The sequence below is a fragment of the Chenopodium album genome, chromosome 3, assembly GCF_948465745.1.
Source record: "Chenopodium album chromosome 3, dcCheAlbu1.1, whole genome shotgun sequence".
In the NCBI taxonomy this organism is placed as follows: domain Eukaryota; kingdom Viridiplantae; phylum Streptophyta; class Magnoliopsida; order Caryophyllales; family Amaranthaceae; genus Chenopodium; species Chenopodium album.
Window position 1 is genome coordinate 32,556,364 of NC_137836.1, and position 72,089 is coordinate 32,628,452.

Consider the following 72,089-nt stretch of genomic DNA (forward strand, 5'->3'; position numbering starts at 1 on the left):
ATCTTATTGATTGCATGTTAGTCAGAAAGCGCACATGAATACGATCAGAATAAAGTAGAGGCCTATTATTAGGGCAGGTTCAATCTCTTTTAGGTTTGATTTGTACCTTCATCCCAGAAACCTATTTGGTTCAAGACCTTATGGAGTTGACGATCTCTTGGATCGTTAAGGGGTGTAACCTTCACCTCGTGAACGGTTTACAACTTCTTAAAAAACTTGTTGGCGACTCTTTTGCTCTATCTTATTTCCCTTTGGACGCCACCGTACTTTAGTGTATGATCATAGTGGGTTTCAAGCTAGGGGTTAAATCTTGAAATATTCCCTACACCTGGGATCGTTGATGTTGTTATCGAACTGTCACTTGTATGACGATTGAGATTTACTATGATTATATCCTCGTTTTTGAACCTTTTTTATTTCTTCCTCTTTCTTTTGTTTTGTTTTCCTTTTTATGTGACAAACATTTCTATTGCAAGTGAAATGAATTTGGTTTGGAATTTGCTCATGCATTTGAAATTGATTACTTTTATGATGTGCCAAAGAATGCTTTTCTTCCAAATTGATGATGGACTACACGGTTTGAGAGTGCTTGTGGTTCAGCTTGACAAATTTTAAGCTAAGGTAGCCGGTTTAAGAAATTTTGAGGACGTTTGAACCCTTAGTTCACGGGAAAGTGGTAAGATGGTGTTGCTCTCTATAGTGGATATGAACCTCTTTAGTTGGTATTTGCTTACTTCTCATCCCTTGTGAGGTTTAAATTGTTCAATTCTTAATCAATTTTGTTAAGCGGCGTTTAGGATCCTTGACTATGCATATCTTAATCCTTGTGTTGTCCTCTAACTCCCAAGATCGTGACCAAGCAACTCTAGGGGAGGAAAAGGGCACCCTTTTCTTATTTTTCTTTAATCTTCTTTTTGTTTTGTTATATATTTTTTTTGTTTTTATTTTGCATTTTCTCCTCTTGCTAACCCTTTGATCCTATTCCCTTTCTTGATTTTGAGCCACATTAAAAGCCTTATGACCTTTTGTTTCCCTAAGCCTTAGTTTTGTGAAGCATTTTGGTTAGAGAGGTTGTTTTGTGTTGTAATGAAGATGAGAAAGTATTATGCTCTTTGGACTAAGCAAGAAATTATATTGTATATATTGTGTGTAATAAAGCAATCACATTCAAGAAAAAGTCGTCCATAGTTAAAAAAAGGCAAGGACAACAAATAAGGGTTAAAACAAAAAAAAATTAAAATAAAAAAATAATAATAATAACGAAAATAGTTTGGTTTCGTTTTCTTCCCTAGTTTAAGCATTGAGGACAATGCTTCGTTCAAGCTTGGGGGAAGAGTTACTTCGTTTTTGTTTATATTGAGTGTTGGTGTTGAGTAAGCTTGGGGGAGATGGCATATTGGTATTTTTGTTTGATGCTTGGTGACTTCTTGAGTTTGTTTTTTTAGAGAGGGGCCCTCTTTTGCTTCACTTAGGAAATATAACAAAAATTTTAAAATTTATGCCCCGCCTTGACCCTTAGCCTTACGTTACAACCCGTGTAAAGACCCTTTGACTTTAGAGAGGTGAGGTCAAAGACCGGTGGAGGGAGAAAGATTTTAACCCTATGGAGAGAGTATGCATAGTTGACATGTCGGGATGACCTTATGATTCCACATAAAAATTTCTTTTTTGGTTCCCTCAAGGAATCATGACGATCTAACTAAGGGATGATATGAAGCTAGTGGAGAGAACGCGGACCGTCTTGGTTGGGGCTAGGGCGGAGAAAGAAATCATTAGATCTCTATGCTTAGCTTATTAGGTTTGTCTCTTTCAACCATGAGCATCTTAGAACGTGTTTCCCTCTTTGAATTGAGAAAGGTAAGTATTCTTTGATGCATGTCTCTACATTTGAGTCCAAATGGAGCATTTTTCGCCATAGAGCTTGATTGGTTTTCTTAAACCTTATCATGTTGTGCTGGTCGTGGTTGTGTTTGCTATTCTTTTTCTTTTTGTTTTGCCTTGGTTTTTGTCTAGAGTTGTGGGTTAAGCTCTTAGGAAACCCTCACGAGAGCACACACATCCTATAGTGCGATCTAGGGATTTAAAGGGCTCGTCTTTAGTTGCTAAAATTGACCGTGATTCCTACGAAAGTGAGTTAGTGTATATTCTTTCTACTTTTAGTTTTTTTTGCTTGAATAAATCACTCCCCTTATCCTGTGTTTCATGTTAATGTGCTCGAGGACGAGAAAAATTTTAGCTTGGGAGATTTTTATAAGTGACATTTATGTCACTTTTAGGGTATTTTTATGCTTATTTTTCGGTTTAGTTTCTAACAATTTCCCTTGTTTTACGCTTTATTTCTCTCTTTTTCTTTTTTTCCTTATATGATCTTTATTTTATATATCCCTCGTGTTGGTTTTTGGTTGTAGGTGAGTTCGGGTCGATGCTCGATTTTCATGTTCAGATGAAGTTTGAATTTCCGGGTTCGAGTCAAATGTGACAAACAACAAGCTTCCAAGCATCAAGTTGCTGCCACTCTTACCCAAAACACTTCCCCTGCTTTCCTCAACAACATCAACACCAACAGCAACAAACAAAACTCCACCATCACCCACAAGCCACGCATTCCAACATCTAAACTCCTAACCACTTGCCACCGTAACTCACAGCCACACGTCCCCAAAATCCCTAACCTCTATTTAAACACCAATCAACAACTGACCAACCAGCAACTCAGTTGCTCCCTGACAGCCGCAATTGAGCTGCCACCACAATAAACCTCTCCGCCGCAACCAATACACCACCATACAGCGCCAACAACAACAGCACCGGCAACCTCTCCAATCACCAAACGCAACAGCACCAAAGTAGCAACATCGCAGCAGTGAGGAGCAACCCAAGCCGTCGCGGGCGCGTCCTCTTCTTCCGCAGGCGCGGCCCTGCATTATTCCAATCCTTGCAAATGTCCGGTAAATGCCGGGGAGATGCCTAGCCGCGGCCGCTCCTATGGGTCATTAAAAATCACGTGATTTTCTCGTGATTCCATAAGCATTTCGAAATCTAACGGGTGTGATTGATTGCTTGTTAATGAACATGTCGGCGATGATGGTGTTTTGATTGGTGATTTGAGCCGTTGATGATGGTGACGCGGTCATGATGAAACATTGAAGCAGTCAAAGAATCGAAGAGAAGGGTAAATGAGGGGGTCTGATGTTTTGGGGATTTGGGGGGATTAGTTTTTCCTTTTATTTTTCTTTTCATATTTTGTTTATTTTTATTTTACTTTCTTATTTTCTCCTTTCACTTATTTAATTTTCTTTCATTTATTTTCTATTTTTCCTAGCTTAGTATAAATACTCATTTTTGGGTAATTAGAGGGGATCATCTGTTATTCTAATTTTTTTGATTAGTTTGAGAGAGCTTCTCTCTCTTACGGTTAGATTAGATAATTTTAGAGAGAGAAAGTAGATTATTGCTCAATTTTCCTGTATTGTATTCAACTTTGGTCAAGTTTAATCTTCAATCAAGCAACATTTTAAGTTTTCATCTTTCATTAATCCTCTCTTTTGTAATATCTAATCCTTCCTTTTAGCTTTACTTATTTGATTTATTGTTGCTTATTTTCATTAATCTTATTAGTTCATCTAGTTATTATTTGATTTCATTGTTCTTAATCATGTTTTGTTTTATGTTTCTTGAGTTTATTACTAGTTTTGATATTATGTTTAATCTCCCTTCTCTAAGCTTATTTCTTAGCTAGGGGAAGGGGTGGAAAATATGTGTTGATATTGGATGAATGATGATGCACTAGTAGAATAAATGTGATGGGAAGCCATAATAGGCAAGCGGTTTACAAAATCCGCTTCCCATTTAATTAATAAAAAAAAAGAGAGAAGTGAATTGGCAAGCGGTTTTGGCGCGAACCGCTTGCCTTTTAACTAATGGCCAGCGGTTTGGGCTTGAACCGCTTACCATTAGTTAAAATGGCAAGCGGTTCAAGCCCGAACCGCTTACTATTTTTTTTTTAAAAAAAAAGCGGGCGCTATACCCTCTCTTCTCCTCCCTGAATTTTCACCACTTCACTTCCCAAAAATTTCCCCGCCTTCACTCCTCCTCTCTGTCTCCCTCGTCCTCACCTCTCTTCTCACTTCTTCAGATTCCGGCCACCACCACCACCACTCCATTCATATACTTTTTTTATTTTTTTTTAATTTAGCTATTTAATTTCGAAGGTGCATGTAGTTAGTGGGTCGTGGGTCGAGCTGCTGGTGTTTGGTCGAGGTTGCTGGTGGTTTCTCGAGGCTGCCGGTGGTTGCTGGTGGTGTTCGTGGGTGCACTTGGTGGTGGTGTTCGTAGGTGTTGTTGAACCGAGCAGCCGCAGGACAACACACAACTCTCGAGCTGTCTCTCTCTCTCCCTCCAATTGTTATCCTCATCCCTCAATCTTCGTCTTTCTCACTCTCAAATTAGGGTGAGTTCTTGCTAAATTTTAGTTCATATGTATTAATTAGTATTAATTGTTTGTTATTCCAAAATTTCAAGTTAGGGTTTCAAGTAGTTCACGCAAGTTTCATATGTATATATATATATTGTTTGAATTTGAGTAGCTTTAAATGAAATTTATGAATAAAATATATATTAGTTAACATTTTAGTTTGTTAAATGTGGTTAGTAAATTGCAATGTATGAATATAATGGATTTCTATATATATATATATATATATATATATATATATATAAGTAAACTTAGTTTGATTGTATGTACGTTAATTTAATTATTAGCACTATTTAAATGAATGAACTTGTTTATTGTTGAATGTCAAATAAATGCAAATAATTGAATGCTTGCATCATCATTTGCCTAGATACCCGTTCGAGTCTTTCTCAATAGGAGAAAGTCTTGAATAGTCCCCAGTTGGAACTGTTCTTGGATGTTTAATCTCAATTAGGTAGCGAATGTATGTCTCTTTTTCGATTTTAAGGATATCCGGGCTTCTCATTTTCTCACCATGTTCTCTGGGTACATATGTAGGTAAGTTATTACCTACATCGTGTACTTGGAGAACTGGGGGGAAATGCTGCCGCATTTTCCTTAAAATTGAAAAGTTGACATACATTCACTAGTGAGATTAGACGTTCAAGGATGGGTTAGGTTGGAGTGATAAGGACCTTTTGGGAGCATTCATTTTTACGATATATGGATGATATATATGCTATGAACTTTGATTGACATAATATACGTTACATTAATCATTGTTTGAAATGTGTTGGTATGTTTAAAGGCAATTTAAAGCGTCAATGGATCGCCGTTAGATGTATGGTAGACGTGATACATTGGAATTTTTTAATGGGGTTCAAGATTTTTGCAAGAGTGCTTCACAATATCAGCTTAGAACGGGTGTCAATTACCTTTATTGTCCTTGTGTCAATTGTAATAATGTCATAAGGGTTGATAGTGTGGATACCATCATGGCTCATGTACAATGTCATGGGTTTAGGCCTCTATATCATGTTTGGGTTTTAAATGGTGAGAAGGGATCGTATAGGGAGAATGTTGTTGGCAATGAGACGCACGTTGAAAGTGCCGAGGTTCATGTTGAAGAAGAAAATGGGAGTGATGATGGTGGTGAAGGGGATGACACTGAGGATGGTGGTGGTGATGATCACTTGGATGAGATGATGCGTGATGTTGAAGGTGAATTTGGTGACCGACCTGATGTATTTGAGTCATTATCAGAGGCTGCCAAAAAGCCTTTGTATCCCGGGTCCAAAAAATACACAAAACTCTCAGCCGTGCTTACACTATTTAACATTAAGTCTAAGCATTACTGGAGAGACACTAGTTTCACTTCTTTGTTGACTGCGTTATGTGATATGTTGCCAGATGGGAATGAACTTCCTAATTCCTATTATTATGCAAAGAAACTAATGTTTCCATTTGGTTTGGAGTATAAGAAGATACATGCATGTCCTAATGACTGTGTTCTGTATCGAAATGAATATGAAGAGTTGGAGGAGTGTCCACGTTGCGGTAGAAATAGGGCAAAGTAGTAGTGAAATAGGCGATTCTGGGTAAAAGCCGTCCTAAAACTTAGTAGAATGCTAATTTGCTATGATTTCAAATATTAGACACCTAAGACTAGTTATAATTGACATGTTATGATAAAGAAATAGCTCATTAGATAAGAAATGTATAAATCGGGCAAAGTAATAGTGAAATAGGCGATTTTGGGTAAAAGCCGTCCTAAAACTTAGTAGAATGCTAATTTGCTATGATTTCAAACATTAGACACCTAAGACTAGTTATAATTGACATGTTATGATAAAGAAATAGCTCGTTAGATAAGAAATGTAGAAATCGGGCAAGGTAGTAGTGAAATAGGCGATTTTGGGTAAAAGTTGTCCTAAAACTTAGTAGAATGCTAATTTGCTATGATTTCAAACATTAGACACCTAAGACTAGTTATAATTGACATGTTATGATAAAGAAATAGTTCATTAGATAAGAAATGTAGAAATCGGGCAACTTAGAAGTCAAATAAGCGATTTTGGGTAAAAGCCGTCCTAAAACTTAGTAGAATGCTAAATCGGGCAAGTTAGAATGATGTTTGAAATATTTAACATATACATTATTATTTTTTAATTATTATTTTGAATTTTTTAATTATATGAATGATGATTAATGTTTGGTATTTTTTTCTTTCCAAAGGTTTGTAAGATTCAAAGGGAAGGCCCTTTGACAAGGGAAGAAGTTGATGAAATTTGCGAAATGTGGCCTTTTTTTTGTGACATTTGATGGCATCTAGGCAAAATATATTATATATATGTGTTAGCTAGATAATGAATGAGATTGAGTTTTTTTTTTATTATGAACAATTAATATTTATTTACTATCTTTTTTATTTTTTAAAAATATATATGTACATTATATTACTTATTTGTAATTAGTACTATATATTATTTATGAATTTTATATATGTTATTATTATTGTGCATTTTATTGTTATTGAATTATTATTGTTCTTAAATTTGTAATATTTTTAATTAATTATTATTAATTATTAATATTAATTAATAATAATATTAATAATAATAGCAATTTTTAAAATTACAGATGAATGAGCATATCAAAACAGGTCACTAATAATATTATTAATATTAATTAATATATATATAAAAATAAAAATAATAAAAAATAATAATTATACAAATGGCAAGCGGTTTTGGCGCCAAACCGATTGCCATTCCCCCCAAATGGCAAGCGGTTCTGAACCGCTTGCCATTTACATGGCAATTGGCAAGCCCCCTAAACCCATGCGGTTCAGAACCGCTTCCCATTAGGGGGTCTGAACCGCTTCCCATAACATTTTTTCTACTGGTGATGGTTGGATTGAAATCATGCCATAAATTGATGAAAGACATGATTTTTGATAGATTGAGATTATTGTGGCACTTTATTTGATGTTTTCTAGTTTAAATAATGCATGAAAGTGATTTGAACTATACTAAGATCATCTCTATTTTAATGATTGCATGAGAATGAGTTGTTAAAAAGGATTTTTATGGATTGTGGTTCTTTATTCTCTTGATTTAATTGTAACTAATAGGATGCATGAGAATGATCCTAAGTAGTATAGACCTTTTTCATTGATTTGCCTAGACTATTACATGAGAATGAATTGTTTAGGTAGAATCTAGTGTTCTTTAGCATGTTCATCATGATAACCATCGTTGTTCCCCTCTATTTAATCGTGTTTGAAACCCCCGTACCCCTACTGTCGTTCTCTTTTGATTTAATCATCTTTATCTTTGCTCGTTTGTAGTTTTAGTGCTTTTTATCAAAAATCCATCAAAAACATTCCCCTTTTTACTCTTGCATTAGTGAAAATTGATGTTGAATGAGTGAGCTTCCTTAGTGGTTCGACCCTTTACATGCCCCTATACTTTTATTAGGGTAGTTTAGGTATATAAATGATTAATTTGATTAGGGTAGTAGTTTAACGACCTATCTAACTCTTGATCAAAGATACAAGGGTGACAATTGTGTTGAAGATCTTCTCTATTATCAATGAGCATTTTTAACTTTATCTCACCGTATTGCTTTGTTTAATTTCATGTTTGTTTGGTTTAATTTTTATTTTTGATGCTTGATTAGTGTAATTTTCTTGATTTATTGTTGATTCTTGATTTCCATAGTTGTTAGCTGATAGATGATGACTCTTGAATAGTTGTTTGGCTAGGAATTGGGTGAAACTTGTATGATTAATTAATTGTTATTAATTTGGGAATTTTGTTGATTGATTGTTGAGATTAAAGTGATTAGTGAAGGTTTGCAGGTGTGTAATTCGATTAGTGTAGACACCCATTTGTGTCTCCCCAAAACCAAACCCAGTGATGAGTACCTTACGTGTCGAATCATAATCGAATGAAGCGAAAGTGTGGAAAGTCTAGTGTTGCGGATAGTTTTAATTTCTTTTCTCTTCTCTCTGTTTTTGAACACTTATTTTAAGAAAACAGCCAATCAAGTTTTGTTTGGTCCATGATATGGGTCCAATAGTAGTGTAGTTGGATGGGGCTTGACAAGAGCTTTCCAACGATATATTATAAGCCCAATTCCGATGAATATTGAGGAAGTTATGGCCAATTTACTAAACTGGGCCCGGTTTGAGCCTTATATGCGGCCCAATGATCTTGAGGAAGGCCTAATATGATTTATCATTCCTAATGCAATTAGGAAGGGTTTTAGTCTTCTAGATTCTTCTAGAAGGTTTTTTTCATTCCTAATTCAATCAGCATTGATAAATTGACCTTTTGTTGACTTTTCAAAGTTTTAATTAAAATAAAAAAGAATTTTCGAGGAAAAGATACGATTTTATCCTCCAGTACGGCAAACTTATCTGATTTTCAAAAACGCGTCAAAAACAGGCCTGGCGCCTGACTCCAGGCATTGGCGCCTGGAACCAGGCCTGGCGCCTGGTGCTAGCCATTGGCGCATGGCGCCAATAAGCTGGTGCTGGCGCCAGCTCTGTTTTGCGTGCGCCAAGTGCTCTGTGTTGATATTTTATCTTTTTGGCTGATTTCTCTATAAATAGCGTATTAAAAACCCCGTTTTCATTCACCAATTCTCACCGATTATCATCAACAATCAGTTTTAATTAGCATTCGTCTACAATCCGTTTTCATTCATTAATTCTTTTAATTCCCTTAATCATTCATCTTTCTTTCTTTCTTTCTCTAAACCTTATTTTCACACACAAAATTCCGCATTCACAAGATCTAGAATTACCTAGCCATCTTCGAAGTTGCCTTCGCCCTAGACGTGAAAGGTTTAATTTATGAGGGTTTGGTCCCAAATCTCTATTTCAATTATTTAATTTAATTGTTTGATTATTATTTTCCTTGAAGTTACTAACGTGTGTATTTTGTTATTAGAAAGAGGTACGAGGCATCAAAGTAAGCGCTTTAATGATTTTATTGATATTATGATGTAGAAATCATGTTTACATTGTTATTATGATATTCTTAGTATCATGTCTAGGGTAATTTTAATATGATTGTTACGATGCTTCCTATGTTCTTCCTAATATTTATGATTGTTAGTATCGTGTTAGGGTTAAAGATTTGAATTTTATTGCTTAGTTACATGCTAGGGTTTGTTATTAATCTTGTTAGTATCATGTCTAGGATCTTGCTATTATTATGCTTTAACATGATTAATATGGTTATGATTATAATTGTTATGATTTATTATAATTATTGATTATTTATTATGTTGCTTGATTATTTATTATTATTGCTTGATCACACCTTTTATGCATGTTTAAAGGGAATTTGGTGTTTGTCATCACGCTTAATAAGATAATTAATAATCTTGTTAGGGTTAATTGTGATTATAATTCAAGTGATCGCCAATAATAGATTTATTTGTGCATTAATATTCAACCAACATAGATAAAAAGGTTTAGGGTTAAACTTATTGATTGCATGTTAATTGAAAAGCGCACATGAATACGATCATAATAAAAGTAGAGGCCTATTATAAGGGCAGGTTCAATCTCTTTTAGGTTGGATTTGTACCTTCATCCCCAAACCCTTATTTGGTTTTAGACCTTATGGAGTTGACGATCTCTTGGATCGTTAAGGGGTGTAACCTTCACCCTGTGAACGGTTTACAAGTTCCTAAAACTTGTTGGCGACTCTTTTGCTCTATCTTCTTCCCTTTTGGACGCCACCGTACTTTAGTGTATGATCACAGTGGGGTTCAAGCATGGGGTTAAAGCTTGAAATTTATTCCCTACAGGTTTTGGCGACTCCACTGGGGAGGATTTCTATTTTAATTCCTGAATTTGTTTCGGCAATGATTTAGAATGAGTGGATGAGACTCGAAACGTTCTAAGTATTTCATGTGCGTAATTTTGATTAACATTATTGTCATATGCATAAAAAAGATCTCATTGGAAAGACTATCCGTAATGAGTTAAAAATATAGGATTTTACACGTAGGAAATTTGAGAAATATCTTTCGCAACTAGGACCAAAATAACACCGCGCGAAACTGGAAAATTTTATCGAGCACAGAAAGCTGCTGAGGCATGTGGGAAGTAGCGCCAGGGGTCAGAGCTTGGCGCCAGACTTTTAGCCGTAGCGCCAAACGCCAGTATTTGCGCCAGGCTCTACAGTTAAAAACTGGCGCCAGTCTCTGATTGCTGGCGCCAACTTCCCCCAATACCGAGCCAGAAATATGCGTTCTAATTTCGACCGGTTTTTCGTATTGTTTGCTCGATCCTACTTCCTGATTGAATTTTTTCTCACTTTTCTGAAACCCATATGTGTTCTACATATGGACATAATCCTCTGGGAATTCATGCTCCATCTACCTGATTGAACGCTCCGTGCAACAAAAGGTACATCCGAGAATGTTGAATTCACCAAACCATGGAAGCGAGTTTTTTTTTCTAAAACTCGTGGTGTCCCATCCACTCGCGCCAAACCTTCATGGTTAGGCTTCTGCGCGGTGCATCCGGACAATTAACCATGGACCCTTTATTGACTAAACCATATCCCGAACTTTAGAGAACTAGAGCCATGCTTAGGTTGCAGACTCATTGCATCATATTGTGCCTACTTGACTAATTGTGCATTATTTGTTGTGCATACTCTATGTGTTTTTCCTAACCGTTTGTTTGACTTGTGATTAAGCCTAAATAAACTGATTAATGACTAAAGGACTTTGTTTAATTAATTAATTAATTTGAGCTAATAAATAAACATATAATCGAGTCATAGTTCCTTTAAGTCAACCCGGATTTTTATTCCCGTATACTGCACAAGCGTCAACTTGTTTTGGTCATAGCTGGAGTTCTAGAAATAACTACGAGTCGTACAACCTATGGATCTGTAGCCCCGAGTTTTATATTTAATTTGGCGTTGGTTTCATCCAAATTAGAGTCACAGATAAAAAGGTATGACTAAAATACCACAATCTGTCAAATTTAATGTATATACGTGAAGTCTTAACTTAGTCTTTGCTTGAGTCTAGTCACATAGTCTAGCCACATGGTCATGACACGAGTCTTAACATGTCACCTACACTCACTAGTCTTAGCACACACATTGAGTACACACCACCATGACCATGTCTTAGGTTCACGTATGGGTCGGTCTTTTCCGTCATTTAAGTTGGGGGTATATTCTATTCCTAATTCTTCATATCCCTCCACCTCCATCATTCTTCTTCACATTCTATTCCATTTTTCTTCACTTCCTCTATCCATTGCTTGTCGAATAAAGCTTGAGTCAAATAATTAACAATGAATATCCCCAAATTCCTTTTCCAGAGTACTTGGTCGAGGAGAGAAGGGCGATTAAACAAGGACAACCTCTTTATTCAAGTTTCACTTTTTGATAAACCGATTTGTCAAAAGAGGAAGGCTAAGAAGATAATGGAAACTCAAGAAGAAGTTAATGAGCTTAGGAACCAATTGGTTACCGTGACTGAGACACTGAGGCTGCTCACACTCAAGATCGATGGTACTGTGAAGCAACAACAAATAAACCTCATGCAAGAAAGCTTGAGCAAGCTATCTAGTGACTATAAATTTCAGGGCATGAGTTCACAAGGTGTCTCGCTGGACAAGGAACCTCTTCCACAAAAGTTCAACGCCACTGACATCCCTAAATTCAAGGCAACAGATAACCCTTACTTCCATCTAAGAGCTTTTGAAACTATAATGAGCATTAAGAGTATCGATAAGAAGGTTTTCCCCTCTGTGTTCTCTCTATCTCTTGAAACCGTTTGCCAACAATGGTACTTCTCCCTTGACAAAGAGAAAACCTCTACCTGGGAATCGATAGTAAACGCTTTCATTGATAGGTACAAGTGCAATATTCAAGTTGAAACCGATCATAGACAACTTATAATGCTAAGACAAAAAGAGAATGAAGGCTTTACTTCTTTCTTTAATAAGTGGAGAGAAACTTCCGCTAAGATGATTGAGATCCCCACCGAAAAGGAATCTGTGAGGATGTTTATCAAGAATCTCCAAGAGAAGTATTCGAAGCATTTAAAATATCAACACAATTTGAATACTTTCAAGGCCGTTTATGACATCGGAATTGAAATCGAAGATGACCTCGCAAAGCAAAAAGCTACTAACAATAGTAACCACGGTGGCTGGAAAGGAAAGAAGAGCGACAATCCTTCTTCTTCCGAAAACGCCCACTCTAGTAACAATGTTAGTACCTTTGATCTCAGTGAAGTTTTAGCCATGGACACACAAGGATCTAAAAGGAAACCCTGGCGAGAGTTCACACCCATTGGAATGACCTACGATGCTGCTATCGATCGTCTCTATGATCGAGGATTAATCAAACCTAGTGGCCCTACCGAGGATCCAACACCAGAAAATCGATCTTCGAGATGGAATCCAAACTCCTATTGCAAGAACCATCGAGGGCGCGGTCATACTACTAATGTATGCTACAAGTTTCAAAATCTTATTCAAGATCTCATAGAAGCAAACAAGATCCCATTGCCTCTAGCTAGCGAGAAGACTGGATGATGTCGGAGCAAACAACACAAGACAGAGGTGAGCTTCAACGACAAGATTTCATGACCTCTTTTTCTATTTCTTGTTCATTTTTTCCTTTCCCTAATAAGTCTAGCATAGGCACCTTTCTTTTCCCTTAGATTAATTTTGTAGATTCTCTATTTATTTTCCTTTAATAAAATGATCATTTATTCCCTTGCATATGATCATCGCATTGCATAAAAAAAAAAAACAAAAAAAAAAACAATAATAATAAAAAAAAACCATGTCGAATTAAGCACAAGGTATACCAATGATTTAAGGTACCCCTTGTAGCCACATCATATCTCCTTTCACTTTTCTAATATGCAATACTTTCTTCATAAACCACTTTGAGCCTCGTCTAATGATAGACCTTTCTTTTTTCAACCTACATCTACCTAACCTTGGGATGGGATGGTGTGCAACTTATGCAATCTCAAAAGGCTTGAGTGAATTCAAAAAATTAAAATAGCAAAAATAAGCAAAAATAAATAAATAAAAGTGTACAAAAGGGCAAGTGTTCCAATGTCTTTGATATGAAAATATCTTCGATAAGAACACGTCTCAGATTGCGTCTCTTATCGAGTGCTCGGTACCGTGCTTGAGAAACATGAATTCCAAGTGAGTGATAAACCGCATGATCGAGATCGCCCACACTTGTTAAAATAAATGCTAAAGCAAAAAGAGCTAAAAAAGAGTAGAAACTCAAGCATAAAAATATAAAGATTCAAAAGCAAGGTTGCACACCTTGGGGGCTTATCTAGGGTCTTGAGCCTTTATCCCCTTCTTCTTCAGCCTTTAGCCTAACCACGTTACAACCCTTAAAAAGACCTTTTTGAGGTATACACACACTTGTGCGAGGTTCGGCTAGAGCTACGTTCGGCTTGATTCCTAACGGATACGTAGGCAACCTCACATCGAGGTGCAGCCGTAATAAAAATGCATTCATATTCACATTCACACACTTACACCATGATCATATCAAGAGATATCCTATGCTCATCCCTTTAGAGCTAGACTTGGGGGCTTGATCCCTATATCATTAGCTTACCTAGCCTAAGAGTCACCATTATTTAACTCTTCTAAAAATAATATCTTTCCACACACTTAGCCCTTGCGGCCTAACCTTAGTGTCACTTTCACACACTGCACAGATACATGACCAAATATACTTCCCTTAGGAACCTTGTGTCATGAAATCTTAACACAACATTGAAGCATGCCTTGTCATATCAACATCACTCATCATTGCATCACAAAGTACGAAGTGCTAAGCCTCCGTGCCTAAGTTACCCAAATACTTTCATCATGGAGTCAACAACTGAGAAAGCCTAGGATGAATTAATCCTTGCACAACATTTGACTAAGCTAATTCAACATGCATCTTCAAACTTTCGATTCTTTTTCGCGTCTTTCTTTTTCGGGAGAAAGTCGGTACCCTCCACAAAAATGACTGAAAATTTTTGCTTTTTTGCATTTTCGAGTCGCACAGTCAATACAATGCACACACGGGTCATGAGTCACACGTGTCATTTCGCTTCGAGTCGAGTCAACCTCGAGTCAGTCGATCACATCGAGTCAACTTTATGACTTGAGTCGTGTCAAGTCAATGAGTCAAGCAACATTAAACCTTAGGTCAACCCTAAGATAATTAAGCCTTAGGTAAACCCTAAGATGGTTAAAGAAATTGGTAAAGTTCTATAGTAAAAAATAAACACAGGTGCAACAGAACAGGGAAGACCCTATCACAGCATTCGACGACAGAGTCAATTCTTGGCGCCAGAAATATCTCAGCAACGACAGAGCTCGAAGCCTCTCGGAAAGGTGATTTCGACCTCATGCAGCAATTTTGGGTTCCTTGGTACGCCAGTTAGCCCCTATAAGCAATTTAACATGATTAGTAGTCGGCTCGATTACAATCGTAGTAAGCGATTGACCTGACAAAAAATCGTCTCACTTAGCTTAAGCGCCTAAAACACTGGCTTATTACAATCGGTTCAAAAGCAAGCACTTAAACGACAATATTTCCAAATATGGATTGTCGCGCATTCTTATTAAAATACAAAGTTTTCCAAAAATTGGATTGTCATCCCCAACAGACAATATTTCCAAAAATGGATTGTCGTGCATCTTCTTCAACGACAATTTTTCCAAGATTGGATTGTCATCTCTGGCAAAGTTTCCAAGCGTGGATTGTCTTGCTCCTTCATTGTTTGGCAAGTTTTTCCAAGTTCGGATTCTCATACATTCATAGGTCGGTGACAAGTTTTCCGAGATTGGATTGTCATACACCTAGTTCCCTATGGCAAAATTTCCCAAAGGATTGTCGTAGGTCTCTACTCATCATACATTTCGGCAAAAATTCCTCAACGTGGATTGTCTTCAGCAAGTGGCAAATTTTCCCGAAGTGGATTGTCGGTTGACTCTTTTTTGCAAATGTTCCAAGACGCGGATTGTCAATAGTGGCAATATTTTCCCAAAAGGATTGTCGCATAACGTTGGCAAATTTCCAAGGTGGATTGCTTTCAAGAGTTATATTCCAAGATGTGGATTGTCATACATCATACAAGAGTTGTGTTGGTAACTATTCCCAAATAAAAGAGGATTGTCGACATACTGGTTCACAAGCAGCAAAGCGCCGACGTACTAACGTAGCAGTATTAAGGATTAAAAAGCAGTGATCTTTTCGAAGACTATCACAACCGAAATTGGAGTCATATAAAGAAGAAGCTCTTTGTTCAGAGACGCGTGAACATATCAAAAGGAAGCTCTTTGTTCAGAGACGAGTGAACATCGAAACAGCAAGGTAGCGTTCCCTAGATTGTGGAGAGTTGTCACAAACAACTGAGGATTGTTTCAAGAGAAGCAATCTTCGATAGTATTCCCTTGGATGTGGAATACTATCATAGCGAAAGAAGGATAGTTTCAGGCGAAGCAATCTTCTAATTTGTAAGCAGTTACGGGCGTAGCGGTTTTCAAGCAGGATGGCATTCTCTAGCTTGCAGGAGGTCATCAAAACAATAGTAAAGCGACAGCAAATCGGTTACTTTCAGAGACGTGTGCTCGACGGTGCAAGATACGCGTTTCTTAACTCTTTTATCTGTTTAACTAACGCTAGTTTGCAGGTATCGGCGTTATAAGAGTGGTTTAGGATTGCAGAACGTTCTGAATCATTCTCCGTCCCTATCCCTACTTTGACTTTTGTTTTCGAAAACTCGCGTTTCTCCAAACTCAGTCAAAGTGGGGGCTTCTATAGACACCCATTTGTGTCTCCCCAAAACCAAACCCAGTGATGAGTACCTTTCGCGTCAAATCATAATCGAATGAAGCGATAGTGTGGAAAGTCTAGTGTTGTGGATAGTTTTAATTTCTTTTCTCTTCTCTCTGTTTTTGAAAATTTATTTTAAGAAAACAGCTAATATAGTTTGGTTGGTCCATGATATGGGTCCAATTGTAGTGTAGTTGGATGGGGCTTGACAAGAGCTTTCCAACGATATATTATAAGCCCAATTCCGATGAATATTGAGGAAGTTATGGCCAATTTACTAAACTGGGCCCGGTTTGAGTCTTATATGCGGCCCAATGATCTTGAGGAGGGCCTAATAAGATTTATCATTCCTAATGCAATTAGGAATGGTTTTAGTCTTCTTGATTCTTCTAGAAGGTTCTTTTCATTCCTAATTCAATTAGCATTGATAAATTGACTTTTTATTGACTTTTCAAAGTTTTAATTAAAATAAAAAAGCATTTTCGAGGAAAAGATACGATTTTATCCTCCAGTACGACAAAGTTATTTGATTTTCGAAAACGCGTCAAAAACAGGCCTGGCGCCTGACTCCAGGCATTGGCGCCTGGCGCCTGGCGCCAATAAGCTGGTGCTGGCGTTAGCTTTGTTTTGCGTGCGCCAAGTGCTCTGTTTAGATATTTTATCTTTTTGGCTGATTTCTCTATAAATAACGTATTAAAAACTCCGTTTTCATTCACCAATTCTCACCAATTATCATCAACAATCAGTTTTAATTAGGATTCGCCTAGAATCAGTTTTCATTCATTAATTCTCTTACTTCCCTTAATCATTCATCTTTCTTTCTTTCTTTCTCTAAACCTTGTTTTCACATACAAAATTCCGCATTCACAAGATCTAGAAACACCTAGCCATATTCGAAGTTACCTTCGCCCTAGACGTGAAAGGTTTAATTTCTGAGGGTTTGGTCCCAAATCACTATTTCAATTATTTAATTTAATTGTTTGATTATTATATTCCTTGAAGTTACTAACGTGTGTATTTTGTTATTAGAAAGAGTTACGAGGCATCAAAGTAAGCGCTTTAATGATTTTATCGATATTATGATGTAGAAATCATGTTTACATTGTTATTATAATATTCCTAGTATCATGTCTAGGGTAATTTTAATATTATTGTTACGATGCTTCCAATGTTCTTCCTAATATTTATGATTGTTAGTATCGTGTTAGGGTTAAAGATTTGATTTTTATTGCTTAGTGACATGCTAGGGTTTGTTATTAATCTTGTTAGTATTATGCCTAGGATCTTGCTATTATTATGCTTTAACATGATTAATATGATTATGATTATAATTGTTATGATTTATTATAATTATTGATTATTTATTATGTTGCTTGATTATTTATTGTTATTGCTTGATCACACCTTTTATGCATGTTTAAAGGGAATTTGGTGTTTGTAATCACGCTTAATAAGATAATTAATAATCTTGTTAGGGTTAATTGTGATTATAATTCAAGTGATCGCCAATAATAGATTTATTTGTGCATTAATATTCAACCAACATAGATAAACAGGTTTAGGGTTAAACCTATCGATTGCATGTTAATTGAAAAGCGCACATGAATACGAATAGAATAAAGTCGAGGCTTATTATTAGGGCAGGTTCAATCTCTTTTAGGTTGGATTTGTACCTTCATCCCCGATCCCTTATTTGGTTCTAGACCTTATGGAGTTGACGATCTCTTGGATCGTTAAGGGGTGTAACCTTCACCCTGTGAACGGTTTACAAGTTCCTAAAACTTGTTGGCGACTCTTTTGCTCTATCTTCTTCCCTTTTGGACGCCACCGTACTTTAGTGTATGATCCAAGTGGGGTTCAAGCATGGGGTTAAAGCTTGAAATTTATTCCCTACAATTAGGCCTGAGAATTATGCTAGATTGCATTGTAATTGCTTAACAATTAGGAGATAGCTCTTTGATTACAATTGATTGCTATTATCATTAGTCTTCACAACCTTTAATTGGCATGATCTTCCCATGTTGTTGCAATTGACATGATTACTTGTTGATCCCCGTTCCTAGTGTTATATTTCCTTGGTTACTTGTTTTGTTAGTTGTTAGTTTTCTCTCTTTATCTTTAGCTTTGACCTAGCTTAAGCACCAAATTCGAAAGCATTTGAACATTACCGTTCCTTTGGGTTCGACCCTTGAATTGCCTTTATACTCGTATTAGGGTTTATTAAGTGTTTATAAATTTAGTTTGACCGAGGGAAGATTAGATAACGACCTAGTTTTTAATTCCCTCGTCAAACCCATACTTTCTCTTTTGTGGATTCAGCTTTTCATTTCTCCTTTCCCTTAGTAGTACTTTTCTTCTTAGGAATGATAGGAGTCTTGAATTCAACTCTTACACTTAGATGATCTTTAGGAGGAATTTTCTTATCTCCTAGGCGATCTTTAACATTAGTATTGTACATGTTTAAGACTTTGTTCTTGTCCTTTTGAGATCTACCAAGTAACCACTACTTTACATCTCTAGAAAAATAAGGAGGAACCTTTTGGGTACAACATCCCACACAGGTCTAGCACACCAATAGTCATCAAATCTTTCTACATCTTGTGGAACGGAAAATTCATAAGCGCGAGGAAGATCTGCGAAAGGAATGGTTTGAGAAAGGCCATATTGTCTTTTTACTCTAGTAGGGTAGTAAAAGGTTAACTTGGACAGACTTGGAAGACGACAAAAGGGTTGATTATTGACAGCAACCATCTTCTTAATTTTCCACCACGGAACAACCCATTTAATGGCAAAGTCGAGAGTTTCAAGGTTCAACTCCACTCCCGACGACCCATCTTTATGGAAAAACGTTTCTTCCTCCGTACAAGTCAATTTGGTGTATAATTTTCAATATTGTCAAGAACGCTAATTAATTCAAGCCTTTCCATTGGCCAAATCTGCAAAAATTCAATGCCAAAAATTAGTATTAGTATACTAAATTAAATATTTGTTTACTTCTATAATTAAAAGTATTGATTTTCTACCTGTAATAAAATTAGAGAACCTTTAAGAGGTTCTTTCGGATCTCCTTTTAGTTTATCTAAACTAAGCATAGTTTCTCCAACAATTAATGGCATCGGATTTCTCCCTGATTCAATTTTCTCCATGAAAGATGATAGAATTGCTTGACCCTCATGAATGTTTCCACCAGTGAGAAGATATTGGCTAAATATAGAAAAGAGGAAAGCCCTCCTCCTATAAACATGAAAAGACTTATAGCGTGATCTATCAAAATAAAAACGTGCAAATTCTTTAAAACTTACTACATTCCCATGCACTATGTCCTTTAACTCCCTATCCCTAAGGTTAAGGAAATTCTCAAAATCTTTATAATAATATTAGCTCAGATTAGGAATTATCACAAAGTGAAAAGAGGGAAATTAAAGCAAAGAATGGCACCAAATTCTTCCGGTAAAGGGCAAATTTTATCATAACCTATCTAGTTTAAAGCAATGGGTATTTGAATCCCAATATTCTAAGGCGATATGAATAAAATATATTTACAAGATCTACCCCCTTAATACCATATAAACCCTCCAGGTGGAATAAGTCAAGCTTTTTCCTCTCTTTGGCAGTCAAAGACTGGCACCACTCATGAGTAAAATCACTAAAACTCTTAGCCATGACTACGTGATTAAAAATTACAAGTTAAGTGTTTTTAATCTGATCGAATTATGTTGTAGTTGACAGATTTTGGGCTATTTAGACGCACACCAAATCCTAAAAGAATTCGGAGAAATAAGACCATCGCGCCGCAATGGCTCAATTTTCATCGCCTCAAAATAACGCCCTAAGCTGACTTTACGGTTTTGATTCTTTTTAAATCCTTATCCAACCTTATTTTTGGCAATTATCTTACAAACTCTTATTCCCTTTTGACTATTTTAATTTAAATTAATTATAAGTTTAGTTTTAGTCAAGCACGATTTTATTTTTTATTTTTTCTTTTTGGGGGAGGAAGTCAGATACCCTCCATTTAATAATGAAAATGACTAAATTTTTTGCACAAAAATTTTTGCACACGCTTACATGCACATAAAATGAAAAAAAAACATAGTTATCATAGGATGTATATACAACATATCTGTCAAATAATATAAAGCAAAATCCTATAAAGTCAAATAAAAATGCAGGTACAACATCGGCGTCGGAGGACGTAAATGCGGAGAAACCCCAAATGTATCCAAGACCTGAACAACTCGCTAAGTCAATCCCTCACCATTCTCAAGATCACTAGTAGTCGGAAGCAAAAGAGTAGGGCCAGCCCATCCTGGCTCACCCTACTGAGGTCCCGGCTGATGCGACGACGAGCTAACCTTGTAGATCCCACCACCCCTGATAGGAGCCGATGTCATGCCTCCTTGGCCAGTCAGCCTCCTCGATACACCCTCGAAAGAAGAACCAAAACCCTCCACTACCACAGGCTGATCCGACTCCACTCTACTACCCTGGTTCCTGGTCGAAGTACGAAAACTCCTCGAGCCGGATCCGGATCACTCCCTCCTATCCTCGGGTCTTATACGAGTACGTAATGGAGGAACGGGCTGAAATAGAGAAATAAGCCAAGTCAAACACAAGGAAAATAAATGAAGCAAATACAAAGTAAAGGTCAAAGATAAATACCTTCATGCCATCACTCGCACGACGACAGGTAACTCGGTGACTCAACATCACGAGCTGATAACGAAAGGCGTCCATATCTCTCTCCATCCTCATCATCACCTCGCGAGAAAACTACCAAATAATAAACTCAGAAACAGTAAAAGAACATGCATACAAATAAAATAATGATTGAAGACTCACCCAGGTCTGGTGATGAGATATCAACCTCTCCACAAAGTGCCACTCCTCAAGGGCCAGCGGAATCATCTCCACAATCGGACCAAAAGACCCTTAGTAGGTAATGGACACCGGTGGAGGGACAAACTCCGCAATCGCCGCCGCAGCCTGCAAGAATAAAATCTAAGCGATTAGAATTCGCTGGGAGCTACCAAACGAATAAGTCAAAAGATGCAAATCATACTTCCGCCTCCTCTAAGGGCATGGTGGTGCAGCCAAACACGACAAAAGTCTCTCAACATAACTTCGGTTTAGATGGCTATGACGTAGCCAATCCTTACCAGCTGGTGACCTACCCATATAAACTCTCAGGTATGCCAGGTCCATCATATATGTCGTGGAGGGCGGGTAAAAACAACAAAAGATTCCAAAGAGTGCTGAATTGCAACTCTCTCGCCAGGTACACCATAGCGTCATACGTCCCCTAAAAGTAGCGCTGCTGAGCTGTGTACTGAACAACCCGTGTAGGAAGCGTCAAAATCAGCCCATGGACAAAAGTGGACCTTTGGTCCCTACAAAAAGAACACTCCTGAGTCAAAATCTGTACACAAAAGCGTAAACAAAAATGACGAGCAATGTATACCGAGAGAAGCAGCTCTCGAATAACGATAGTAGTAATCTGGTCAATATAACACCCTACCCAACTAGCAGCAACAGGGAGTCCTCTAGGCAAAGGCTTGGCTGGCACCGAGGGTGGCATATACTCGTAGAACCACACCTGTAACAACACGGAACCTCGGCAAAGCCAAACGTCAAAAGTTAACTTTCTGTCAAGAGGAATAAAATATATCTCTACGATGCTTTAGAAGCTAGAAATTGTGACATCCTTGTCAAAGGTGCAATGACGACATGCGAGTCTCAATCCCAGCCGAAAGGCAGCCTAGGCCAAGTGATGTGTCTATTTTATATAGTATTTTACCCCCGTCCCTTGGTCATAATTAGTAGTGTTTTTGGCTCTTTAGAGCCACTTTTATTACTAATTGGTGTTTTCTAGTGTTTTCGTAGATTTGGTTGACTTTTGCAGGAATTTACACTTTTGGAGTATTTTCCCGAGATATTTTGGAGCAATCACGAGCATTGGAGAAGCACAACCAGACTTTATAGCCCATGACCGGTTAAAGTCATCGAACCGGTGATTAAGGGCTCGGTATATGTAATACCGGGCATTTGAACCGAGTATTCAAGACCTAAAATGGAAACCCAGATTGTCCTGAAGAATTGGAGCACAATTGTAGTCCAAGTAGTGGCCCAAGAGAGCTGCCCGGCCAAAAAGGCTGGCGCCCGGTGATGCGGCCGACCGGGCGCGAGAGTTAACCTGAAGAGCAAAAAGGCGCGCCCGATCGGACGGTGCCTCGCTCGATCGGGCTCGTGTAATTGTTAGGAGACGATTAGCGTCGTTTTAGTTTGTTTTAGTTTAGGATTTGTACGGAGTATAAATACTCCTCCGTAATACGATTTTAGGATCTCTCTCTATCTCTTTTACTCTCTCTTTCACTATTTCTTTACTCTCTTAATTGTTTTTCTTAGATTCTCTTTCTCTTATACTTTTGTTTTTAATCCATTCTTAATTCCAGATTTATTTTAGTAACGATTTCTCTTCTCTTAATCTTAGTTGTTTATTTTATTTCTTTGATCATGTCTTCTTTAATTGCTTTGTTTAGTTTATATTTAATTATGTGTGAGTAGTTCTATTTCTAGGGTTTGTGGGGATCCATAAATAATATGAACGGGTAATTTATTGTTGTTGATTATTGACGAGGGGAAAACTAGGTCGTTATCTAATATTCCCTCGGTCAAACGAAATTTATAAACACTTAACAAACCTAAATACGGGTATAGAGGCAAGTCAAGGGTCGAACCCAAAGGAACGGTAATGTTCAAGCACTTTCAATTATGCGCCTAAGCTAGGTCGAAGACGAAGGTAAGAGAGAATACTAACAACTAACAAAACAAGTAACCAAGGAAATAAAACACTAGGAACGGGGATCAACAAGTAATCATGTCAATTGCAACAACTTGAGAAGAGCATGCCAATCAAAGGTTGTGAGGACTAAATGATAACAGCAATCAATAGGAATCAAAGAGCTATCTCCTAATTGTTAAGCTAGGGTTCACTATGAATAACAAACTAAGAGAATCAAAATCAAAACCAATTGATAATTGCAATTCCTAAATCAATTGTTCATGTCATTAGCAATTACAATGCAATGTAGCATAATTCTCAAGGCCAAATTGAATTACACACATGCAAACCTTCACTAATCACTTTAATCTCAACAATCAATAAACACAATTCTCAAATTAATCACAATTAATCAATCATACACGTTTCACCCAATTCCTAGCCAACAACTACTCAAACAACATCATCAAATCAACTATCAACTATAGAGAACAAGAATCAACAAAATATCAAGAACAATTACTCTAATCAATCATCAAATATCAAAATCAAACCAAACAAACATCAAATTAAACAAAGCAATTGAATGAGATAGAGTTTAGAAATGCTCATTGATAATTAAGAAGATCTGCAACACAATTGTCACACTTGCATCTTCAATCTCTCAATCACCATTGAAATTTCTCACTTTCTCTCTCTAAAACTACTCCTAATCTAGCCTAATCTAGAGAGAGAAGCTCTCAACCTAAGAGAGAGAAAACTATTCTAAAACTAAAGAATTACATGAATGAAGAATAAAGGAAACCCAAAAACTATATAAACAAAAGGAGAAAAGAAGCTTAAAATCGTAAAAGACCTAGAAACCCGGAGAAATCGACCGCGCCCGCGGAGGGGAACGGACACCCCGATAGCCACGCCTGTGGCCCAAGCCCGCGCCCGCGGGGCCAAGGCCCACGCCCTCGGGAATCCCTCGGGACAACCGCGGGTGCTTACTGCCCAAATACGGCAGTTTTGGAGCTGCAGCAACCCCGCGCCCGCGGGTGATGTAGCCCGCGCCCGCGGCAGTTTTCCAGGGCCAACTTCAGAAGGCTGTAACTTTCGATCTAAGAATCGTATGAAGGCGTGCAACCTATCATTGGAAAGCTCTTCAAGTCTAGTTTCCAATTCAACTTGAATCACCCTAATCGAATTTGTAGAACTTGAGATATGACTAAAACAATGCACAAAGGTCCTATTTGATACTTTGCAATCCTTCGTTTTCCTTTGTTTCAAACTCAAATTCAATTCCGAAAAGTGCATATTGATCTTAGTGGGTGCTATTTTCAATTCCCATGCATATAGCCCGCGACGTACCTACAAAACAAGACAAAGAAACGGAGAAGCAGGAGAAATAGCCGAGAAATGAATAAAATGATAAGAAAGCAATTAAAAGCATGCATTTCTCTAAACTAACACAAAAACACGCGAATCGAGCATTATTCTCTAAAAACACGACATAAACGACTACAAAGGAGCATAGAAATATAAAGAAAACATAGTCTAAAGGTGCCATAAATGGCACGGATCAAATTCCCCCAAGCTAAACTTTTGCTCGTCCTCAAGCAAAACAAAATCCAACCCAAGGGAAAAATGATGACATTATTCAAGCAAAGAAAGAAACGAGAAAACTAGAGAAGATGGGAATATACACTAACTCACTTTCGTAGGAATCACGGTCAATTTTAGCAACTAAAGACAAGCCATTTAAACCCCTAGATCCCCCTAGAGGACGAGTGATGCTCTCGTAAGGGTATCCTAAGAGTTTACCCATAACTCTCATAATAATACAAACAAGGCAAAACATGAAAAAGCAAACAAAATACAAGAAAAGCAAACAAATGTTCATGAAAGGACTTTTGCAAATGTACAAGCACAATGAATGCAAATCTTTCTAAACAAGTAAGGTAGTGCACGCTATAAGATACCTAAGGTTGATTGAAACATAAAAATGCTAAGCATAGGAACTAGTTATCACACTCCACTTTCATCCCAAACGATCTTACCGCGTTCCCCTTACTAATCTCATATCTCCCCATAGTGAGCTTCTCATAGATTCCGCGAAGGAACCGGAAAAAGATCAAATTTTTGGGCTACTCGACATCTTGACTTCGCATCCCCTTTCCTTAGGCAATGACCCATGATTCCCTCCCCCGAATAGTGACTCAACTTTCTAGGTCGAAAGGTCTTTCCCCAAGGTTGTAACATAAGGCATAAAGGGTGAAGGTAGGCTAAAATTTAAAATTTGGAGGTTTTCCTAAAAAGTGAAGCAAAAGGGTGATCAATCCTTAACAACACGATCAAGAATTCACCAAGCAAAAGCAACCCCCCCAAGCTTATTTGAAGCTATACTCACAAGAAATATATACAAAAAGCGTAAACGCTTCTCCCCCAAGCTTAAATGAAGCATTGTCCTCAATGCTTAGAAGGAGAAAAGAATATATCAAAATATTTTTGAATTTTACTTTTTTCAAATTTTTTTTCTTTTTTTTACTTAAACTTGCAATGTCCTCGCCTTGTGCTAAATTCGGACGGCTTTTTCTATAATGCAATTTATTAGTCCATGCCTTTTATGATTAAGGACGGCTTTTACTCAAACACTTGCCATTATTCACAAAGAAGACTTAATCACAAACTAGCACTCATAAAAACCAAATTTCCAACTTATCCACCACAAACTCCATCATACGTGATCAATTTACTTCACAAAAAAACCAAGAATAGAAAGAAAATGAAACAAAAGGCCAAAGAACTAAAGATGTGGCTTGAAAAGAAGGTATAAGGCTCAAATGGTTGCAAGAAGGCAAATGGAAACCCCAAAACAAATATGAATCAAACTAACCTAAAAATGAAAAGTACCGCCCTGAAAAAGGTGCCTTTGTCCTCCCTAGATAGCTCGGTCTCGGGTTTAAGAATCATACATCAAGCTTTATAGATTAGGCTTGCAAAGTCAAGGACCCCATGCCGCTCATGCAAGAGTATGATGGAAGCTTGAACAAATATAAATCTCACATGGTTGTAGCAAAAACTCACTAAGGTTGTCAAATCGAAGATAGGGAGCAACTACCAACATGCCACAAACAAGTAGAATCCGGTTTCATGATCCCCCTAGTTCTAGAAAACTACCTTAGCATGCTTTATCCTAGAATCAACCAAACGTATCTCAAACCGTGCACACCACTACCATTTAGGAAGAAAAGCATTCAAGTATACAAGTCCAAATGTTATTATGTCCAAAGCAATAACAAAACAAAACACAATGAAATTTTGCCTTGATAGAAACAAAAATCTTTTTGGAGTTTTTCAAAATATGAGAACATGGAAAAGCATATACAAAGGTGCATGACATATATGAATCATTATTCCACCAAACATGATAGAATACCCTCCCCCAAGCTTGAATGAGACAACATGCTCAAACATAAATCAAATATTCCACGGGAGGGGAAAAACAAGGAGATTAATCCAATCAAACCAACATATGTCCAACAAGTCATCATCCACTAGAGAAAGAGCAAGGAAGGATATTACCGGATATTCGGTGGGTGTAAATACCCGCAAATGACCCAATTTTAACCTTTGAAAGCTAACAACCTCTAATATTGAATCTTGCCATCTATATGTTAGCAAATGTTGTGCCAATCTTCCTTGATTCTTGATCCAAATATAAGCACCAAAGTATATCAAGTCATGTACCTAGCAAAAGGAACACAAACATTTCCATGAGATAAAATCTATTCTAAAAAGAAAAGAAAATGAAAGCAATAAAACACGGGTTACTTCCCGAGAAAGGCTTGCTTAAGGTCCCAGCTTGACCGCTCTAGAAAATAATAATTCAACGCGCGCAAGAGCTTGTGAAATGCACTACTACACATTTCATAGGAGAGAAGGTAGGCAAATGACGCGAAGAGTACGTGCAACAAGGATAGTGCACGCAAATGAGGAGAGAGATGCCAAGAAAAGGAAGAGGAAGAATCAAAAGAAAATTCAACAAAATATGAAGAAAAAGAAAAAGAAGAAAAAGAAGAAAAAGAAGGCAAACTCTCCTCAAAATATTTTTGGGTGGCAACATCACCCTTTTCCTCAATTTGGGACGAATGAGCTTCATACAAATCATCATAGACAAAAGGGTCCCCAATAGGCTCATTGACAAAAGAAGGGAGGGAAATAGGAGTGTAAGGGATATGGTTGAATCTTCTTGAAAAAGGTGTATGAGAAAAGAGAAAAGGGGCTATGGTCTCACAAATGAGCTTTTTCTCACCACCATGCCTCAAATCACCAATAAGAGCATGGAAATCAATCATAGATTCCTCAAAAGAAGAACACTCATGAGATCCATCTCACTCAAACATCCAACCTCCAAGAGGAACAACATAATCCCCACCATCACAACTATAAACAACAACTCCCTCAACAACTTTAAAGCCTAAGGTCTCAAAACCATGCATGAATGGATGCAAATTCATTTCAAACTCATCTCTCTCCCATGAAGCATCCTCAATGAACTCATTTAAAAGACTATGGGTTTTCTTTTGACTCTCAAAGAATGCATTGGTTATAACCTCAATCGAGTCAAAATACTCATGGATAGAAGAGTCACAAACATGCACATGAGACTCATCAAGATGGGAAAGAGGGTTAGAAATTTCAATATCAACACTCTCTTCATACTCAACTCCTTCACCATCACTCAAATGCTCACCAATGGGATCCTCACACTCTCTTGGTTGCTCAAAATCATCATCATCATCCTCAACACACACATTAAATTGGGATTTATCACAAACAAGCATCAAGGATGACAATTGTCTTTCTAACTCTTCTCCTCTTCTCTTTTCCTCCTCAATACGCTCCTCATTCTTTTTCATTATCTCTAATTGACCTCTCATAAAATTAAGAATCATCTCCTTACTAGGCCCAAACTCATTATCAAGCTCAATGCGCCTAATTTGAGACTCAAATGTATCAACAAGAGATTCAAAAGATGTAGAAGGTTGAGGCTCAACAAGAGAAGAAGAAGTACAACCAATATTGGAAGAATCAACATTAAGATCATGAGCATATACATCACATTGGGGAGTGGGGGCACAATTTATAACATGAGATTCATCGTTAAGGGAATGAAGCACATCACAAGAAGGCATGGTAAATAATGAAGAATATTGAAACACACCATTAGCATCAACTTGATCTTGCACTTCATTATCATGAACAAAAGGAGAAATAAAGTTGAAATCATGTGTTCTAGGTTCACTTAAGGGATCATGTGACAAATCATGGGAATTCATGCTAATATTAGAAGAATCAAGACATTGCATATCAATATTAGACTCATGATTACCCCTATCATAAACATCCCTAGCAAACCCAACATAAAAATCCCAAGCATCATTAATTGACAATGCTCTAAATTCACCATTATGCATACATTCAACTTCATCCCTAGTTTGCTCATTCAAACCAAAATAACAAATAATATGAAGGGGTAATTTATTGTTGTTGATCATTGACGAGGTAATAATAACTTCATTGACGAGGTAAACCAAAATAACAAATAATATGAAGGGGTAATAATAACTTCATCCATTAGCGTCGTTTTAGTTTGTTTTAGTTTAGGATTTGTACGGAGTATAAATACTCCTCCGTAATACGATTTTAGGATCTCTCTCTATCTCTTTTACTCTCTCTTTCACTATTTCTTTACTCTCTTAATTGTTTTTCTTAGATTCTCTTTCTCTTATACTTTTGTTTTTAATTCATTCTTAATTCCAGATTTATTTTAGTAACGATTTCTCTTCTCTTAATCTTAGTTGTTTATTTTATTTCTTTGATCATGTCTTCTTTAATTGCTTTGTTTAGTTTATATTTAATTATGTGTGAGTAGTTCTATTTCTAGGGTTTGTGGGGATCCATAAATAATATGAAGGGGTAATTTATTGTTGTTGATTATTGACGAGGGGAAAACTAGGTCGTTATCTAATATTCCCTCGGTCAAACTAAATTTATAAACACTTAACAAACCTAAATACGGGTATAGAGGCAAGTCAAGGGCCGAACCCAAAGGAACGGTAATGTTCAAGCACTTTCAATTATGCGCCTAAGCTAGGTCGAAGACGAAGGTAAGAGAGAATACTAACAACTAACAAAACAAGTAACCAAGGAAATAAAACACTAGGAACGGGGATCAACAAGTAATCATGTCAATTGCAACAACTTGGGAAGAGCATGCCAATCAAAGGTTGTGAGGACTAAATGATAAGAGCAATCAATAGGAATCAAAGAGCTATCTCCTAATTGTTAAGCTAGGGTTCACTATGAATAACAATTTAAGAGAATCACAATCAAAACCAATTGATAATTGCAATTCCTAAATCAATTGTTCATATCATTAGCAATTACAATGCAATCTAGCATAATTCTCAAGGCCAAATAGAATTACACACATGCAAACCTTCACTAATCACTTTAATCTCAACAATCAATCAACACAATTCTCAAATTAATCACAATTAATCAATCATAGAAGTTTCACCCAATTCCTAGCCAAAAACTACTCAAACAACATCATCAAATCAACTATCAACTATAGAGAACAAGAATCAACAAAATATCAAGAACAATTACTCTAATCAATCATCAAATATCAAAATCAAACCAAACAAACATCAAATGAAACAAAGCAATTGAATGAGATAGAGTTTAGAAATGATCATTGATAATTAAGAATATCTCCAACGCAATTGTCACACTTGCATCTTCAATCTCTCAATCACCATTGAAATTCCTCACTTTCTCTCTCTAAAACTACTCCTAATCTAGCCTAATCTAGAAAGAGAAGCTCTCAACCTAAGAGAGAGAAAACTATTCTAAAACTAAAGAATTACATGAATGAAGAATAAAGGAAACCCAACAACTATATAAACAAAAGGAGAAAAGAAGCTTAAAATCGTAAAAGACCCAGAAACCCGCGCCCGCGGAGAAATCCCCCGTGCCTGCGGGTTCTGTAGCCCGCGCCCGCGGCAGTTTTCCAGGGCCAACTTCAGAAGGCTGTAACTTTCGATCTAAGAATCGTATGTAGGCGTGCGACCTATCATTGGAAATATCTTCAAGTCTAGTTTCCAACCCAACTTGAATCACCCTAATCCGATCTGTAGAACTTGAGATATGACTAAAACAATGCACAAAGGTCCTATTTGATACTTTGCAATCCTTCGTTTTCCTTTGTTTCAAACTCAAATTCAATTCCGAAAAGTTCATATTGATCCTAGTGGGTGCTATTTTAAATTCCCACGCATATAGCCCGCGACGTACCTACAAAACAAGACAAAGAAACAGAGAAGCAAGAGAAATAGCCGAGAAATGAATAAAATGATAAGAAAGCCATTAAAAGCATGCATTTCTCTAAACTAACACAAAAACACGCGAATCGAGCATTATTCTCTAAAAACACGACATAAACGACTACAAAGGAGCATAGAAATATAAAGAAAACATAGTCTAAAGGTGCCATAAATGGCACAGATCACTTATCAATGCTAGATTAATTTCCTATTGATTGATTTAATGCTCTGTGACTAGATTAGACATGATCTTTTATGCATGAGTTTGACAATATTGATTCGAGATTCAACAGATGAGAATTGATGTTTAGGTCGAGTTTCAATAAACAGGTTAATTTATAAATGGTTAGGTCGAGATTCGAAAGATGAGATTTGATACCGGTAAATTAATTGTGTGATTATTATACGTAGCGAAAGCCCTTTATAATCTGATTAATGTATGCATTGATGAATGATTATTATATTCTACCCTGGATTATTATTTATTGGTGAACCTATGCCCTAGATCCTTTTATATATTATTTTCTCCTTATTCTTGATCTCCGTAGTTTAGTTTATTATTTAATTATAAATATTGGTTACTTAGATAATTTAGATTATAATAATTAATTAGGAGTAGAAAGGCTTGTTTCCTGTGGATTTCGACCCTACTTTCCGATCTACTTTAGTTAGAGGATTTAGGTAATTATTTTTTATTAGGAGATACGACTTTACCCTGTCAAAATTTGGCGCCGTTGCCAGGGAAACGGTTTTATTTTTATTTCTAATTATTTTTGTAGTCTAGGTTATTTTCTTTTTTGTCTCAGAGAACGTTAGTTCTTTGAGGCAAATCTCATATTTGATTTTTGTTTTTTGTTTATGCCCAGGTGTTCCAGATCAGGGTACATCCCATTCGATCCTGAGATCGAATGTTCCTTCCATAGACAGAAAAATCACCGCGATAATAATAATCACCGCGATCTTCTAACTGGTTCTAGCAATTCAGAGGTATCATCAGACGCAGAATCAGAGATGACGGATCCAAAGAAGCTTAGTGATTACTGACAACGAAAGCTCTCCGATTTTCCACATCTCACTCCTACTCCGGCTCTTGATGAGGTACAATTTTGAAATTAAACCTCAATTTATAACGATGATAGAGAGGAAGCAATTTAGTGGAGCTAAGGGTGAAGACCCAAATCTTCACATTGCCGACTATTGTCAATATTGTAATACCATCAGGCAAGCCGGGGTCACTCAAGACCAAATCAGGGAGATTCTCTTTCCCTTCTCTTTAACTGGAAAAGCTAAATGGTGTTTTTATGGCTTAAATAGAACTGCACTTGGTATAACTGACTAGGAAACTCTGGTTTTGAATTTTTATAATAAGTATTATCTTGCAGAGAGAACAACCGTACTACGGAGTGCGATTCAGAACTTTGCCCAAGAAGCCGATGCATCCTTATATGAGGCTTGGGAGAGGTTCAAGGACTTACAAAGAGAATGCCCCCACCATAATTTAGCACAATGGCAGTTAATCCAAGCCTTTTATAACGACATTGAAATTTTTCAAGAATAATTTTAGATTCTACAGCTAGTGGGAGATTTATGAATCTTAATGTTGATGATGCAGGTCAGGTTATTGAAGATATGGCGATACATAATTCCCAATATGGGAATCCTAGAGGATTTGCTAACAAGAAGAAACATAGCATCGACTCTGTATCCTTTTTGCAAGCTCAGCTGACCTCTATCTGCCAAAAATTAGATAATTTGAGCACTGCTAATGTAGCTAATGTTTCTGCAATTAATAATAATTCAAATGAGGCTTTGTTTGAAAATTGTATAATTATAGGTCATTGGGAACAAGATTGGAGGAGTTTTGTGGAGCAAGTTAATGACGTTCAAGCTTATAGGTAGAATAACCCATACTCCAACACCTACAATCCTGGGTATCGGAACCATCCGTACCTTTCCTACCGGAGTACAAATGTTCAAAATCCACCACCACAAGAACCATAGGCGCCACAACAACAGCAGCAGAAATATTACCATCCCAATGCTGGCCAGAAGAACCAACCACAACAAACCTCCTCATCTTCCGACCCTTCTTTGGTGGAAATTAAAGCAATGTTAGTTAATATGCAGAAGCCCATGGAGAGTAGAGATGCGACAACTGATTCAATCCTAGCGCACAATAAAATTGTAGATAATCAAATTGCGCAACTTTTCGCTACTCTACAAGCCCGCCAATAGGGAGCTCTACTGGCACAGCCGACCAGGCCTACAGATCAAGCATATGCAATTACTCTAAGGAGTGGTTCAAACTATGAAGGGCCCCCTATGCCCAGAGTTGATGAACCTATTTTATTAAATAATGCTAATCTTGATTCCGTTAAACCTGACAATGTAGTTAATAGCCCTGCAGGGCTAAAGCATAGTACTAATACATCTAATTCTACATTGCAGGGTACGACTCCGGAGAAGGTGGCCACTCCAGATAAGAGCAACAATGCTCCAAAGCCAATTATCAAACTTCAATTCCCCAATCGTCACATGAAGACAAACTTGGATAAGCAGTTTGGTAAGTTCCTGGAGATGGTAAAAGATTTGAAGGTAACAGTTCCCTTCACTGAATTAATCACACAAAATCCTACATGTGCAAAATTTATGAAAGAAATATTGACAAGGAAAAGGTCTATTAGTGAGGTAGAGACAATAGCTTTTACTCCAGAGTGTAGTATCGTACTTCAGAATAAATCTCCACCTAAATTAAAAGATCCGGGTAGCTTTTCTATCCCTTGTCATATAGGAAATCTAATGATTGATAATGCATTGTGTGATTTGGGTGCTAGCGTTAGTGTCATGCCATTATCTGTGTGTTCCAAGTTAAATATGGGTAAATTAAAAGCTACTAATATTACTCTACAAATGGCCGACCGTTCTTTCAAATACCCCTTAGGTGTTTTAGAGGATGTCCCCGTTAGAGTAGGTAAATTTTATATACCCGTTGATTTTGTTGTTCTTGATATGGCTGAGGACATGCAAACCCCAATTATTTTGGGTAGACCATTCCTCAACACTGCAGGAGCAATCATAGATGTGAGAAGTGGTAAATTAACACTACCAGTAGGGGATGATAAAATTGTTTTTAATCTTAATAATACCCCTAAAAGCCCCATGACAGAGGAGAAATGTTTTAGTGTTAATGTGGTTGAAAATTATTCTAACAAGCCCTAAGCTCTTTAAAAAGATCCCTTGGAGGCGGTATCTTGTTTTGCATCCCTTTCAGATGAGATAGACAAATGGCAGAAGGAAGTTGATGCAATAGAAAGAGCACTCTACACTATTGGTCTTTGTTTTGAGGACGAAAAGGTGGAATCAATCAAGCACGTTGTGCGATTTGAGCCTACGGTAAGTGTTCCGCCAGATCGAGTCGCAAGTGTTGAATGCAATAACAATTTGAAGCAACCCTCGATCAAAGGGGGATCTTTGGTGCGTAGCATTGAAGACCTCCCAGTCCAAGTCAAAGAGGATCCACCAGACAAAGTGAATTGGCGTCCCACAAGGCATGTCAGAAAGCCGCGTCGCAGCCAAAATTATGCGCCTAAGCTAGGTCGCAGTCAATCGTGAGATACCGCCCGATCAAGCGTTAGGCCAAGGTTCCTAGTTCTTATACTTGGTTAGAAGGTCATGCAGGACCTAGATAAACCAGCGCTTTGCGGGATGCAACCCGTATTTGTAATGCTTTTTAGACAAGTTTTTTTTTTTCTCTTTTTCTGATGAGAGGAGAAATGAGGGAATTTAATGAGTTTTATGAGTGTTTATACAAGTTTGAAGGAAAAGAGTTAGCCAAAATTTGAAGCAAAGAAGAAAATACGAAATTTGTCAATTAGCCTCAGGCCCGACCGAGCGCGAAACTCGTCGTATACGGACTTATTCGTTCGCCGGATCAGGCAAGCCTCGCCCGACCGGGCATGAGAAGAGCACGAAAAATATATCATCAAATCGCCCGATCGGGCGAAGGGGGCCTGACCGGGCGCGAGAGTTGATTAAAATCGAGCCATTAGATCACTCGACCCGGCGACATACCGCCCGACCGGGCGCGAGACCATGTGGATATCCCCCCTCCATTCTATACATGCTTTCTCCATATCAAAACCTTCATTCTTCCTACCTTCTTCCATCCATGCATGTTGAATCGAGTTTTAGTCATGTGATTAATAAACAAAAAAAATAAGGGTAATGATGAAACAAATGCACAAGGCAAGCTTCTCACCAAGATTTCATGCTTTCTTCTTCTTTTTTTCAAACTCTTTCCCCAATAAGTCTAACATAGGCACCCTTCATCCTCCTTGAATTTATTTCTTAAAGTTTGATTTTTACCCTTCACTTTTTAAATAAAATGAAAATTTATTTCCTTACATATGATCATTGCATTGCAAAATAAAATAAAATAAAATAAAAAATCCATGTCAAACTAAGCACAAGGTATACCAATGAAATGAGGCACCCCTTGTAGCCACATCATATCAGCTTTCACCCTTTAAATATACAATCTTTTTTGATAAACCACTTTGAGCCTCGTCTAACGATAGACCTTTTATTCTTCAAACCACATCTACCTAACCTTGGAATGGGACAGTGTGCAACTTATGCAATTTTAAAAAAGCCTGAGTGATTTCAAAAGATCAAAATAAATAAAAATGAAAAAAAAATAATAATAAATGTGTACAAAAGGGCAAGTGTTCCAATGTGTAGACATCTACTTTTAGCCGCCTGTCCCGAAAGGAAGTGCAATGACGATAAATAAAACCATCTTCGTGTTGGATCAAAGTAAAGAATGCTTATGAATAACTGGTTAAGCCACAAAACACAAAAGACTAGCCCAGATAAAAGAACAAGGCCAACACAAGGTCCAAATTAACTAAACCCGATCATAATTAGGCTTAAGCCGGTGCTTAAAACCCAATAATGACGGATTTAGGAGCGTCTATGTTAAAATAAAAGCTACCGCGGAAAATATCGCGCGCATCTCACAAAGTCGCGCTCAGCAGTCGCGCAACTTTCAGAGATGCGCTCGCGTAAGATTCAAAATATTAAAATATTGGAAAATCGAATCTTACCATAGAGCTACGCGCAAGACAATAGTTGCGCCCGTATACCGCGCGCGACCTATTCAGTTGCGCGCGACAGCCGTGCGCAACCTACTCAGTTGCGCGCGACACCTGTTGCGGCAGAATGCTCTAAACCCTAAACCTAATCATTCCCTATAAATAATACCCTAATCCAAGGCTTCAAGACACAGAAAATGAACCTAAACTCTTACAGAATACTTGTGAACTTGTGCATCCAAACCCTCTTGTCTTAAACACTCACCCTTTTTGATATTTTGTTACTACGGTGGAGGTTCCCCAACAAGAAGGAGTCCATAAGTGTTCTAAACGGAGATCTAGCAAAGAGAAGTGGTAAATTCCCGAGCACTTAGTTAAATCACCATTATTTTTATTGTTTAAAAGAACTTTAATTAATTAATTAGTGTTGTTTGATCGCCTTAAAATAATAAATTAATTGAATTCACATAGTATTCTTTCGTTAAACAAGATTAGAATTGAATAAAATAATTGTTGGTTGATCACCTAAGTTAAGGAGAATATTGTTTATTTTATTGTTCTTTTCACAAATTTGATTAAATAAGAATAACGACCTTACGATGTAATTCCTATGTGAATTAATGTGTGTAAATAAAATCAGTTAACATAGTTTTTAGGTATCACGTTGCATATATTGTTTGGCAATGAAATTGTGCAAAGGAAGAGCTAGTAGAGGCCGCACTAGGGCTAGGATCGCGATTCCCTTTTAAAGGGAACGTTATCTTAGTACCCTCGCTCCCGAACTCATTTCTTGTTTTCTAGACCAATTTGGGCATGGGTAAACTTAAGATTCATGCTAAATATCCCTTGAACTCTACTTGGGAGAAAGGCATGAACTCTACTTGGCGACTCCTACTTGTTTCTTAAAAAAAAAGCGTATATGATAGAATCATCTCTAATTCAAAGGTCTCCCAAACAGTCAGGAATTCAAATCCTAATACACCCTAACAAGTGTAAAGTCCTACTCTTTAAGGGGCCATCGGCATCTAAGGAGATGGATCCCCTACGATGGGAACACCCTCCTTACAATGGCGACTCCGCTGGGGACTTAGAGGTTACATGATTAGTTCGTAGTTATGGTCCAATGTATCCAACACCAAGTTACCTATGGGTTGTAACGAAAGCTAACTTAGATAATCTCTAGTTAGAGAGCGAGACTTTAACGCATAATATCATCCTTTTGCACAAAACTAAAAGTCAAACAAGCAACGTTGCATCATGCATAAGTATAGCACACTTAAAACTTAGGGATTGACTCATTGACTAGGGGTTGCCAACACCAGGCTTCTATCCCGAAATCAATAACAATCATCCCACCCATATCACCAGCAAAACGTTGGGAGAGCGATGTCATGAGTCAACTCGTTGAGTGATTGATTTGTGCGTCGTTTCTTAAGATATGGTACCTTGGACACCCAAGCCTTTTCGACCTTAAAATGGCAATATGTGGATTATAACTTGTGGCATGCTTATGTGATTACATGACTATATGCAACGTGTAAGGATATATTTCTTTCTTCTTTTTAGCTTGGTCTAGGTTCCCAATTACGAAGTCGTCTCTTCTTAATTTAGAGTCATATTCAACGGGTAACATAAAAAAAATAAAAACAAACAAACAAAAAAAAAAGAACGGTGTAAAAAAAAAGAGAAGGGAAAATAAAAAAAAAAGCGCTCGAACAAAAAAAAAGGTCATACGAGCAGGTGGCGCGCGCAACTCACAGAGTTGCGCGCCCATACCCAGCGCAAGAAAATTAGTTGCGCGCGACATCCGCGCACAACTCAATTACTTGCGCGCACCCACTGTACGAATCAGTTTTGATTTTGCAAAAAACAAGGTTATTCGTTAAAACGATATCTTTTTTCAAGAATTGTTGGGGGCAATGTTATCCGTTAAAATATATCTTGCGCCATTTTTTTTCCTTTTTCTTTTCCTTCTTCCCCTTCTAAGCAAGCATATTGGTTTTCTTATCCTTTCGTACTTCTTTAGGGCCAGTTTTCAATCTTGGGAAAGAAGAATTCCGGGCGCTCGCCTTCTACGTTTACCACCTAAAGATCCAACCCTTTCAAACCATTCTCCTTCGATAACTAGTCCTAGTCCAATAATGATGTCTACCATTCAAGAACTTCAAGATGAGATTCTTTGTTTGAGAGAAGAAAAGGCTTAAGAAGCCGAGGAAAAAAGAATTAAGAAAATTGAAAAGGCTAGTAAGAAAAATGCTGAAGCTTTAGCCTTACAAGAAAACATGGAACAATTATCCATCAAAGAAAAGTCGTTAGAGAAGCTAGTTCTTCGTTCTACAATGGGGAACAAGTACTTTGACGCAGAAAAGCTTGCTCCTCCCGCAGGACTTGCTTTACCGGAAAAGTTCGTAGCTACGGACTTACCAATATTCAAGGTAACCAATAATCCACAAAATCATTTAATGTGTTTTACTGGCACCATGGCACTAAAGGGGGTTGATCCTAAGCTTTACGCTTTGACTTTCCCCTTGCCTCTAGACCCAACCTCAAGAGAGTGATACTATGGGCTAGACCCAAAATTCAAAGCAACATGGGAAGATGTAGTTTCGGCTTTCATTACCCAATATGAGAGTAACGTAGAGCTCAAGTCCACTCTACGTGAACTCGAAATGATTAAGCAAGGCGACGATGAAGGTTTCCTTTCTTTCTATGGTAGATGGCGAGAAAAGGTGGCCCACCTTGCCCAAAGGCCGCCCGAACTCAAGCTAGTACAAAAGTTTATTGACAATTGTCATGAAAAGTACAACAAGCATGTACGTTACCTTGGTTTAGACACTTTCCAAAAGGTTTATTCCGTGGCTGCTAGGATTGAAGATGATCTTGCTAAAGAAAAAGCAAATAAGCCTCTTTATCATCAACCTAAAATTAACAACAAGAAGGGGAATGATGGCTCATCATCCTTTATTGATGTATTTGCGACCTCCACGCAATACCACAACACAAATCAATATAATGATCCCAGGAAAAGATGGACAAAAGAAAGAAAATTTACTCCATTTCCTGTAAGGTATAAAGAATTATTAGAAAAATTAAATGAAAAGGGCTTACTTGCACCAACAGGACCAACACCACCCACTCCACCAGAAAGAAGATTTCCTAATTGGGATGGTAATGCTTATTGTGCTTATCATAGAGGCAATGGACACGACACTGAACGTTGCTTTGTCTTAAAACATAAAATACAGGATTTGGTAGACGATGGGAGAATTCCCACGCCTAAACCAAACAATAATGCGTCCCCCTTGGGGGTGTTTCACATTGATGAGGACCATATGGGAAGCGATACGTTCAATCCATTGAACTACATCACACCTATAGGAGAACCTCTACCCACAATACTCATAGGGGAAACTAATGAAGTATGTGGGCTATGGGACGACGACTTTCAAGACTTATATATCTCTAAGTATGCCGTCGTCCCACCTCCATCTTGTTTACAAAATGAAACAAATGGAGCGCTTGATTGGGATCATTTCTTGGGGAGGTCACAAGACTTATCAAATCTCTCCTTGGATGAACAATGGCATCAAGCTCAACTCATGGAACATCTTGAAATGGAGGCACACTCAAAGCCTCTAGAAGAAAGTTGGTTCATAAGTCCTACAACTAATCCAAACGAGATAGATCATTTAACTCGTTCTGGACGAATTTACCAGGCACCACCACCAAATGGATCTTCGACCACGCAAAATCAAGGTCAAGTACAAAATACAATATCACCTCTTCTTAAGGTGGAAGATCCATCGGTCAAACAACTTCGCCTATCCAAGGCGAATGTTAGCATTTGGGAACTCATAAGTACTTCTAAATAACATAGGAATTCCCTTATGAACGCTCTAACAGCTTTGTTTGTAAGCACGGATACAATACCTCAAGTTCTCGTTAGCTTGCTTACTAGCGAGAAATCTGATAAGTCAATCATTTTCACTAATGATGATTTGCCTTCAAAAGACACTACCCACAATAATGCATTATACTTAACTGTGGGGTGCAAGGGATATAACATCCCTCTAACTTTGGTAGACAATGGGTCAGCTGTAAACGTATGCCCATTGCGAACTGCAAAATATTCAGGCCTTAATCTAGAAAAAGATTTTCAATCAACAACACAAAGCATTAGGGCCTATGACAACTCGAGAAGATCGGTTTGTGGAGCTGTTAAGCTACCAATTATCACAGGGCCAATACAAAAGATGGTTGAATTCCATGTTATGGACATAAAACCTACATTCAACCTTCTAATTGGACGTCCTTGGATACATGAGCTTGGTGCAATACCATCCTCATTTCGTCAAATGATTAGGTTGAACTATCAAGGGCTTCCTATGACTATACATGCTTCTCCACTAAAAATAGGAATAAACGATCAATCACTCCTAGAAATAAACCATGACAATGATGAAGAGGACATGTGGGGATTCGCCGCGGAGCCAATCTGCACAATAGAAATGGAAGAAGACTTAGATGAACCTTTCAAGCTTGATCCATATTCCACCCAGATAGTAAACAACATCTTATTTAAGAGTAGTTACTTTCCTGGGATGCCTTTGGGAATAGGAATGAAGAAATCTTTCTTACTTCCTCTCCCAAAGAAAAGCTTCTCCTTTGGATTGGGATACAAACCAACTAAAGAAGAATTGAAGTCTCACGATGCGAAAAGAAAGGCACGTAAAGATGACAACAACAAGGGGATAGTCAATTTACTCCCATCCTATCAACAAACCCTTAATGAAGAATTCATTAGGGAGGGAGAAGACTACCTATGCTATGACTTTCCAGAACCATTGGTTTTGGAAGGAATCAAGAAGCCTAGATTCGAAATATTTCACGATTGCTACTTCTTGGATGACTATTTTATTATCGTTAAATCAAAGTACCCAACTCTAGGGTGCTATGATAGGAAAGCATTTAACTTGCTATTTGGACTAGAGCAAAATCATGTCGCTACAATGACTAATCAAAATTCCATCCAGGATGAAGCTTTTGACCCAACTTCATTGATCACCCCTTCTAATGAAACCTTGGAGCATGGATGGAAGAAGTCTTTCAAATGGACCAATCACAAAGGCGATAAGCAGGAAATCGTCACAGGGGAAGGGAAGATGTTTGAAGAATCGGACGACGAATCTATTATAGACTTTAGGGAAGCTGAAAATTTAGGCCTTGTGGTCATTACTGAGTCTTTATTTTCTAGTTCTAAGGATGAAGATCCAAAAAAGGATTCTTCTCTTATTCTATTTTCTTTTGATTCTAATAATATGAGCTCTATTTCCGAGTATATGCCTTCTTTTGAATCTTTTGAATGCTATAATAATTAATCTAATGAAGATGATAACTTTAATAAGTTGGTTGAACTAATGAATGAACGAGAACAAAAGAACCCTATCATTGAAGAAACTGAAACAATCAATATAGGAACTAATGAAAACAAAAGAGAAGTCAATATTGGCTTAACTCTAAATCCGGAAGAGTAATTGACCCTCATATCGACGCTCAATGAATTCGAAGACGTGTTTCCTTGGTCATACAAGGACATGCCTGGAATAGATAGGGAAATTGCGGAACATACCATTCCCTTGAACCTTACCTTTAAACCAGTAAAACAAAAACTTCGACGAATGAAACTTGACGCCGCACTAAAAATAAAATAAGAAGTACAAAAACAATTGGACGCAGGTTTCATTCGCGTATGTAATTACCCAGAATGGGTAGCGAACATCGTCCCAGTCCCTAAAAAGGATGGACGAGTTCGCATGTGTGTCGACATTAGGGATCTTAATAAGGCTAGCCCTAAAGACAATTTTCCTCTACCACATATTGATATATTGGTAGATAACACGGCTGAACATGCGATGTTATCCTTTATGGATGGATACGCAGGTTACAACGAAATTTTAATGGCAAAAGAAGACGAAGAAAAGACATGCTTTATTACCCCTTGGGGGACGTATTGCTATACAGTCATGCCATTTGGTTTAAAAAATGCAGGAGCTACGTACCAAATAACGGCTACGACTCTCTTGCATGATATGATGCATAAAGAAATAGAAGTGTACGTGGATGATATGATCGTAAAGTCCAAAGATAGAATGGGACATATAAAAGCTTTACGCAAATTTTTCACTCACATAAAAGATTATAACATGCGATTAAATCCGCAAAAATGCGCCTTCGTTGTAACTTCTGTCAACTTACTCGGATACGTAGTAAGCACTCGCGGTATTGAGATTGATCCCTCTAAAATAAAGGCAAGTGTTGACATGCCTCCCCCTCAAACAGAAAAAGAAATTAGGGGGTTCCTTGGCAAATTGCAATACATTAGTCGATTTATTAACAAATTGACTATGACTTGTGAGCCAATATTCAAAAAATTGAAAAAAGAAGAAAAATATGAATAGGACGATCAATGCCAAAAGGCCTTTGAGAAAATCAAAGATTATCTCAAAAGTCCACCAATTTTAGCACCACCAGTACCCAAACTACCTCTTAGGCTATACATAACAGTTACAGACACGACCACAGGAGCCATGTTAGCACAAGAGGTAGAAAAAGTCGAGCGTGCAATATATAACATAAGTAAAAAATTCATCCAATATGAAACAAAATATAGCACTCTAGAAAAGACAAGTCTAGCATTAGTGTTAGCAACTAAAAAGTTACGACATTATATATATGCTACCACACACCACTCATGTGATTTTTCAACAAAATTCGATAAAGTATTTGTTTGAACAACAACCTATACAAGGAAGAATATCCAAATGGTTGGTGATGTTAGCCGAATTTGAGTTAAAATATATTCCAGAAAAATCAATGAAAGGAAAAGTAGTTTCCGACTTTCTGGCTCAACATCCAATTCAAACAAGTAATGCAGAAACTACTCATCTTCCGGATGAAGAGATTCTCATGACACAAGATGACAAATGGGTAATGTACTTCAACGGTGCATCTAACCAAAAAGGATGTGGTGTAGGAGTGTTACTCATAAGTCCAGAGGGAGCACATACTCCAATCTCTGTAAAATTAGACTTTTAGGTTACTAATAATGCCGCGGAATGTGAAGCGTGCATTATTGGATTAGAAGCAGCAGCTAGCATAGGTGTCCAAAAATTAGAGGTATATGGAGATCCCAGTTTGATTATAAATCACATACTGAAAAAATGGAAAATAAAGAACTCCACAATGATATTATACCAAGCACACCTAGAGCAACTCATCGAGTATTTTTGAACATATTGACTTCAAATATCTCCCTAGGGATGATAATCAATTTGCCGATGCGCTAGAAAAATTAGCCTCAATGATCAACCTTCTAGATCACTTAAATATGATGCCATTATGCGTTGATAGAAGAGAAGAACCATCATATTGCATAGCAATAGAGGAAATAAATGACATCGAAGGAAACAATCCTTGGTATGATCATATCCTCCAATATATTACTCATGGCACATATCCCGAAAATACTACATCGAAAGACCAACAAGCCTTACAAACACTTGCGGCTTAATACTGTCTATTAAATGGTCAATTATGCAAAAAAGTACCTAATGGTCAAAGTTTGTTGTGTACAGACCAACCCGAAACCACACGTCTTATGGAGAATACTCACAAAATTGTTTGTGGACCTCACATGAATGGTAAAATGCTCGTAAAAATAATTTCACGACAAGGGTATTATTGGTCAACTATGGAACATGATTGCATACAATATGTCAAGAAATGTCCAGAGTGCCAAATGTTTTCTAATTTACAACACCTTCCACCATCTGAACTATATAATCTCACTTCCCCTTGGCCCTTTCAACTTGAGGAATTGACATAATTGGAAAGGTCTCTCCAATAGGAGCAGGAGGGCACGAGTACGTATTAGTAGCCATTGACTACTTCACTAAGTGGATTGAGGCTGCTTCTTACGTTACTATCACTTCTAAACATGTCGCAAAGTTTCTCGAACGAAACATATTTTGTAGATATGGAGTTCCACACGAACTAATTAGTGATCAGGGATCACAATTCAAAGCTGAAGTTGAGACCCTCTTAACTCGTTATAAAGTAAAACATCATCACTCATCCCCATACAAACCTCAAATAAATGGAGCTGTAGAATCGACCAATAAAAATATAACAGTCATCATTAAGAAAATGGCAGAAAATTATAAAGACTGGCCGAATAAACTACACTTTGCACTATGGGGTTATAGAACGTTTATACAACATCAGTAGGGGAAACTCTATACTCCTTAGTTTTCAGAATGGACGCAGTTCAACCAGTCGAACTGGAAATACCATCCCTACGAATCGTACTCGAAAGTAAGCTACCGGAAGCTGAATGGGTAAGAGCGAGGTATGAAGAGCTCTAATTGCTCGATGAACGACGATTAAGAGCTTTGCATCATGTACAAGTCTACCAAAGGCGCATTGCGCGTCATTTTAATAAAAGGGTAAAACCTAGAAACATAAAAGAAGGTGACTTTGTAATAAAGGAGGTTAGGGGTCCACCTACTGATCTAAGAGGAAAATTTAAACCTAATTGGATCGATCCCTACCGCGTGATAGAAATCGTATCAGGAGGAGCCGTCAGATTAATGGACATTGGAGGAGATGAAATTCGCCAATTAATAAACATTGATCGACTTAAAAAATATTACATATGAAATTTGGATTACTCGTTCATTCATACAACCAACTTTAAATTAGCATTCAACTAAAAGATTCTAAGTGTTATGCATTTTATCGAACAACACGATAAAATATATAACACTTGGGGGGTAATTCAAGAATAATAAACCATTCTAAGTGTTCAGATTTTCGTCGAACTACACGAAAAAAAAAATCTTCACACTTGGGGGGGTAAATAGCACAAAAATAAAAAAAAATATTTTCGAAACACTTGTAGTACAGGTGTCGCGCACAACTGGAATAGTTGCGCAAGGATACCACGCGCAACTGATTAAGTTGCGCGCGACATGCCCGCGCAACCTCAGATGTTGCGCGCGCCACCTTATTGTCAAACTGCGAACCCAAACTTTTTTGTTTGAACGAAGTTGTAACTTCTACTTACAATGAAAGAAGGGCGTTTCATAAACATAAACATATACTCGAAAAAAAAATTAACTTTGATTTAACTCTCTATTAAACAAAGTTTGATTAATTTTTTCATTTAACTTTTACCTAAGGAGTTAAAGAAAAAAATAAAAAAATATAAATAAAGAAAAAAGAACTACGCAATGACCTGATTTCGTGATGCGAATATGTAGGCAATCTATAAGATTCGGTCATATCAAAATATCGAAATATAAAGCTCATTTTATTTCATTCAAAAAAAAAATAGAAAGGACATTGTTGAACTAAATTTTAAAGCAAAAAAAAAGAGGCATAGTAGTGATTACACTTTATTAAAAAAAAAAAAACATAAGAAAATTATGTAACATTCTAAGGCTTCACTATATCCTTGATTGTCACGGATAATGGAGGAGTAGTTTCCATTGCAGTATTTTCTGAAACCTTAGAACTCTCCCCTACATTCTTCTTCTTGACCCATACATTGTTCTTCAATTTGGGAATAGGAGCCTTTTCAACCCTTTTCCTTTTTTTGAAGCTTTTGTTACTGTCCTTTTTCGGGTTTGTTGCAAAGGTTCCTTGATTATCACGCCTTTTTGTGCGGGTTTGGAAGGAGCTTTCCTTTTGGATTCCTTCGAACGCGCCTTAGGAAATGAGAAGTCCAATTTTCTTCTCACTCCTTTGTTTTGACCACTAGGAGGTGTAGTGGTGGTTGAATGCATTAGAGGCTTAGGTGGATTGCGAGTTGTGGCAATTTGATATTGAAAACGGGCTTTATTTAACTCGCCCTTGTCCGCCGCATTCATCCAAGCCTTATAAAAGGAAGATAATACAATGCTCGCAGTAGGATTTTGTACTACCCATCTTGGAAGACTTGACCAATATTCTATCCAACGGAAAATTCGCTCGGGTCTAGAAGACACATCCTTGGGTGCGTCACAATCTTGCGGGGGTATAATCTGTTTCATCCCATATTGTCTCATTACCCTGCAAGGAAAGATGTAATTAGCGCTAGATAGGCCTAAAAGCCTAATGTAAGGGAAATTGTGACTGCTCCCACAACCATACTATTTATATTCCGCTACGTAATCACGAAGCGTATGTTAGGAACCCCGTGACAAAAGAACGAAGTCCACTCCTCTTCATTCTTATGCTTGTAAAGGATTCGACGTCCAGGGAATGTCCGCACGCCGTTGGCCTCAATGTTTTGTGGCTGGTCGACTATTCGCAAACGCTCCATGAGCCAAATATGAAAAAAGAGTAAAAAAAATAAATAAATAAAAATCAGTTTGCGTTTTTACACGAGCAGGTGGCGCGCTCATCTTGAGAAGTTGCGCCAGCCATCCGCGCGCGGCATAAGAGATTACGTTGGCAGTGCCAGTGCAACTCCTTAACATGCGCTCAAAATACGGAAAAAAATAAAATAAAAAACTTACGTGTAATAGGAGTGGACTCCCCGTGAAGCCATTTTCGTTAGGATCTCCTCTATGGCGATTCAAGCATAGAATGGTTTCCGCCAAAGCCAAAGGAGCGGGTGAATGACATCCCTCTATTTGCTCAACTACCGACACCATGGAATAGTCTCCATATTCTTTGCCTGTCCTAAGTAAACAGTTGACAACAAGACAATAACATAAAGCACGAATTTTAAAGTGTTGTTTAGTCATGTTGTCACGAGGGGCGACGAAATGTTCAATAAATTGAATTAAATTCACGCCTTCATCAGTTCCAATATTAGTCATGTCATTGTCAGACAAGCCGAAAAATCTTTGGAATACAAGTTTGGGATCTGATAATGGAGGCGAATAAGTCATGGGGAGAGTATTTGTAAGGAAGCCTAGCAAGGCCTCAAACTCACCAAGAAGGGGAATAATTTCGTCCCCTTTAAATAAGAAAAGATGGTGGTTGGAATCCCAATGGTTAACCGCGGCATGAAGGAAGTCAAAATTAATCACTAATTGCATATAGCTCAATAGAGGATCTAGGTGATAAATTATGAAAGCTAGTTTGTCCTCGTTTGAAAGGGAGGTGACCCATTGCTTCAATCGTTGTTCAAAGGTTTTTACCATTGTTCAACATTAAAAAAAAAAAGAGAGAAAAGAAGAAAATAATAATTTAGAGAGATTATTTCTTTTAGTTCTTATAAAATTACTAAGAGAATGAATGCGAGATGATCAGAAACCTATACGATGCCATGCTTAAATAGACCCAAGAGGGACAAATTTTTGGCAATTTTCGCCCAAAGGAAAGTTCATAAACAGGTGGCGCGCGCAACTCATGAAGTTACGCGTGACATCCGCGTGCAACTTCTTCAGATGTGCGCGTCTCCTCTGTCGCGACATGTGGTTTAGGATTATTTCTGTATTTTGACTTACATAATAACGGAATCTTAACGAAATCTTAAGACTATTAATATGCTTGACTTTTGCTGACTCTTGTGTTCTTTATTTCCTTTTCCTTTTTTTTTATTTTATTTTTGTTTTTTCTTTTTTTCTTTTCTTTTTTCCTTTTTCTCTCTTTCTTTCCTTTTCCTTTCTTTCTTTTGTTATTTTTTAGAGGGGGGTAAGTCGGGAACCCTTTCCCTCCCTCGGAATTTTTTTTGTTTTTTTTAAGTACACATGGAAACAAATAAATAATAATAATAATATGACATATAAAAAAAAAAAAAGAAAATGTGTGTCATATGTACAACAAAAAAAAGAAATCTATGTACAATGTTTCCTAAAAAATAATAATAATAAAATATGTACAAAAGGACTTAGGGTGCTCTACGACTGCTAGACGGCTGCTGTACATCTTGTAAAATCCCACACCAAAGATTAATACATGCAATGTAATAACTTCGTCAAAAAAATATATAAATAAAACTTACCGCAATCATCCGATGATCACGGCATGACAAAGTCACGAGGGCTCTGCGATAAGCAGCTCGAAAAGCACATAAGGTCCTCACCATGCCGTTCATGTTCTCCCGCGGAACCTGTTCCAAAAAAAAAAAAAAAAAAAAAAAAACAAGGGCAGTTAATAGATAAATGTATATGAAACAAAAATAGAAGTATTTTAAGTACATATACAAAAGGACATACCGACTCAACCGTCTCAAGAACAAATGGTATCCCCTCATCATCCTCCGCTGCTGGAAGGATCTCACGAATTACCGATCCAACGGCATCGGTATACGTGATCTCCGCTGAAGGAGGCACCCAATCACCTAGCTCGACCCGCTAAAAAACATAAAAAAAATAATAAAACGATAAAAAAAGAGGGTCGAAGTTCCGAAAAAAAAATATATAAACAAAAAAGAGAATCGAGATACTAACCGAAACAAAAGCTGGGAAAGGAGTCTGCCTGGATGCAATAAAAGCCGGATAGGAAGCATCCGGCAACATCAGCTGATCCGCTGGATAACCAAGGATCGCCTGAGCTCGATCCTCGGTCGACAGCAAATCCGAACGTAGCATCCAAACCGGAGGATCCATAGGGACCACAGGCTCCTCTGACGAATGCTGCCAGAGAACGCGCTCGCCTAAAAACCAAGCGTCCGTCCTCTGCAGCACTGGAAGTTCCGAGTAGAGAGCCCGGAACTGGCAACGAACCATGCCAGACTGGATATCCGCATGAACTCCAACAATCAAACTCCAAGGACGGAGATCGATCTAATATAATCACATGAAAATCATCAAAACAAAATAAAAAAAAAAGAAAAGAAAAGAGATATACGTGTGTTGTCAAAATACGTACCAACGCACTAGTCCCCGAAAGAATCCTTTGGCAAAAGTCGCCGGATGAAGTAGCTCGCTTCTTCTTAACCATGGCCAGTCGATGGCCGATAGGAAAGAAAGCAGACCCAAGCACCCTGGGGGCTACGAAAGGCAGGTACGAGTATCCCCAAGCCTAAACAAAAAGAAAAATGGCTTAGAAAGGAAAAAAAATGTATATATGAGTTAAAAGGAAAATTTAAAGGTACATACCTCAATGATACGACCATGCCATGTAAAGGAAATCCGAGGCACCTCAATAGCTGCCGCAGGATCCACTACCCGGGTTGCCTTGCCCATAGCTCTAAGCATGAGGGCATACGACACCTCTGCCCAGTTCAGGCTACTTACCTGCCCCAAGTCTTAGAGGCATGTAAGTAAACCGATAGGGAAACGCTCTCCCCGATCACTCAAGAGAGTGACGGAAAAAATGTGGGCAATGTATATCCGAGCGAGCTGCTCAGGTGTGCACTGCCGATCAACCTCATCAGCCGAAAACTCGTCGGCAAGAATCGAGTAAGGACAAGTCTGAGGATACACACGAAGGACCGCCGCTAGACGATCCCCCACGAGGTCCCTCAGTCTCGAGTCCGACCCTGCTACGATCTCTATAAGAATAGAGAAGTCGTATGGGGTGACCGTCATCTCTCCCAACGGAAAGTGAAAAGTGTTGGTGAAATCCCACCAAAACTCCAGCAATCCGCGAAGGAAAGCTGGCGAAGCAGACTGACTCGACAAGTCCCGAAGAGCCGCCAGCGCGTGGCCAATCTCGGAAAGCTCCACAATGTCCCTTACCACGTCGGGTAAGCTCCTAAAACGGGTCCGCAAGTCACCAGAACCGTACAGTCTCATGCTAGACTCACCCTAAAAATAATAGAAGAAGAACCAAGATAATAAAAGACGGTTTCTAAAAGAAAAGAGGGAAAGAAAAAGAGGCGTAAGAAACTCACGATGCCACGCCACCCTTGAACCGAGACGTGATGGTCTGGGTCCCACTTAAGGACCCTAGGGTCCCAGTTGGTAGGAGCCTCCCAGACCACATCCTTCTGGCGACGCCAATCAGCAGCGGCACGTCGCTCTTGAACCTCCTCACGATTCCGGGTCACCCTCTTTCGAGGGCGAACTACCTCGTCAGGACCTACTAAAATCTCCTCAGCATCGACGAATGGAGGCGTGTCCATGCTATGATAAACAAGGTTTCTCTATTAGTTTGCTTTCTAAACTAAGCTAATAAACGTGTTCTAGATCCATTACGGCAGCATAACGGCTACCGATAGGATGAAACACGAAAATCGAATGCCACCCATGCTTGGGGGCTACGATCCTGCTATTAAACTCAGTAAATGGGGGCTTTCAAACACCCACAAAAGCCATCCTATACCAGTTTCAACTAAGTATTCAAGAGATTATATTTCAAAATCTCAAGGAATCAATTTTTTTCAGGTGAATAATAGTAACAACAAAACGCAATTATCGTCTACCAAACAATCTTGAAGTTCGAATATGGCAAAAACAAACTAGGTATATACTTCGCGCCATTTTTCAATTTCAAAATTTACAAAATATGAATTATGAAAGTAATGTTAGTTCTAATACTATAATCTACTTCATAATCAACAAGTATAACCAAAATAAGCAAGAAAAAAAAAATTCGAGCAGAATTCAAGCAAAAAAAGACAAGAACGAACTTAAGCGAAGAAATGCTCATAGAAGGTTCAATACTTAACCATTTTTTCATGAAATTTGTTGCAAAAAACTCCTTAAGCATAACATGACAACATGGAACAAACAATTTCAAGACTTACATAGGATTATGGCAAAAATGAATTAAGAACGAAATTTTCTTCCTTTAGCTTCGAAAATCACGAAAATCTGAGTTCTATAGAGAGAGAAAGGGGCGAAAATGGTGGAAGGAAAGAGAGAGATAATGAAAAATCGCTTCTGCGATTTTCTTTTTGCTGAAATGAATGTCGTATGCAACTTCAGAAGTTGCACGTGACACACGAGCGCAACTCAGAAAGATGCGCGCGCCTGGCCAGCGCGACCTACTGAGTTGCGCGCGGATACTGGTCACTAAAATGACCGGTATCCGGATTTTGATTCGTTTGATCATTTTTCAACGGCATTCGCTCGTTATTAGACGTAATAGCGCACGAATTATCAAAATCCTTTTTAAATTGGTTTCCATTTATAGTTTATTTTCTCTTTAATAGATTTTTGCATCATCTTTGCATGCACATCGTGCTTTGTGCCTTCCCCAAGCATACGTTTTGAATGTTTTTCGTAAGCGTGCCTTAAGACGTTTCGTGGTGGTGCTTTACGTAAAAGCACCCATAGACAGGTTTGTCATTTTACTGTACTGACGATATAAGTGTCCGGGTTTTCTTCTTTTTCACTTACGAAGCAAAAGGAAGGCGTTTTCATGCAACGTAAAAATGAAAATGGTGTAGCGTACATCGTAAAATTGTATGGCGTAGGTGTTGCGTAAGATTTCACCACAGCTCAAGCTTTGCGAGATCTACCTCTCGGAACTAAAAGGTAGACTATTTACTATAGGCGTTAGCTCACGAGTCGACAGGCGCGCCGAACCTTCAGGAACAGGCACTTCGTGAAGGGAAGCAAATACGGTAGTTAATGATCTTACTAACTTATCGGACAGTTAGGGTGTTCATCCACCCCCTGTATAAAGAGCGACGGAACGATGTCGCACCCATGTAGTCACGTGCCCCTAGTCCTGAGACACGTGTACTCATCTTGTGGACAAAACTGCTTAGAGAGTTGCTGACTTTCTTCTCTCTCACTGGATTTGGATTTACACCTCCAGTCCTGAGACATGTATTTCTATCTTGTGGACATCTGGATCGAATACCGAACCCGGCTCGAATACCGGACCCCTTTTCGATTCGCATATCGAAAACCCCTTTTCATTCTTTTTACTTTGTTAAAGTCAGGCTAAAGTTTCAATGACATATCGAGGGACTTTAGACCAATGATGACATGATTGGGAGGAAATCATCCCCTTTTATTCTTTTAAAACCGATCTCTTCTCATGACTTGACATCACCTAGAACACCTATACTTGTAAAAGCGTTCTACAATTGCAAAGGATCAATCTATATTCTTTAGCGCATTAAGACTAGGGGAAACTTTTTCTGTCCTTAATAGCTATTTGTTTCAAACACTTAGCAAACGAAGGACTGTTTCGACATTCTTAAACCTTACTGAAAGATTCTCTAACCTTGGAGAACTTCGCAGAATGAGTCTCGGATTTTTCCTTGACTACTTTGATCATCGTCTATTCTAGAGTCGATCAAAGTGGGATTTAACTGTAGACATCTACTTTTAGCCTCCTGTCCCGACAAGAAGTGCAATGACGATAAATAAAACCATCTTCGTGTTGGATCAAAGTAAAGAATGCTTATGGATATCTGGTTAAGCCACAAAACACAAAAGACTAGCCCAGATAAATGAACAAGGCCAACACAAGGTCCAAATTAACTAAACCCGATCATAATTAGGCTTAAGCCCGTGCTTAAAACCCAATAATGACGGATTTAGGAGCGTCTAGGTTAAAATAAAAGCTGCCGCGGAAAATATCGCGCGCATCTCACAAAGTCGCGCTCAGTGACAGGGGAATAAACGCGTCGTCAATTGTCTATCCCAAGATCAAATACAATTTATATAACCTAAACAAACCTAATATGAGTATAAGGAAAGCATAGGGGTTGAACCATAGAGAACGGATAAACACCACCAAATGTTATCGACAATTAAGCTAGTCCGAAATAGGAGATAAATAAACTAAAGTCTAAAGATGCTAAAACAAGAAATAAAACATTAAGGGAAATGGTTTAGGTATAGAATTCAGTTGAACATAAACAAAGGCATAGAAATTGAATTAATTATGAACTAAACATGCTTGAATATCGATATAAGGTTCCAATCTAGCCGCCTTCCGGGGTCAATTGGCTTCTCCTAACATAGCCTCTATGTTTCCACATTAGAACCATATACTAGGAGGTACTATTAAATAACAATCGATAGTAATGAACCTTAACTAAGTCAACTTCTGTTTCTTGTTAGCAAAGATTCACCTTTAATCAACTAACAATGTGCACTTGCAATAAGACTAAAGAATATCAAGCATATAGAAAGTGATGCCAGGGAAAGATTCTTAGCTGCTCATACTGCAAAACTGAAGTTTTTGAAGAAGAAAGCCAAGTTACATTGGATGAAAGAAGGTGATGTTAACTCCTCTTACTTTCATGCTTGTATTAGGAAAAGAAGAATGCATAATAATGTGTATAACATTCAGCTTGAGAATGGTGATATCATTCAGGACCCTGATAAAATTGCAGAAGCTTTTATTAGTTTCTATAAAGAGTTATTAGGCACTGGTGGGACCCCTTCTAGACAAGTCCATCAAGCTGTTATAGATGCTGGTCCTATTGAGAATGATGAGCAACATCTGAGTATCTGCAGAATGTTTACTGAGGATGATGTGACAAATGTTGTTTGGAGTATTGAGGATGACAAGGCACCTGGCCCTGATGGTTTCTCTAGAAAATTCTTCAAGAATGCTTGGGGAGTGGTGAAGAATGAGGTATGTAAGGCAGTTTTGGGGTTCTTTGAGCATGGTCAACTGCTTAAACAGGTGAATGCAACTACTTTGACTCTGGTACCTAAATTAGACAATGTTACTAAAGTCACTCAGTTTAGACCAATTGCATGATGTAATGTGCTGTACAAGATCATTTCTAAGATGCTATGTGAAAGACTCAAAGAGGTGTTTCCTGGCTTAATTAGTGAGAATCAAAGTGCTTTTATTGCTAGGAGAACTATTCTGGACAACATTTTAGTGTGCCAGGATATGTTAAAAGAGTACAATAACAAGAGAAAGTCTCCTAGATGTACTATTAAGGTGGATTTGAGGAAAGCATATGATTTTGTGCACTGGTCCTTTATCCATGATATGTTGCAGGCTTTGAACTTCCCCAGTAAGTTCATATCTTGGGTTATGGAGTGTGTTACTTCCCCTTCTTTCTCTATTATGATTAATGGTGGTTTGAATGGTTTTAAGGGCAAGAAAGGAATTAGGCAAGGTGATCCTATGTCACCATTGGTGTTTGTCATTGTGATGGAGTACCTTTCAAGACTGCTTAAAAAAGTTGGAGCAAAGAGAGGCTTCAGATTTCACCAAAGATGCAAATCCTTAAGATTAAATCACCTAATTTTTGCTGATGATTTGATGTTATTCTCCTATGCTGATAAGAAGTCCGTCTCCCTCCTTGTAAGAGCTTTGAAACCTTTTGAGGGTTGTTCTTGTTTACAGGCTAATGCTGATAAATCTGCTATCTATTTTGGGAGTGTGCAGTCTGAAATGCAGCAGGAAATTGTGTCTGAGTCTGGGTTTGTTATAGGAGAAACTCCTTTCAGATATCTTGGCATCCCACTGAATGCTAAATACTTGAGGGTCTCTGAATTTGAAGCTATAGTTGATAAGATGCTGACTAGAATAACTTGCTGGTCTAGTAGAAATCTGTCTTATATTGCAAGAGTTGTGCTGGTGAACTCTGTTCTGATTAGTTTGCATACTTATTGGGCTCAGTGTGTGCTGTTACCTAAGTAAGTTATCTTGAGGATTACTCAGTTGTCCAGAGCTTTTCTTTGGTGTGGAGATGATGTTTTGTCTAAGGCTCCCCCAATTTCCTGGGATTAGGTCTGCAAAAGCAAAGCTGAGGGTGGCCTGGGTATTAGAGATTGTTGTATGTGGAACAGGGCGGCTTTGGGGAAGTATGTGTGGAAAATAGCTAAAAAAGAGGATTCTCTTTGGGTGAAATGGGTTCATGCTGTGTACATTAAAGACCAAGACTGGTGGAATTGTAGTCCTAAAAGATCTGCAAGATGGGCTTCGAGGAGATTATGTGCAGTTAAGGACCATCTAAATGAAGGGTTTGAGCAAAATAGCTGGATGAATGGCACTTATAGAATTTCTGAGTGCTACAAATGGCTGCAGGGAGCTGGAACAAAGGTGGATTGGTGTAAATGGGTTTGGAATAAGTTCAATATCCCCAAGCATTCTTTCATATTATGGCTTGCTATGGATGATAGACTCTGAACAAGAGAGAAACTCTTGAAATATGATGCCTGTGCTGAGGATAGTTGTTTACTGTGTGGTGCTAATATTGAGGGCAGGCAGCATCTGTTCTTTAATTGTAGATACAGTCAAGAGTGTTTGATGAGAATTGCCCATTGGCTCCATATTCCAAATCAGAATTCCTGCATTGATGAGGTTTGGAAGAATTGGCTCAGAGCAGTGAAAGATAAGGTGCAGCAGAAGGTGGTTTTGGCAGTTCTGGCTTGTGTTGTTTATCAAATCTGGTTTGCCAGGAACACTGCTTTCTGGCAGAAAGTTGTTATCCACCCTTCAAACCTGTGTAAGGGTATTGGTAGGGTGAGCATGGATAGAGTCAAACAGCTTATAAACAAGAAATGGAACATATTGCAGTGCAAGTGGATTCAGGAGCTATGTAGCAACATCCCAAACTAGTGTTGCTGTATTTGTTTTTAGTTGATTTTCTTTTGTATGCTCTAGTCCTGTTTAGTTGTTGTCAGGTTTTTGCTGTACTCTCTATTAGTTGAACCCTTCCTAGAAGGTGGCAACTAAGGAGTTTAAAGCTTGGGGAGGTTGGCCTTTGTGTTTAGGCCTTGTGTTGTTTTGATGGTGCCTTGTTTAGGCTTGTAATTGTTGTACATTTGTACAGTTTTTGTTAGAAATATACTTGCTTACTTACCAAAAAAAAATATCAAGCATATAAAGAATTTAATCACAAATAAATCAATTCAAAACCCTAGAACATGCTCAAGATCCAACTACGCCACAACCATCCCCTTAATGGGGAAATTACTCATTAATCATGCTAATAACAAGATTAATTAACAAATAATCAAGAATAAACATGATTAATAAGCAATAACAACGACTAAAACAATAATCAAAATAAAGCAAAAAAAAAAAAACAGAGGAGAGAGAGTTAGAGATTCTCATTGATTGAATGTGAAAATCTACAAGCAAGATGATCAATCTTCCTCTTCAATATCCATGCTCAACAATGGTGAAACCCTCACTTTCTCTCTCTAAAATATCCTAATCCTAACCTAAACCTAGAGAGAGAAGCTCTCTTAAAACTAATTAGAGAGTAGAAAAGATGGTTATTTGAATAATAATAATTACCCCAAAATGGATATTTATTCTAAGCTTAATAAAATAAAAGAGAAATAGAAAAATAAAGAAAATAAATAAATAAAAAAGAAAATAAAAAGAAAACAAAACCCACTAATCAAATCCCCTAAACTGACCCTTCTCTTTCATCTTTCATTTTGCTGCTTTGTGAACTTCATCACCACCGTATCACACCATCATCAACGGACATCATCATTACAAATCAAAATCAACAGTAATCACCAAGCTCCAATTGTTTTCTCTCATTAATTATCACGTGTGACGCTCGTGAAGTGGTTCGGTCGAACCACGGGTTGGTGCGGCCGAACTACGGGGTTGGTTCGGTCGAACCATGGGTGTGTTCGACCACACCTCTTCAATTTAAAGAACTTTGAAAGTCTCTGACTCGTACTTCGACCGAACCCTCAACGGTTTGCTCGAACCCGATCAATTTGTGATTTGCTCTTATTTTTAGGTGAAAATAGCGGAATCGGGGTGAGTAATTGTGGTGGACTAGTGGCTGCTCTGGTTGCTGGTGGTTTAGGTGCGTGGCTGGGTGCGTAAGGTTGCTATGGTTTGGTTTGGGTTGCAGCTGGTGGTGGCGAAGGAGCAGGGGATGTTGATTGGTTTTGGTGGGCTGATGTGTGTGCCGATTTGGGTGGCTAAAGGTGGAGATGTGCGTGTGATTGGTGGGCTGATTGTGCGTAGTTGCAGCAGGGTGTTGCGAATTGGAGCAGTTACTGCCAGGGGAGTTGGTTCAGGTGGATTGGTGCGGCTGCAATTGGTGGAGGAGAATAGGAGGTTGCGGTTGTGGTGGCTGGTGAGATGAATTGTGATCGGAGGCTGGTGGTTGTTACGGCTGCTGTGTGGTGGTGTTGGTGGCAGCAGCTGTGCGTGAAGGTGGAAGGAGGAGGTGTGAGATGGTGGCTGAAATTGAGTGGCTGATGGTGGCTGTTTTGGTTGGTGAAATGAGGCAGCAGTGGTGTTGGTTGCGGGGGGTGAAAATGGTGGTGTTTGGTGGTAGATTGGAGGTGGTGGTGGCTGAAATTAAGGGGTTGTTCTGGTGTTGTTGTGCGGTGGTGAAAGGGGAAAGGTGGCATTTGACTCATATTGAAACCTGAACTCACTTGACACGAAACCCGAACACCTACACACAAAACCGAGAAAGAATTGGGACAAAGAAAAAAGAATAAAATAAAATGAAAATAAATAAAGGACGAAATAAAACAAAACCAAGACAAATAAAATAAAATAAATAAAATAGAAATAAATAAAATGAAATAGAAAATAAGAGACATAAAACTAAACTAATAAAAATAAAACAAAAACTATAAATACAAGCAAATAAAGTAAAATAAAATACAAAAATAAACTAAAATTAATAAAATAAAGAAAATAAACTAAAATGTTCCAAAATTACCAAAATAAACTAGAAACTTTATTAAAGAGAAAACAAGAGAATAAAAGGAAAATAAGGGAAAATAAACACGGAAATAACTCTAAAACTACTCCCTAAGAGTGACATAAATGTCACTCATCAAATTCCCCCAAGATAAACCTTTGCTCGTCCTCGAGCAAAGCTAAGGCAAAAGAGAACAAGATGGAATTATTGAAGGCAAATGGAACAAAATAGAAACAAGGAGAAAGAACATACAGTAACTCACGCACTTTCGTAGGAATCACGAATGCATTTAGCGTATGCATCATGCCCTTTAAACCCCCATGTCGCCAAAGAGGACGAGTAAGCTCTCGTGAGGGTTTCCTAAGAGGTTTAACCCACAACTCTCAACAAAAACCAAGGCAAGGAAAAAAAATGGAAAAAGAGAAGAAACATGAAAAGAGAAAACAAACACAAGCTCATGTATGGACAAAAGATAGGGACAAGTACTAATGAATGCAAACCTTTCTAAACGGACAAATGTATGCACGTTCCAAGATGTCAATGGTTGATTGAAACATAACAAATGCTAAGCATAGAGAACTACTTAGGACTCAATCCACCCTAGCCCCAACCAATCGGGCCACGTTCTCTCCACTAGCTTCAAATCAACCCTTAAGCTAGCTTCTCAAGGTTCCACGAAGGAACCGGAAAAAGATAAAGAAATGAAAAACTTTGAGAAGGGTAATCCCGACGTCTCAACTATGCATACTCTTTCCATAGGTTTGAAGTCTATCTCCCTCCATCGTTCTTTTGACCTAACCCACTAGAGTCTAAGGGTCTTTTTATTGGTAGTAACGTAAGGCTAAGGGTTAAGGCGGGGTAAAAATTTGAAATTTGGTGAAATTTCCTAAGTGAAGCAAAAAGTGCGGCCGACACTCAAAAACAACTCAAGAAGTCACTAAATATCAAACAAAAATACCAAAAATGCCACTCCCCTAAGCTTATTCAACACCAACACACAATATATACAAAATCAAGGAACGATCCCCCCAAGCTTGAACAAAGCATTGTCCCCAATGCTTAAACTAAGGAAGAAAACGAAACCATCAAAAATATTTTTATTATTTTTGTTTCTTTTCCATTTTTTTTTGTTTTTTGAGATTTTATTCGTTGTCCTTGCCTTTTTATCGATGGACGACTTTTTCTTGCGACATCATTCGATTATCTTGAATTGCATCTTTATTTTGAAACTCAACTCTAACCAAATCTCAAAGTGCTTCTTGTTTATGATCAACAACTCAAAACTCAAACCTCACATACCAATGCTTCACTAACTAAAAGGATAGTAAACATAGGCCATTAGGTTTGTAATGCGGTTTAAACAAGAGCGGGAAACATAAGGCTAAAATTGGTAAGCAAGTAGGTAAATGCAAAATAGAAAATCAAATTTGTAACAAAACAAAAAGATAATAAAGAAAAATGAGAAAGGGGTTCCCTTTTCCTCCCCTAGAGTTCTTCGGTCACGATCTTGGGAGCTATAAGTCAAAACAAGGATCAAGACATGCATAGCTAAGGATCCAAATGTGCCACACAACAAAATGATGAAGGCTAGAACAATGTTACCTCGCAAGGGATTATAACTAGTCAAATACCAACCAAGGGTGTCAAATCCACTATAGAGAGCAACACCATCTTACCACATACCCGTGAACTAAGGCTTCATAGATTCCTAAAAGTTCTTAACCCGACTATCTTAGCATGTTATATCCTAGAGTCAACCAATGACACTCTCAAATCGTGCATACATTAACCACTTAGGAAGAAAGGCATTCAAGAGTAAACAAATCCAAAAGATATAATGTCCAATCCAAGTTAAAACAAAGACACAAGACCTAATTTCCTTGATCAAAACGAAAATCTTTTTGTATTTTTCAAAACATGAAAAACATGGAAATGCATATACTCAAGTGTATGGCATAAATGAATCAACATCCCACCAAACATGATAGAATACCCTCCCCCAAGCTTGAATGAGGAAACATGCTCAAACATAGACCAAATAATCCATGGGAGGGGAAAACAAGGAGAAATTAATCCAACATTACCAACACATGATCTTCAAGTCACAATGAGTAAGAGAAAGGGAAAAGAAGAAAATTACCGAATATGGGGAAAATGCAAAATCACACAAAACCCGAAATAACCTCATAGGATCCACAATCTCTACAAATAAGGCTTGAACTCCACATGGGTAAGTTGGGGCACATTTCCTTGATTCTTGATCATCACCAATGCCCAAGAGTATATCAAGTTGTGTACCTAGCAAGGAACACAAACAAGTCCATGAGAGAAAATCTAATCTAAAAAGAAAGGAAAATGAAAGCAATAAAACACGGGTTACTTCCCGCAAAGGCTTGTTTAACGTCCAAGCGAGACCGCTCTAGGAAATAAAAATTCAACGCACACAAGAGCTTGTCAAATGCACTACTACACATTTCATAGGAGTGTAAATAGGTAAATGACGGAATAAGAACGTGCAACAAAATCATTGCACGCAAGTGAAGAGGGAGATTCCAAAAGAAAGAAGAAGATGGATAAAAAGGAAACTCAAGAAAGTAAGAAGTAGAAGAAGGAAAAGAATAATGGAAAGAAAAGGAAAAAGGCAAATCCTCATCACAAAATTTTTGGTTGACAAAATTCCTCTCTTCCTCAATAATGATGGAATGAGGGACATGAAAATCATCCATAGAGGGCGGCTCCCCAATAGGGTCTTTGAGATAGGAAGGGAAAGAGTAGGGTATGGAAGGATGTGGTCGAACCTTAGAGAAAATGGGGTATGAGAAACGGGAAAAGGGGTAGCTACTCCCTCACCACAAGGTCTCACATCGCCAATGAGGGCATGAAAATCAATCATAGAATCCTCAAATGAAGGGCACTCACGATCTACACCTCCCTCAAGCTCAAAAACTCCAAGGGAGTCAACCTTATCCTCCTTTTCACCACAATAGACAACCTTTCCTTCAACTATCTCAAAACCCAAGGTCCCAAAATCGTGCATGAATGGAGGTAGATTCATCTCAAACTCATCTAAGTTCCAAGAAGCGTTCTCGATGAAATCATCCAATAATCTATAAGTCCTCATATGACTCTCGAAAAATATGTGGGACATCACCTCAAAAGAGTCTATATACTCATAGATTGAAGGGTCACAAACATACACTTGAGACTCATCAAGATGGGAAGAAGGATTAGGATTTTCAAAATCAACCACCTCTTTTCATTTTTAACTCCTTCACCATCACTTGAATGCTCTCTAATGGGATCCTTACTCATATGGGGAAGAGAAGAAGAAGGAAGGGCATTTTCTTGAGAGTTGGCTAGTTAGAGAATTTGGCTCTCAAGCATCTTCATTCTAGCTTCCGTATCCCTATTCTCAACTTCCCTCTCCCTATTCTGAACTTCCCTTATCTCGTTATACTTCTCCATCATCTCAATAACCCCTGATCAGTGATGAAGGCCGTCTTCTCTTGATCTTTCTTCCACAGGGGTATTTGATGGAAACTAGAGTATGCATCCATAAAACTCATCAAGGCATGTCCGGTTGTCGAATCGACCAGACTGTCGATCTTAGGAAGCGGATAACTGTCCTTGGGACATGCCATGTTAAGATCTGTGTAATCAACACACATACGCCAGGTACCATTCGGCTTCTTTACAAGCACAACATTCGCCACCCGGTCGGGGAAATTACATGGCCGAATGAACCCAGCGTCTAACGGCGTTTTTACCTCGACAGCTGCCGCCTGAATTCTTTCCTCGCTGTGATTTCTTTTCTTTTGCCGGATGGGCTTCTTTTTAGGATCCACGGCGAGTTTGTGGACAGCAAGATCCGGGCTGACGCCTGGCATCTCTTCCACTTCAAAGGCAAAAATGTCTTTGAATTCTTTCAGGAGAAGGTGCAAGTCTGCACCCAACTTAGCATAAGCAACCGTCCCAACCTTTACAGTACGCTCCGGACGGCTATCATCCAGAGGTATATCAACATGTTCTCCAACCAGTCAGGGACGGAGCTCATCTGACCGTTCACCGGTCAGTGATTGCTATTTTTTCTCTTTCTTCACCTCCACCAGCAGAGGTGCCTTTCTTTTCTTTCCGGCTGCTGGTGGGGCTGGGTCGGCATCCTTGACATTATTAAGGTCTATTGGTTCCTGGCCGGCTGGGGCCACAATATCTTTGACGGCTGAGAGATAGCACTCCCGGGCCGTCTTCTGATTCCCATTCAAGAAACCAACAGAGCCGGCATACCTCTCATACTTGATGAGCATGAGGGAAGGGATGATTACAGCCTTGGCTTCGTTGAGGGTTGGCCGCCCCAAAATAATGTTGTAGGCGGTCAGCTCCTCAACGACCAAGAACTTGACGACCAGGTGTCGCCCTTTTCCTTTCTCACCCAGCCGGATTGGTAAATCAACCCTTCCGACTGGGTAAACCATTCCACCCCCAAAATCAACTAAGGGGTGGGTAACCGGATGCATGCTGCTGTCATTGTATTTCAGCTTTTGCAGGCACCAGAGGCTGATGATGTCTGATGAGCTGCCAGTGTCAATTAGGATCCGTCCAACCAGCTGGTTGGCAACCTTACATTCAATGACGACTAGGGCATCATGCGGACGGCGGACGCTGCCCCTATCCTTCTCAGTGATCAGGACGTCTAGGAAGGAGGAGCTTGCATACGCCTGCTCATCATCATCTTTGTCCATCTTTCGAAGATGGCTCTTGGTGCCCCGGATGGTGGGGCCACCGCATGAGAACCCGCCTGCTATTATGTAGACCGGCTCCTTGTCAGTGTCCGAACTACTAACAGGCTGGGGTGTCTTAGACGACTGCCCCGGATTTTTCTTATTAGTCCCTTTGGACTTAGAAATGTAGGACTTTAACATCCCCTTGTCAGCCAGACGGTCCAACGCCCGTTGAAGGCTGAAGCAGTCATTGGTGTCATGGCCAACTTCCTCATGGTACTGGCATAATTTGTTTTTGTTCCTTGATTGGATGGAACTTTTCATTGGATTCGGTTTCTCTAGGGACATCCGGTCCTTAATTTCCATGAGAATGGAGTTGTAGTCCTTGTTAAACTCGTACTTAAGAACGTACGATTTAAATTCCTTCTTTTTCTTCTGGGACGGCTGGTCCGAGTCACTAACCGCCCAGATTTATTTTCTTTTCTTGCTATCTTCTTTCTTTTTGGCCGGCTGAGCAGGCTGGCTGTCTTTCTGCCTGTCAGACTTCTTAGAGTCCGACTGGTTACCAGGCAAGCAGAGGTCGGTTGCTTGAATGTAGCTTTCCGCCTCCCTCAGGGCCGCCTGTAAAGTGAAAGCCCCTTTTCTGACTAGATCGAACTTAAAAGTCGACCCGTCTTTTAGACCCTTGAAAAAGTCTGTAAAAGTTACCTCATTAAACAGTCCTTGAATCTGAATTCTGATCAGATTGAACCGCCTGACATAGGAGCGCATCCCCTCTCTCTCTCCCTGCTTAATGGTGCTCAAGTCAAGACTTGTTTTTTTAACAGTGATGTTCATTGAGAAGTTGGAAGCGAATAGGAAGGCAAGCTTCCTGAAACTATCAATGGACCCGGCTGGCAAGTTTCCAAACCACTGTTGGGCAATGCCCTTCAGTGTAGCCGGGAAGCATCGACACCAAGTGGCAACATCCAACCCTCGTAAGTACATGAGGTTGGTGTATGCCATAAGGTGGTCTTCCAGGTTGGTGGTACCATCATAGGTACCTACCAACACATTTTTAACCTTGGCCGGTTGTGCCGCCTCGGTTATCTCCCGGGTGAATGCAGAAGGTTGTTCACCCAGACGGAGCAGACGAAGCTTCAGTCCAATGGCTGGACATTGTTATATGTCGCCTGACCTCCGAAGAAGGTCGGCTGCATGAAGTGAGGGGGATACTGACCGTAGACCTGAGAAGGTACATACGGTACAATTCCAATCATCTAAGGGCCAGAATGGACGGTATTACCGCCTGTCTAGATCTCATGCAGGGAAAGTGCATTCCCTACAGAGGTGTTGTTGAAGCTGTCAGGAAAGTTCGACGTGGAAGCCGACTCAGACAACTGTTGATTTCTCTTCCGGTTGATGATTTCCCGGGCATCAAGAGTATATTTTTTACTTCCCACCGGCTATTGAGTCCAGCGGGTATTGTTTGTATTCCTCTTAGGAAGAAGAATTTTGGACCAATCAATGGTCCCTGCTGCCTTCTCCTTTGGATGAGGAGTTGGCTGCCGATCTCAGACTAACTTCCCCTTTTTCCAGAGGAGTCTTTTTGGCCGACTGACCCCTACTTGGGCCCGCCCGGCTCTGAGTGATCAGTTCTCTAATTTCACCCTTGAAACTTGTCATGAATATCATAAGTTCGTCTCGGGTGACAGGTGCTGATCTAGCTGTCGTATGGGTTTCCCCTTCTGGCTGCCCAGCGAGTCGATTTGTATCCGCCTAGGAGGCACCCCGCCCCAGAGTGTCTCTGGGCCGGATGCATTTAGTTATCAAAGAGCCATCATTGTCTGTATAGGTTTCGACCTGGGGATCCTCATCCTCCTGGTCTGTAAAAACCTCCGGGTCATCGCCCAGACGGTTAGGAGGTGGTACAGACTCTTGAACCATCTTCGAGGTACTCTCCCCACAGACGGCTCCAAATGTTTTGGGTGTTTTTGTCCCTCGGGAGAGTTACGTCACGAAGTCTGGTCCGGCTGAGTTGTACCTACAAAACAACGGAGACTCCTGGTGGTAGGAGCTCCGCCTCCGACGATCAAGTTAGTAACTTGAAAGGGAATAAAGAGTACGGAAATTTAAGTGGGGATCTTCTTGGATTCCAAGCTCAGGTGTTTCTCTGATGTGAGAGAATTTAGGTGTAATAAATGATTGAACGTGTCCCCAAAATGGGGAAATATCTCCCTATTTATAGGGACATTGGAGAATGTGCCCCCATCTAGGTCACTTGACCTAGATTTTAGTGGGATGCGCCGTTTTACGGCGCTTCTTGGGATTTGGGCCCTTGAAGGCCGCCATTTCAGAGGTTTATCTAAGGGGGGCCATGTGTCAAGAGGATATTAGGCCACGTGGGCCATCCTGAACTTGACACGTGGCCTCCTCTCATTGGTCCACGTGTCTAGGGTATTTTTGAAAGGAATAGTGTCCTTCGAACCAGTGTATTATTCTGATGGCGGGTTTAGAATTATTAGAAAGCTAATATATTCAGTAAGGTCAAGTGATCGGAATGCCTGGGTGGAGGCCGATTCCGATCAGTAATATTAATATAATTAATATTACAGCTTAATCTTGACTGAACCCTTCGGGTCACACCCAAGCAAAATATACGAACCGACTCGACGAATTAATTCGGAAGAAATCAATTCGTCGCCCGAGTGTTAAATATTTAGACATCGGAAATTCGAGGTTAGAGCGTTGAAACCGAGCGTCGGAAGTCGAGTCAAAAATAATAAAAAGACGAGACGACAAATTAGTAATAAATCAACAATGACCAAAATACCCCTAGCATCGGAATCCCGAGTGCTAGGGGATTAGCCGAGCTAGCAGCCCGCACCATGTTCGAGACATGCTAGCAAGGCGTGGCTAGCAGCCCGCACCATGTGCGAGGCATGCTAGCACAGCACGGCCAGCAGCCCGCAAGCAGTGCGTGGCGTGCTGGCGTGCGCTGCTGCTAGCAGCCCGCACATGTGCGTGGCTAGCTAGCAGCGCCCTCGGCATCAGCAGCCCGCACAGATGTGCGTGGGCGTGCTGGGCCGAGCTGGCAGCCGCTAGCAGCCCGCACGGTGCGAGGCTAGCTGGGCCGTGGGCCTAGGTCGGGTAGAAAGGGGAAGCTAGTAAGTATGCTTGCTTTTTGGTGTGGACAAGTGTCACAAAGAGAGGAAGGAGTGGGGAGCAAGTATGGTCCCCTCCTCTCCAAGTGGTCCATACTCCTCTTTACATATGACTAGGACACTTGTTGATTTATTACTTGCTTATATATTTAATTTAATTTAGCTTTAAATTAATTTGTGGAATTTCATGAATCCCACATTGATGGGATAGAAATTCCCACTCATACTTTCCTCTATAAATACCAACCTTGGCATTTGGAGTAAAGGGAGTTAGAAAGAGCATTCCATATTTTGGAAAAACTCTTAAACTCCATTAACACTTGGGTTTTGGTCGGACCTTGCTAACTCCAAGGTAACAGACCTAAAAAGTCGTGTTCGTCCTTTGTGGGTGGATACCGTTGGAGGCACGACATTTGCGGTGCTCAAGGGTTTCAAGTAAGAGCCCGTTTTGAGAGGGCGAAGCTCGCTTCAAGGGTATGATTCGTTCTTCCTTTTCTTGTGTTTACTTATTTATGCTTTATGGTTTTATTAATTACGAGTGGTTCCTTGGGTCGGGGTTGTTTCCAAGGTGAGTCGGACTCACCAAACCCCAACAGCGGTATCAGAGCCCCGCTCGTTTATTTTTATAATCATGTTTTTCAAGGTTTATTTTGGCTTATTTTTTTGGTTTAAGTTGCTAATTAGATTAGTAGCTCGGTTTTATTTATTTTAATCTCGTTTTTAATGTCGAATTTGGCCCAAAACCCAGATTTTCGCCCAAAAATAGTGAATTTTGGGTGGAAAAGGTGTTCTGGAAAGGTTTTTACTCCTTCGGGATTGTGATTTTAGCCAAATTCTGACCAGAAATGCCTTTTTCGAGGGATTTTTCGTTTTTGACGAAAATTTTTAAGTCTTTTCTAACCTTGAAATTAATGGCATAAGTTGTTGATTATGTGGTTGATTATTTGCATTATTTTCTGCATTTTTAAGTCCCCTTAAAGCACACTTACTTGGTAGTATTTGATGCTTAAAGGTTGATTTATTTTCACATAATTGCAAACTAATTGCTTTTTAGTGTGAAAATTTTTGTTTTAAGGCTTCCTAAGTGTTAAAGATTCAATCTTTATTTGTGATAAGTGATTGAAACTTTAAAAACCACTAAATTCCATGTTTTTTTGTGTTAAACTTTGTTGTTTTAATCATTTTGAGTTGATTGGAAACATAAAGTTTCAATTTTTGTGATAGAAATTTGGTTATCTTCATGTTGGAAGATATAATTTTCAAGGATTCACAAAATTTAAATGTTGGAATTTTCATTTGAACATTAAAGTTCATATTTTTCAAACTTCTGATCCCCTTACTTTGTCAAATTCTCAAGTTTAATTTAAATTGATTAAATTAAAAGTGAGAAATTGCCTCAACTTTTTTATTGCACTAAGCTAAACCAATTTAATTAAGAATGGTTCTTGGAATTATTTTGGTTATTTGCACTTTGAAAATTTATTAAGTTGGACTTGTTTAAAAAAAATTTCATTTTTGCTCATTAAGTTAGTTCTAAAATTAATTTAGAATTAATTAATTATGTCTCGCGAAATGGGATCAAATCCCGAGGCCATGGCACGTAAAACGAGGCAAAGAACCACACTTGGCTAGCCGGGCTGCATAGCAGCTCGCATGTGGCTGCCAAGGTGGTTGCCCCGCCTTGCGTGCAGCCATATGCGCGGCAGCAGCACTGCCACAGCAGCCACGCAGCAGCAGCCATGGTTGTGCATGTGCGTGCGTGCGGCAGTGGCAGCAGCTCAAGGCTGCTTGCCGCGGGCCGTGTGTGCGGAGCTTTTGTGTGTGTATGTGCTTGGTGCGGTGAGGCGAATGGCCGTAGTGTGCTTGGTTTGCACGAGCCGCAATTATTCGAGTTTCTTTGGCAAAACGTTTAAAGCGAAAGCCACTTGAAATGCGGTTGGCTTAATATTTGCTTACTTTGCCGTTTTATTTATTTTAATTAAAATTTTGAGAGGCTAGGCCTCGGTTTTGAGCGGCATTGGCAAAATTTTATTTTGACAAGTTTGGGGGCTACCGACTTAATTAATTGGATTAATTAAGGGAAATGCGGAATTTAGTGGGAGCTTCAATTATTAATGACGTCAATTACATAATCGGTTAAACAACTTTGACTAGTTTTAATTAGGCGTGTTAATCGGATTAACCACCTAGATTAGTTACTAGTTCGCGCTTTGTTTAAATGCATTTTACTTGTTTGATATTGTAAATTGCATGGGCCATTCACAAATAGTGAATGGATGAATGGAATATATATTCTCTCTCACAGGTTTTATGAAATGGCAACTAGTGGGACCCGATTAGGATTGAAAATACGGACTACGTGCCGTTATGTATTTTTGTAAATCTAAATACGGTCTACGCACCGTTAAGTATTTTTGTACCTTAATATTTAGATTATTCCTAGTCGTAGACACTAGTATTTGCATAGTTTGGTTAAGTCTTGAAGACGGCGTATCTTGGAAGACAAAGCCTTGAATTGCAAATGAAGACCTTTTGAAGATTTGAAGAATTCAAGGGGTCATGCTAGTTGCCAATATGCATCTGTAATTTCGCTTTATATTTTATGCTTATATATACATGTGAATTATTCGTTAGATGCATGTTTAGGTTTTCTTTATGTTGCGATGATTAGTTAAGTTCACTTAAATCAACCAACATAGAAATCCTAGGTCCCTAAAAATATTGAGTCAAACTTGCCTTTCCAAAACAAAACTTAACAACCGAACGAGGGTGATGGTAGGCTACGCCAAAGTGAGGTTCCATCACTTCTCCAAGGCTCATAAGGCACACTGGGTATGCACGTTGGTTTTGGTTTAACTCATCGGTATGAGTGAGGAGTCCTCACATACCGTGGCAAAAGAGATACATCGTCAAAGATGCATTAGATGCGACGATTGTCTAACCAAGAGTGGCATAGAGCCATTAGAAAGGCAATGCTTACCCTAGAAGATTGAGTGTTAAGACAAGCCAAAGCATGCTTAACCACTCTTTGTTTCTTCGGATCTTGGAATCGCCTTATTTTCGCCAAATAGGGACAATTTTTATGCGTAAATAAGACGTTTAATAAGATTGAAGTTTGCATGAATGCTATTAAATTTCAAACTTATTATGTTCTTGATAAATGGTTATACTTTGCACTTATATTTATAGTATTCTAAATCAAATAATATTGTTTCCGTGATTGGTAAAGGAAATCCTTGAGAATAGTTCTCAAAGATAGGAAAAGCATTTCTAAAATACAATTTTCATAAATGACTTTTATAACTAAGTCCGAAATGACTTTTATAACTAAAATACTAGGTAGTTTTGATAAAACATGAGGTATTGAGTTGCAAACTCAAGATTGTCAATGTTTGACAACCAATGTATCTTTTCGCATCATACATAATTGAGTAGGACTCATTGATGTAGTAATTCGAGTAAGAATTAATGGAAAATATGGAACTTTGTTTTACGGCGCACTAGGTGCTTGATTATATGTAACAAAGTATAAGAGTCAAGGTACTTAAAGAAATAATTCTTAAAGTAAGATTATGAGATATTATATGATAAGAAATATAGGAAAGAAGGAACAAAGAAAAGGAATTAGATTCCATTTCAACTCATGAGTTCATGTTATTGTAGTTAACTTAGCAATTCGTTATCTTCACAAGTATCGGATACTGCTTGAGTGTTCCACTATGATAGTGACCTCAAACTATTGAAGTTAAGCTAAGTTATCGACTTACAAGCTTAGAATAAAGCAAGAAGAGCTACATCAGTTGTAAGGTCGTATGTTTTGTTTAAAGACCTTTTAAGCCAAAGGCTGGAACAAATAATGGTTATTATGTTCCATATTCAGCAATTGATCCGTTTACACACGGAAAGACTCACATTCAAAGTAATGAGAAATAGTTGCGAGATTTATTTGAATGGCATGGTTATCCAAGCGTTGAGTCAAGAATGCTTGATTATAAACAAACATTTCCCTAACATGATTAACTCACTATGTTCAAGTCATGGGCTTGATTTGCGTTCCAAACATCTTTAGCAATGTCGTATCGACAAGAACGTACTCAAGATTCTATTATATAGGCTCTTGATAGTTGCTCAATTGGGAATCATTCTAAGACAAGCAAGTCTTAGTTGTTAAAACCGACAAAGTAGAGAGCTATTGTTCTTGGTATAGACAATTGACTCCGAAGGCTAAAGAGGAATCAATTACATCAACGTTTCACAAAGAATTTGAAAGGATATGGCTATATTCATCAAATGTGAACAAAATTGACCTGAGTAGCTCAAGAGTCCAGTGAAGTACAGAATCGACTTGGCAAGATATCAAAACTTCTAGATTAGATCGAGCAATGTTTGCTTGATCCAAGCGTGACCATCTCAAAGTTATGAATGGAAATTTTCATAAAGAACTCCACAAAGAACATAGTGTGTCCTCACGGAGACCTCGATGTCATTGGAAAATGACTCAAACGATGATGGTTCACAACCCTTCCTATAAAGTTCTTAAAGATTTGCACAAATAACTAATGTTACACTAAACAATATGTTGAAGCTAAGAAAGGACGCCATATTAAGTTATGGATAGAAATAACTTCTAAAAGTCTTTTCAAGTATATGTCTTAGGCTCTTAGTCTCAGTGGGAGTTCACTAGCTCAGTGGGAGCTAAGTGGCTCAGTGGGAGCTAGGTGGCTAAGTGGGAGCTGAATGGCTCAATAAAGACTAAAGATAGCTCAAGTGGGAGCTAACTGTTTGTTTCACAACAAACTTTTACCCAAAGACAATATACATGTCTCTTTGTAAGCATTCAAGTGAGACTACGGGCATTACCTCCACATCCTAATTGAGAACATAATGTTTGTTGCTCTAAGTGGTGTCTTTCTGGAAAGTAACACGTTTCCAAAACGACAAGCGGGAGGAAAATGAACTCAATGACCATCGAGCTTAGCAACAAACTAGAACTGAGAATCTCAGAAGACCTTAAAGGACTTCATGAGAATGCTTGATCAAGAATACTCAAAAGGACTTTACAAGTGCCTTAAAAGAGAATTCATTACTCACAAAACATTAAAAATGTTGGAGTAAGATCAACATGATAAAAGGACTTTGAAAGCGCCTTAAAACTCAGTGTTTGATGCAATTACCCCGTATAGGTATAGAATTCACCAAAGGCTTGGATTGAATCCTATAAATTTTTTATTAAGTTAGAAATAAACCTAAGACTTACAAGCAAAGGAATAATGTCTTGTAAGATAGCTACGACAAATCTAAATTCTTAATGATGGTTAGAGGCCATGAAAATCCGAAATAGACTCCATGTTTGAAAATCATGTTCGAAACTTGATTAATTTGCATGAAGGATGAAAGATCCATCAATTGCAAATAAGTTTTCAAGGAGAAAACTAACAAATGTGGAAATATATATGCATATATAGCTAGATTGGTTGAAAAGGATATAATTAATTTCAAGGAGTTTATTTTAATATTCACCAATCGGAATGCTTAAGTCTTTTCGTGATTGATCTAGTAAAATTGCACATATGAAATATGGCAAAATAGATACCAAAACCGCCTTCCCAAAATAGGATCTTGGAAGTGACTATGGAATAGTCTAAGAGTTTTGAAAATCTAAAAGATGCTAGATTTGAAAGCAAGCACATGGAATCCTTCATGGGATTAAAGGAAGCATTGCATGAAGGAATTGGAACGTGTTTTCTCATAAAGTTAATAAGAGGATTGACTTATGGAGAAACATAGAAATTCTGATGAACAAGAAGTTTAGTGGGAGCAAAAGTAAAGGTCCAACGAGAAGTTTACGAACTCTATTGTGAAACAACTATCAAATGCTAAATGCTTAGATTTGAAAGTATTTTCGACAATGGACCAAGCTAAAGACGATACTTAGTACATGTTGGGAATTAAGTTCTATGGTATATACTTAATTAAATGTTTAAATGAGTAAAGGAATTTACCATGTTAAACATGAAGGACTTTGAAAGGCTTTCGACCCATATATGTATGAAGCTAAGTAAATGTTTGAACTAAGTATAAGCTAGGCTAAATACTAAGTGAACCAAGAAAGACTCTAGTAAGAGACTTTCAACCATATCACATAGCGAACATTTTGGCAAGACTTAGTGTAACTGAATGAGCTAAATGTCACATGGATGGAATAGAATCACTACGTGAAAAAATGAATTTGGCACCGGTTCAAACCCGGCCAAAGGCATCGGTTTGAACCGGTGTCAATGTGGGGGGTGCCAAAAAGTGGTTTAAAAAGGCACCGGTTCAAACCAGTGCCAAAACTTGAAATTGGCACCGGTTAACCGGTGCCAAAAATGGGTTAAAAAAAATATGGGATTGTTTTTGGCACCGGTTAACCGGTGCCAAAAGTGCCAAAAAGTTATTTTATTTTTATTTTTTTTAAACATCAAATATCAAAAAATTGAACATCAAACATCAAAAAATTAAAAATCGACTAAAATTATTATAATAAAAAATTTACAATATATAATAAAAAAAAAATTACAATATACATCAATACAGTAGTTCAATTACAACATATAAAAAAAATTACAATATAAATAAAAAAAATAAACTCAATATTCTTGCATCTTGATTCTTCCATTTAAGATCTAACTCAAGATACCTGCACCAATTAAAGCAAAAAAAAACGATTAATATAATTAAGCTTCGAAAAAAAATTAAGATTCAAACCCAGAAAAAAAAATGAAATCGCAAAAAAATTAAATCGAAAAAAAATTAAATCGAAAAACAAAATATCAAAATCGAAAACAAAATATATTAAAATCGAATAAACAAAAACAAAAATCGAAAAAAAATTCAAAATCAAACATAAGAAAAAATATAATCCAGAAATCGAAAAATAAAAAATCAAAATCGAAAACAAAATAACCAAAAATCGAAAAAAAATTCAAAATTGAAAACGGAAAAAAAATAACCCAGAAATCGAAAAACAAAAAATCGAAATCGAAAACAAAATGTATTAAAATCAAAATCGAAAAAAATAAATCAAAATCAAAATCGAAAAAAATAAATCAAAATCGAAAACAAAAAATCAAAATCGAAAAAAACAAATCTATTAAAATCGAGTTAAAAAAAACCA

At 38.3% G+C, this 72,089-nt stretch overlaps 1 non-coding gene across 1 annotated transcript; it reads right to left on the bottom strand.

Annotated features, from left to right (window-relative positions):
- Window positions 1-31,867: 31,867 nt before the first annotated feature.
- Window positions 31,868-31,974, bottom strand: LOC145625831 (small nucleolar RNA R71). Its single transcript, XR_014110732.1, has one exon. It is a non-coding gene; the product is annotated as a small nucleolar RNA R71 (small nucleolar RNA).
- Between the last annotated feature and the right edge of the window lie 40,115 nt (window positions 31,975-72,089).